At 42.7% G+C, this 63,895-nt stretch overlaps 6 protein-coding genes across 6 annotated transcripts; 1 reads left to right on the top strand and 5 right to left on the bottom strand.

Annotated features, from left to right (window-relative positions):
• Positions 1-6,917: 6,917 nt before the first annotated feature.
• LOC116224925 (zinc finger protein 79-like) lies at positions 6,918-7,514 on the bottom strand (the record flags this gene model as incomplete). Its single annotated transcript, XM_031585815.1, has 1 exon — positions 6,918-7,514. A coding segment is annotated over one exon (597 nt), but the record flags the coding sequence as incomplete, so codon positions are not given.
• A 1,173-nt stretch (positions 7,515-8,687) lies between these two features.
• Positions 8,688-13,816, bottom strand: LOC116225018. The gene is made up of 2 exons (XM_031586398.2): positions 11,838-13,816; positions 8,688-8,831 (listed from the first exon to the last, which is right to left on the bottom strand). The coding sequence occupies exons 1-2, from the start codon at positions 13,347-13,349 to the stop codon at positions 8,808-8,810; spliced, it is 1,536 nt and encodes a 511-aa protein (XP_031442258.1). The 5' UTR covers positions 13,350-13,816; the 3' UTR covers positions 8,688-8,807.
• Positions 13,817-19,806: 5,990 nt separating this feature from the next.
• Positions 19,807-20,400, bottom strand: LOC116225016 (zinc finger protein 3-like; the record flags this gene model as incomplete). Its single annotated transcript, XM_031586392.1, has 1 exon — positions 19,807-20,400. A coding segment is annotated over one exon (594 nt), but the record flags the coding sequence as incomplete, so codon positions are not given.
• A 5,835-nt stretch (positions 20,401-26,235) lies between these two features.
• On the bottom strand, positions 26,236-32,181 carry LOC116224924 (zinc finger protein 883-like). Its single transcript, XM_042710596.1, has 3 exons — positions 31,756-32,181; positions 29,539-29,609; positions 26,236-27,139 (listed from the first exon to the last, which is right to left on the bottom strand). The coding sequence occupies exons 1-3, from the start codon at positions 32,179-32,181 to the stop codon at positions 26,236-26,238; spliced, it is 1,401 nt and encodes a 466-aa protein (XP_042566530.1).
• A 5,941-nt stretch (positions 32,182-38,122) lies between these two features.
• LOC116224923 (gastrula zinc finger protein XlCGF49.1-like) lies at positions 38,123-39,560 on the bottom strand. Its single transcript, XM_031585813.2, has 2 exons — positions 39,543-39,560; positions 38,123-38,879 (listed from the first exon to the last, which is right to left on the bottom strand). The coding sequence occupies exons 1-2, from the start codon at positions 39,558-39,560 to the stop codon at positions 38,145-38,147; spliced, it is 753 nt and encodes a 250-aa protein (XP_031441673.1). The 3' UTR covers positions 38,123-38,144.
• Positions 39,561-50,494: 10,934 nt separating this feature from the next.
• Positions 50,495-57,278, top strand: LOC116224922 (GTPase IMAP family member 9-like). The gene is made up of 3 exons (XM_031585812.1): positions 50,495-50,606; positions 56,068-56,754; positions 57,133-57,278. The coding sequence occupies exons 1-3, from the start codon at positions 50,495-50,497 to the stop codon at positions 57,276-57,278; spliced, it is 945 nt and encodes a 314-aa protein (XP_031441672.1).
• Positions 57,279-63,895: the final 6,617 nt, after the last annotated feature.

The raw sequence follows: 63,895 nt of genomic DNA, 5'->3' as shown, positions 1-63,895 counted from the left end.
TCAAAACACATTTGTATGACCTGTGGGGTCCTTCAAGGATCCATTTTAGGGTCCTTACTGTTCAGTCTATACATGTTACCCCTTGGTAGTGTCATTAGGAGGCACAACATCAATTATCATAGCTATGCAGATGACACCCAGCTCTATATTTCTGTAACACCCAACAACTACAGCTCTATTGATTGCTTGGTATATTGCATTTCTGATATAAATATAAAAAAACTTTCTCCAGCTCAACCAAGATAAAACAGAGGTATTAGTCATTTGTGAAAAAGCCAAAAGAGAGAAACTATCTGAACATTTAAAAACACTAGCACTTAACACCAAGCACCAGGCCAGAAACCTAGGTGTCATATTTGACTCAGATCTCAATTTTGAAACCCATATCAAAAATGTAATTAAAACATATTTTTATCACTTAAGGAACATTACTAAGGTGCAACCGTTTCTCTCTCAGGCTGACACTGAAAGACTGATGCACACGTTTATAACAAGCAGACTAGACTACTGTAACTCGCTTTTGTCTGGTCTACCAAAAAAAAGCCATTAGTCAATTACAAACAATACAGAATGCAGCAACACAAGTCCTCACTAAAACAAGACGGAGGGCGCACATCACACCAGTATTAAAATCACTGCACTGGTTACCTGTTAGTTTCAGAATAGATTTCAAGATTCTCTTACTACTCTATAAATCCCTCATGCACCTGAATATATAACAGACATGCTCTTAAGGTACACACCCAGTAGATCACTGAGGTCTTCTGGTACTGAACTCCTAACACTTCCAAAAGCCAGGAGAAAGAGACATGGAGAAGCAGCGTTTAGTTTCTATGCCCCCAGCCTTTGGAATACTCTGCCAGATTGCCATTTACCTCCTGGTATGAAATGTGCTGTACAAATAAAGTTTGATTTGATTTGATCATCAGTGATTAATGTAAACACCTGCATTCTGTCAGGATCCTGCTCTGTTTTCTGTTTGTGTTACCTGATTCCTGACATGTGCTTTTTCCTGTTTGTTTATGTTGTCATGTGCTTGTTGTGTTTGTCTTGTCCGGCCATGTGTTTCCTGTCTTTGTCCTGAGACTCCGCCCCTCCTGCCTTCTGCCACTTCCTGGTTTTGACCCTCACCTGTTCCCAATCTTTACCCTGTTTGTTTCCCTGATTGGTACCTCCTGTGTCTTGTTAATTCCCCTTGTCTAGTTCCCCCTCTGTTATTTAAGTTCAGTCTGTCCTTTGTTCCACGTTGGTTCGTCGTACTAGCATGGTGAGAGTTCTGTGTCAATTAGCTGTGTGCGTTCATGTATTCCTGCTCTGCCTTGCTTTTTGTATTGTTGCTTTGCCAGTGCTTGGGTCCCTAAGTTGGGATCTTCTGTGTCTTCTGTGTTATTTTGGAATCTGGTCTGCGATTGGGTCTCTGCCTTACGAATCCTGACAGCATTCAGCCATGTTCTCTTCCTCAGTAACTACTGAAGTGATCCAGCTATAGAAACCCTCTTCAGGCTGCATGTATTTCATATTGGTTCTTGAAGATGTCCACTGGGTCTTCTACAGTAACACCTTACCTGAAACCCCCATCATAAGATTAGATAATAACATATAAATAATAAACATTTAACCGTCTACACGTCTGATGGTCCTCAGTTGGGCATCAGCCTGCAGAAACTCCACACAGGATTGTAGTAGGGGGCTGGGGGTGTGAACTGAACATTGATGGGGAAGGAGAAGGGGAGGTGGGTTGGTAAACTGAATAAAGCTTCCATTCTGCCTCAAAGCTTATTTTTACTGTATGCATACGTGAGTATTTATGTACATGTGTGTGTATATCATACTGGCATAAAAATAAAGAGTAAGTATAATATTTGGGGCACGGTGGCTCAGTTGCTTGCACTGCTTGCACTGCCGCCTCACAGCAGGAAGGTCATGGGTTTGATTCCCTCATGAGGCGCTGTTAGCTCTGGGGGGCAGGTCCTCCCCAGAGTGCACAGTGCTCAGGTGGGCTATCTCCCGGGCCTTTCTGTGTGGAGTTTGCATGTTCTCCCCGTGTTCACAAGGGGTTTCCTCCACTAAGGACCCCAACAGAAAAAACATGCAAAATATCAGAACACATGTCCATCCCTGACCAAAGATGGACAGTTCACTTCACTTGGTCCCCGGGCGCTACAAGCTGCCCACTGCTCCTGGGGGGTCCTTGAGGAAGGACGGTCCAGGATGGGAAAAAGCAGAAATTAAATTCACCGCGACCTCAGGCCTACCTGCGTGTGTGTGTGTGTGTCCTGTGTCGCCTCTATATATGCACGTGTGTGTTCCAGTGTGTCGTGTGTGCCATTAAAAATCTGACAAAGGTCTTAATTATATCAGACCTACATACCAGTGTGAAGCTCTGCTAAAAAAATATGGAATTAAATAGAAATCACGGGACCTAACAAACTTTCTTTTGTAAGTACACAGAGGACATTATCATTTGCACCAGAATCCTAAACATTTGCCCCAGTTAATTCTGAATACTTTTCTTATCTTATCTTTACTTATCTGTTACTTATTCAAGGGTTTTGAACAAATATGATTATGCTAGAACATATGCAATTCACATCAATAATAGAAGTTAGTGGTAGCAGTGGTGCCCGTGTTAGTAGTAGCAGTGGTAGCTGTGGTGCCCGTGTTAGAAGCAGCAGCAGTGCCTGTGTTATTGTTAGTTGTGGTGTACATGTCAGTGGTATCTGTGGTGCCCGTGTCAGTAGTAGCAGTGGTAGCTGTGCTGCCCGTGTCAGTAGTAGAAGTGGTAGCTGTGCTGCCCGTGTCAGTAGTAGCAGTGGTAGCTGTGGTGTCTGTGCTGCCCGTGTCAGTTGTAGCTGTGCTGCCCGTGTCAGTAGTAGCAGTGGTAGCTGTGGTGTCTGCGGTGCCCGTGTCAGTAGTAGCAGTGGTGCCCGTGTCAGTAGTAGCAGTGGTAGCTGTGGTGCCCGTGTCAGTAGTAGCAGTGGTAGCTGTGCTGCCCGTGTCAGTAGTAGCAGTGGTAGCTGTGCTGCCCGTGTCAGTAGTAGCAGTGGTAGCTGTGCTGCCCGTGTCAGTAGTAGCAGTGGTAGCTGTGCTGCCCGTGTCAGTAGTAGCAGTGGTAGCTGTGGTGTCTGTGGTGCCCGTGTCAGTAGTAGCAGTGGTGCCCGTTTTAGTAGTAGCAGTGGTGCCCGTGTCAGTAGTAGCAGTGGTGCCCGTGTTAGTAGTAGCAGTGGTGCCCGTGCCAGTAGTAGCAGTGGTGCCCGTGTTAGTGGTAGCAGTGGTGCCCGTGTCAGTAGTAGCTGTGGTGCCCGTGTCAGTGGTAGCACCTTTATTCTTGGCAGGACTTTAACTACAAAACAAAATTATAGACCAAATAAAAAAGTTTTACAATACAACTCATCTTCAACATGAAGCTAATAGCAGTGCTATGTCTGATCTGGTCATTGGCTATCAGGGTCTTAGCAGTGCTTGCCTCCAGTGATCCCCTGCAGTGCATTTTCAGCCAGGATGGCATCATACTACCTCCTCAAAAACGGATTACTCACACACTTTTGCCCAATTAGATTTGTAAATAGAGGTATATAGATGATGTGTTTATCGTGTAATTTAACAATCAATGGTTCCCCTGTACAGGCTTTTAAAAACAAAAATGTGTATATCATATTTTCGATTTGTATCTTTGCTTTAAGGTTTAGCCTCATATTGACAGACAGAAATTGAGTTCGGAGAGGATAGAGTTTATGTCCCTGTTTCAGAGGATGTTCCAGGGTTGTTGTTCTTTTTTAGACTTAATGTGACGTGGCCGTGATCTGTGTGGAATTTGAGGGCCTTACTGTAGAGTAGTTGATATGACTTGGATCTGTGACTGCATAAGCTACTAAACTACTGCTGAGGGGGGGGGGGCAATAGGTGAATCTACCCTTTCCTTTCACTTAACAATGCACAAAACTGACCTGTATTTGTCTCTCTGTTGTGTTATATGTCTTGTGTTTTTATAGTGTAAATATGTATATATATATGTTCAATCTATATTTTTATTGTTTTTGTGTCTGAGAGCTGCTAACTTAATTCCATTGTACTTGTGCAATGACAAATGAATATATTCTATTCATTTCTTCTATTCTATAAGTAATGAACAGACCCAGGCTTTTACAGAGCTGCATTAACTGTTTGACATTTCTGTTTACAATACTGTCATTGCTCTCAAGTGTACTCTCAAGATATTACTTTTGAATTATCTGGGTGTCATTAATGTATGTATTTCCATTTAAAGATTCTGTGTGTCATTTATGTATGTATTCCCATTTGAATCATCTGTGTGTCATTAATGAGCATCAGCTGACATAGCAGCCAATGAGATGATGAGACACTGTGTCAAGATTTATTGTAATTAAGATTTAAATTACCTAATTCAGTTTTTAAATAGAGGATTTATCTGAACTGGTATTCACGAGTTATCATGCCACAGCGCATAAGACAGACTCCTTTTAGAATCCACAGATTGTGTAATTATGGGTACATCACTTTCAACAGCTGAAAGGTTAAGCACACAACAGCTGTATGTGTGTGTGTGTATTTGTGTTTGTATCATTTGTGTTTTCAGTTGGCCCTCATGACTAGAGCTGTAAGTAAACCTTTCCCCACATACACAGAAGACAGCACCTCCCACAGACAGAAAACATGAAAGGCTTCTCTCCGGTATGAACTGGTGGTATGATATTGTGGCTGAGGAGGGAATGGGCTTCCACACTGAAAACATTGGTAAGGCTTTTCCCCCAGTATTAATCCTCTGATGAATCTTGAGCTCATTTATCCAGCAGTGTGCCTCTTCATATTTTGAGCAGGGACGTGCGGTCAGGGGAGGCAGGGGAGGCAGAGCCTCACCTGTCATCGTGAAAAGTAAAAGTAAAAGTAAAAAAACCCTACTGATCTGTGCTATACATGTAATTTCTACATGATTCCAATCATTTCAAGCATTTTTATCATCAAAATCGCTGAATTTGCGCATGTCTTTTTCAGACAGGAGGCAGTGCCTCACCTCAGATTGCGCAATCCCTCACAAACTGGGTTTAGCGCATGCGTAGAACCTATTTAGTCTTGTTGATCTGAGATAAAATCGCATTGCAAAATCACAGAGGTGAGGCACACAGTACCTCTGCCTCAATGAAGGGGGCGTGTGAGAGCCCACCGGTCGCGTTTATGCTGGTTCTGCCGTTGCTCTTCTTCTACACTTATATTTGACCCTGACTGCGAAAATGGAAGATTCTATTGCTAAGCTAAAACATTTCTCTGGATGGATGGATGGTGGATGGATGGTTATCCAGTTGCTACGCTAGCTAATAAGCTAGCTAAGGAAACTTAATAACCTTAAACGATTTAATTGGAAGAGTTCAATTTGCATGAAATTATAGCTGGTTATCTTGCTGATGTTATAGTCTCCTCGATTTAACTCTTAAAATTATAATGGGAAAAGGTAGAAACCCTCAGGGTGCTTGTGCAACTTCGTATGAAAGAGTTAATATTCACGAGTACATAGTCATGAGTGCATATTCAAACATGTTAACACGAGTTCATCACAAACTAGCGAATGCCGGGGAAAATACCTTACCTATACCTGTGTAAAGAATGCTGAGAACAACCAGTAGTCAATGTGCAAGCTGCCAATTGAATGGTGATTTAAGATACTCTATTGGGTTTATGTATTTGTAAATCTGACTCAGTGAGAGCCAGTGCCTCACCAGCCACGAACCTCACCGCACGTCACTGATTTTGAGCATTTATTTTCCCTCAGTATGTATAATGAGGTGGTGCATAAGTTTACCAGGAAAAAGTAACCCTTCAAGGAGTGAGTTTTCTGCAAATCATTCCAGAATTGTATCATACAGTTCTAGAATTTACATGAACTGCCATTCATAACGGTGGCTTGAGATCATTATTACACCATCAAAAGGAACCTTTAGTTGGCAACATTCTAGTCACATATTGTGGTCATACTCCTCCTTTGTGATCGTACTCCTCAAAGAGGAATAGAGTGTGAAAGTTACAGATCCAGTCAATTTGTCTTGTCTCCATTCCCAACACAAACTCTTGTAAGGTCAAGTATTGTAATGATGACCTTTTTTATCATTTGTAGAAATACAACCGAAATAAATACAATTCACATCATTAAAAAGTTTTTACTTTTGGCAGTATTCCCGCAGAATTAGCAGGACTCTTAACTACATAGAGTTTCACCAGCATACAATATAATATAAACATGCAGGCGAAGAAGACACATAATCACCATGAGAATGAATGGGTGTCTACATTTCAAATACATCCACACATTGTGCATTCCTAAGGTTTTGTCCCAGTATGTGTGATCTGATATCTGGTGACATCTGTGGATGTGGGCAAATGGTACGCGTATACTGTGATATGGTATTTCGCTTGTATGTATGTATCTTCTGACGTCTTTTCAGACAAGCCGGTTGACTAAAAGCCTTTTTACACTGACAACACTGATGAAGTTTCTTTTGTGTATTCTCAGTTGAGTGTTGAACATTGACGAAAGGGCCATCCACACTGAGAACACTAATTTCCACCAGTACAGGGTGGATGACATCATAGAATGCAGGGAGCCTCTTTTCACTTGTACTTCACAGAGGGCACTTTTCTCATGAATGTAGTTTCAGATGAACCTTGAGGGTAAATAGTGTCTTAATAGCCTTTCCACAAAGATGGGGCTTTTCCCCAGTATGAATCCTCTGGTGTCTCTTGAAATGAGAAATTTGACTAAAAGTCTTTCCACAATCAGAACAATGATGAGTCTTTCCACAATCTGAACAATGATGTGGCTTTTATACAGTATGTGTATTCTGATGGGTGGTAAGATTTGAACTACTCCTGAAATTCTTCCCACATATAGTGCAGAGACAGGGCTTTTATCCAGTGTGGGTCATCTTGTGTTTCTTGAGTTGACCCATTTCAGTAAAGGCCTTTCCACACTGAGAACACTGATATGGTTTTTCTCCAGTGTGGATCCTCTGGTGTTTCTTGAGATTAAACGTTTGACTAAAGACCTTTCCACACAGAGAACACGGATGTGGCTTTTCTCCAGTGTGGATCTTCTGGTGTGACTTCAGATGAACCATTTGAGTAAAGGACTTTCCACACTGAGAACACTGATGTGGCTTTTCTCCAGTGTGGATCCTCTGGTGAATCTTGAGATTAGTCATTTGACTAAAGACCTTTCCACACTGAGAACACTGATGTGGCCTTTCTCCAGTGTGGATCCTCTGGTGTGTCTTGAAGTTAGACATTTGGCTAAAAGTCTTTCCACACTGAGAACAATGATATCGCTTTTCTCCAGTGTGGATACTCTGGTGTTTTTTTAGATAACCTATTTGACTAAAGGTCTTTCCACACTGAGAACACTGATGTAGCTTTTCTCCAGTGTGGATCCCCTGGTGTGTCTTGAGAGAAGACGTTTGGCTAAAAGTCTTTCCACACTGAGAACACTGATACGGCTTTTCTCCAGTGTGGATCCTTTGGTGTGTCTTGAGATCACCTGTTTTACTAAAGCTCTTTCCACACTGAGAACAATGATATGACTTTTCTCCAGTGTGGATCCTCTGGTGTGTTTTGAGATGAGCCATTTGACTAAAGGACTTTCCACACTGAAAACATTGATGGGGCTTTTCTCCAGTGTGTGTTAGTTGATGAATTGCAAGAGCGGAAGGTGCAGCAAAGGTTTTAAAACACTGGGAGCATTCATGTTTTTTCTTCCTTGTGTTCGATTGCTGATGTCTAATGGCTTTCTTTCTTCTTTCCTCTGTAATCCCTTTGCTTGAATGGATCCTCTGAACGTCACCTATAACATTAGAAAATATTTTTTAAATAAGGTCCTCTCTCTTCGATTTGTTAGATTAGTCCTACAACACAAAAAAATGTATTTTTGATTGACTGGCTATTTGCTAGAATAGTATATCACTTTGAAGTCCCTTAGGCTAATGTGAACACCTAGAGACTACACTGTAAATGTAAGCAGAGATACAAGCACATGAGTAAGAGATCTGGAGACAAAAGGATGGCAGGCATTTTAAAGGATTTAAATGTAACAGTCTACAAATTATATCCCTTCATTAAGATATTCCCATGGTATCTCTATTCTCCTTTAATAAGTCTCACATGTCATTGAATAAAGCACAGGATAAAGCGAGGGGGTTCAACACGTTTGTTTTTAAACCAACTTTTAAATCACCTTCAACAGTAGTTCCAATGGCAATGGCATGAAACATTATTAAATATTTAATTATTATATGAACAGATATTAACTTGAGATGACTGATGCAACTTACCTGTAGGAGTACAGTCGTCAGGACCATATTCTCTCAAATCAGATGTTTCTTCCTGTTTAATTTCCAATGGTGAATACACTGGAGATGTGTATATTTCAGTCTCACAGTCAGGTTCCAATCCAGGCTTTTCTTCCCCTTTCGGATTTGCAGACAGATACTCTTGCAGGAAATCATCAAATTCTTCTTCTTTGAACTCCTCCTTCACTGATATGAGCAGTTGTGATGGTTCAGTAGATCCTGACATTTCAGACTTTTTTCTCTCAAGAAAATCCTTCAATGCAAGACCAATATAGTGAATATTGTGGGAGCCTGGCCTTGCAAGGGCAAACAGTGGGTACACAAAGTGGAAAAAAGAGAAGTCAGACACAGGAGTTGCGGTGAACAGAACTTAGGTTTATTGTACAAACTGAAGGGGGAAAAGGGAGGGGGCGCAAAAAGGTAACTCAGCAATCTTCACCGGTCTGGCCGTTGGCGTCAGGGGCTCCGTCGGGCTCTTCCCTGAGACAAGAGAGAGATAGAGAGCGATTACTCGTCTTCAGTAATATATGTAGCAGGCCGCGGGCCTCTTACCCTGAGACTGTCTTGGAAGGCGTCTGGTTCTCACTCCTCTGTAGCGCAAGACAGTCTGGCTTCCGTATCCTCTGGTTGAGTTTAAAAAAGGCTCCTGATTGCCTGATTGATTGAGTGCACCTGGGAGGGACAACCAGAGACACCTGGGTGGGGAGGAGTTCCCTATGAGAAACTTCTGGGGTAGTACCGCCCCTCCAACACCATGCCTCTTAATCGCCTTCGTTTGGCTGCACTCAGCCATGTGGGGCACTGCTCACCGGCTGGGCCATCACATACCCCCCCCCTCAGCTCCGAACCACGGTGGGGAGCGGCAGACCACAGGCAGTCGTCCCTTCTTGACATGGCATCAGCGTTCCCATGCAGTCTTCCGGCTCTGTGTTCCACTGTAAACTTAAAGTCCTGTAGGTGTAGAAACCAACGGGTTATTCTGGCATTCCTATCTTTATTGAAGGCCATCCACTTCAATGGTGCGTGGTCAGTGACCAACGTAAACTCTCGACCCAGTAAGTGATACCTTAACTTTCCGATTGCCCATTTAACTGCTAGGCACTCCTTTTCTATGGTCGCATAATTCTTCTCATGGGGAAGTAGTTTGCGGCTAACAAAGGTTATGGGGTATTCACTTCCATCCTGTACTTGGGACAGGACTGCCCCAAGGCCTACCTCTGATGCATCTGTCTGAAGCACAAACCTCTTGCCAAAGTCGGGGGTGTGTAGCACGGTTTCGCTGCAGAGGGCTTTCTTCAAGGCGTTGAAGGCCCGCTGTGTCTGTTCCGTCCACTTCACCCGGTTAGATGCACTTTTGCTTGTCAGCTCATGTAAAGGGGCTGCTAAAGAGGCAAAGTTAGGAATGAACTGTCTGTAATACCCCACTAACCCGAGAAAGGTTCTCACCTGCCGTTTAGTCTGGGGTTGGGGCCAGGTTGTAATGGCATCCACCTTCTTTACTTGGGGTTTCACATTTCCTCGTCCGACAGTGTACCCAAGGTAATTCGCCTCCTCCAAGGCGAGGGAGCACTTTGCAGGGTTGGCTGTCAGTCCCGCCTCTCGTAAGGCCTGGAGAACAGCTTCTAGGTGCTGCAGATGGTTCTCCCATGACGTGCTATGGATAACAATGTCGTCCAGGTATGCTGCAGCGTAGTCCTGGTGTGGCCGGAGCACCTTATCCATGAGCCTCTGGAACGTTGCCGGGGCTCCATGAAGACCAAATGGAAGGACTCGATAGTGGAAGGCACCATCTGGCGTTGAGAAGGCCGTCTTCTCCCTTGCCTGTGGGGTGAGTGGAACCTGCCAATATCCTTTGGTTAAATCTAGCGTGGAGATGAACCGGGCAGGTCCTAACCTCTCGACCAGCTCATCTACCCGGGGCATAGGGTAGGTGTCAAACAGAGAAATCTCATTTAACTTTCGATAGTCATTGCAGAACCTAATGCTGCCATCCGGCTTTCCAACAAGGACTATCGGACTGGACCAGGCACTGTGTGACTCCTCCACCACCCCAAGGTCAAGCATTTTCCTCACCTCGTTTCTGATGGCCTCCCGTCTGGCCTCTGGGATTCGGTATGGTCGTAGCCTTACTGTCTTTCCCGGCTCTGTTCTGATGTCATGGGCGATGACTGTTGTTCGTCCCGGGGCCTCAGAGAAGACATCTCTGTTTCTATCGAGCAGTTCTCGGAGGTCTTGTCCTTGCCGGGACGACAGCTGGTCACCCATTTTCACTGGCGGGAGGACCTGGGGAGGCAGGTTAGCTACCAGGACATTGGAGGGGACAGGGAGAGGCTCACGCCATGGCTTCAGTAAATTTACGTGGTAAAGTTGTTGGGCTTTCCTACGGCCTGTCTGCCGTACACGGTAATTCACGGGCCCCACCCGTTCCAGTATTTCATACGGCCCTTGCCACTTGGCTAAAAACTTGCAATCATTTGTCGGAATTAAAACCATTACCTTGTCTCCTGGTTTGAACTCTCTCACCTGGGCTCCACGGTTGTATACTTGTGCCTGTTGCGCTTGGGCTTGCTGCATGTGCTCCCGAACTAAGGGCCAGACTTGGGTCATTCGGTGGTGCATTTGTTCCACATGCTCCACGATGCTGCGCTGGGTGGACGGCTGCTGCTCCCAGGCTTCCTTGGCCACATCCAGCAAGCCCCGAGGCCTCCGACCGTACAGAAGCTCGAACGGTGAAAATCCAGTGGAACCCTGGGGTACTTCGCGTATAGAGAACAGAACATAAGGCAGCAGCTGGTCCCAGTTCTTACCATCAACAGCGATTACCTTGCGCAGCATGTGTTTTAAGGTTTTGTTGAACCTCTCTACAAGTCCATCGGTCTGAGGGTGATAGACAGAGGTTCTGATTTGTTTCACCTTTAGGCTTTGGCACAAACATTTCATCACTTTAGACATAAAGCAGGACCCTTGGTCTGTCAGGATTCCTTCTGGCAGGCCCACTCTACTGAAGAGCAGAAACATCTCCCTGGCGACCACCTTCCCAGTAGCAGACCGTAGAGGAATTGCCTCCGGGTAACGGGTTGCATAATCCAGGATCACTAGGATATAGCGGTGACCACGGCTAGACTTTGGTAAGGGCCCAACTATGTCCATGCCAATCCTGCTAAAGGGTGTTTCAATAATGGGAAGGGGTATCAGAGGACTTCGGTACTCTACCTTTGGGGAGTTGATTTGACACTCGGCACAATGTCGGCAGTACTCCTCCACGGCCCTCTTGACTCCCGGCCAGTAGAAACGGCTGAGAACACGTTCATACGTCTTCTCCCTTCCTAAATGTGCCCCTAGTAAGTGGGAGTGGGCTAGGTACAACACTTTTGAAGCATACTCTTTTGGGATAAGCAACTGTTCACAGATATCAGAGTTCTTCTTAGTTACCCGATATAACAGCTTATCCTTGATCCTAAAATGTGGAAAAGACACTTGACTCACCCCATCCTGCTTTTGACCTTCTATCACTTGGACGTCTCTCCAGGCTTGGGTCAGGTTGGGATCCCGCAGCTGGGCCGAGCCGAATTGTCCTGGCCTAAGACCTTCCTCCATTTCAACTTCCGGAAATTGAGAGAACACCTCGTCTGAGTGTATGTCTTCCAGGGGCTCCACCTCAGCTGCCCGTTCAGGGTCTGTTGCTGTGGTCTGGGTGTGGACAGCCTTACCCACGTCGTCATCAGAAGTTTCAGCAGGGCTACCATCGGGGGATATTGCAGCCCAGGCGGGGCGAGTTACGGACTTTCCTATCTTCACAGGTCGTTTTTTTGTTCGCCGTTTTGGGTCCCTTGCCTTCGCTGGCCAGTAGCGGGAGAAGAGGGGGCTGTCCCGGCCAAAAAGCACAGGAACCGGCAGTTGCTCGACGACCCCAACCTGTAGAGCGAATCTTCCTCGAGGAGTGATCACTTCGATTTTGGAGGTTGGATACTTCCGGGTGTCCCCGTGGATGCAGGACACAGACAGCTCTTCACCCCAGGGTGCACTGGCGAATTGTGGTCGGACGAGGGAGACCATACTTCCGGAGTCTAAGAGTGCCTCTGTGTCTCTCCCTGCAATCTTCACCGGAAACTTTGGGGCTGGTGCTCCCTCATGGGCCCAACAGGTAGTGAGGTGGTGGCAGTAGAGGCCCTTGTTATCGGTAGACCCGGCTGTCGGCATTGGCTCATCCCGATCAGGACACTCTCTGGCTAGGTGTCCCTCTTTGCCACAGGAAAAACATCGTGGGACTGGAGGCCACTGGGTTCGTCTTGCAGCCGGTCCGGTCCAGCCAGAGGGCGTTCGGGCTGGTGGGGAACTGAAAGCTTTGCCTACCATCTCTCTCTCTGTCTTGGCTTTAGAATTGTTTGGCTTGTTATTTTCTGACCGCATCAGACTAGCCATCACCCGGTGATTTTCTAATAAGGCTACTAACGTGTCTACATTGGGAGGCCCCTGCTGGGCGACATACCTCTTGGCATCGTTTGGCAAGCCCCGTATACACCGATCAATCACCACTCTGTCCACTATGGGCGGCCCTTCTGCTTCTTCCAGCCAGCTCCTGGTTAGACGGACTAGACCCATCACCTGTGCCCGGACGGGGAGAGCGGGGTCGTAGCTCCAGTCATGCACTCGCTGTGCCTTGGCAGGGAGGCTAAGTCCATATTGAGCTAGGATGGCAGTCTTTACCTTATCGAAACTCACGGCATCTGCAGCTGAAAGATCCCGACAGGCTTTCTGAGCTTCGCCGGTCAAGAAAGGCATAAGGTTGTTCGCCCATTCTGCTCTTGGCCATTTCTCTCTCGTTGCCGCCCTTTCAAACAGGGTAATATAGGTCTCGACGTCATCATCTGGCGTCAGTTTAGTCAGCACCTCTTTTGGCTTTCGCTCTTTCGGTTTTCCTGTTGCTCTACACAGCTCTACTACAGCTGTCTGCAGATTGGCTTGCGAGGTCAGAATGGCTTTCAAGATCTCTTCCATGTTCGACCTTCTCCTCTGATCCGACGTGCTCTATTCCAACTCGGTATACCCACTGATAGCGAAGACTCAGAATGCTCGCATTCTCCACCATATGTGGGAGCCTGGCCTTGCAAGGGCAAACAGTGGGTACACAAAGTGGAAAAAAGAGAAGTCAGACACAGGAGTTGCGGTGAACAGAACTTAGGTTTATTGTACAAACTGAAGGGGGAAAAGGGAGGGGGCGCAAAAAGGTAACTCAGCAATCTTCACCGGTCTGGCCGTTGGCGTCAGGGGCTCCGTCGGGCTCTTCCCTGAGACAAGAGAGAGATAGAGAGCGATTACTCGTCTTCAGTAATATATGTAGCAGGCCGCGGGCCTCTTACCCTGAGACTGTCTTGGAAGGCGTCTGGTTCTCACTCCTCTGTAGCGCAAGACAGTCTGGCTTCCGTATCCTCTGGTTGAGTTTAAAAAGGCTCCTGATTGCCTGATTGATTGAGTGCACCTGGGAGGGACAACCAGAGACACCTGGGTGGGGAGGAGTTCCCTATGAGAAACTTCTGGGGTAGTACCGCCCCTCCAACACCATGCCTCTTAATCGCCTTCGTTTGGCTGCACTCAGCCATGTGGGGCACTGCTCACCGGCTGGGCCATCACAATATGTGCAAACAAAGAACTACAGTGTAGTTGTACTGTTGGAGACTTACACTTCTGCGGAACGCTTCCAGAGAATTACACACATACTCCTTCAGAGCATCCCAGTACCAGTCAGTTCAGGTCTAGTTAATAAATTAAATCTAACATTCCTTCAATGCAAGGATGACATAGTTAATTAAAGAATTACAGAATAGTTGTATTGTTGTTGAATTACACACATACAGTATCTATCCAGAGCATCCAGGTGTCTACCTTACAAAGGTGAGTTCAGTATCCATCCAGAGCATCCCAGTGTCGACCTTACAAAGATGAGTTCAGTATCCATCCAGAGCATTCCAGTGTCCACCTTCCAAAGATGAGTTAAGACTCCCCTCTGTGGTGTTAATATAGTGCATCCTCTGTGTGACCCACTACCTTCCTGGATTCAAGCCTAACCAATCAGCTGCCGGAGCTTTTGGAATGCAAACTAGAATTACAAAAGATTACGAGAAGGAATTCCATGAGCATCGTTCACATGTGATGATCCTCAGGTGGGTGTGGTCAGGGTTCAACCAGCAGAGACAACACAAAGGAGGGTAGATGGGTCATTCCTGGATGTGTGAACTGAAAGGTGATTGGTGGGGGAAGGGAAGTTGGGAATGGGTTAGAGGTGTGAACTAAAAGGTGATTGTGTAAGTGGGGTGGGCTGGTAAACTGAAGAAACCCTCCAAACAGAAATAAAAGAATAAAAGTTTCTTAGGATATGATAAAGTACACGGAGGGTCATATCTTGGCATCAGTATCCCGGACATTTAGCCCTGTTAACACTGAACACTTTTAATTTGTTATTTTCCTTTGAATGAGAGAGGCAGTAGAGTATCTTGCCCCGCTAGAAGGTCTGCACTCCTATGCTTAAATACCCTACATTAATAATAGAACAGAAATAAATACAATTCATTGTATTTCAATTCAATTCAAATACAAATAATTGAAAAAGGGTATTTTTGCAGTACCCCCACTGAAATGAATGGGAGGCTACATTTCATACACACACATCAGTAGCCTAATCATCAGTGATTCATGTATACACCTTATGAAGGACCAAGGGGGTCACCCCACGTTTTTGGGATGTGGCGACTGGACTGGGTGGTGTAGTATTATGGGATGCATCACTATAACACTGATGGGTTTAACACACAATAAACTGTATATGTGTGTGTGGGGGTTTGTTTCTGTATAATGTGTGTTGATTAAAAGATGGCTTGACTAGAGCTTTAAATAAACCTTTCCCCACATTGACAGCACTCAAATGGTTTGTCCCCAGTATGGACTCTCTGATGTCTGTATAGAACTGACCACCAAAGACAGCTCTTCCTACAGACAGTACACATGAAAGGCTTCTCTCCGGTATGAACTGGTGGTGTGATATTGTGGCTGAGGAGTGAACAGGCTTCCATACTGAGAACATTGAACAAAGGAGTGTAGTAGGGGGTGGTGTGGATGTGTGAACTGAGAGGTTATGGGTAGAAAAGGGTAGGGGGATTGGGGTGGTAATATGAAGAAAGCCTCCATTCTTATCAGAATTTTTCATACTTCATGTTCGAGGACTTTTCATTAGTTTTTTTGTTTTGACTCTGAGTAGCAGTAGAGTATCTGGTCCATCTAGAATATTGTGTACTATTTGTATTAATAATACAACAGAAATGAATACAATTTTTTAAAGGGTTTATTTTTGGCAGCAATCCCACTAAAAACACAGGAACATACTCAAACCTACATAGAGATTTACCAGCAACCATTCTTAATTAAATCTGCAGGTCCGTAAGGCAACATAAGAATGAATGGGTGTCAACTTTTCAAACATAGGCATCATAGGCTGTTCATCAATGGACTTCTGAAGTTACCAAAAGAAAACAGACATCAAATGAATGCATGTCTACACTTCACAAACACACACCCACTGACACACACAAGGGAAATCCACTGAGTTTTACAAAATGTGTATGGGATTAGAATGCACCTTCAGTTTATAGACCTTTACATAAGGGACAGTCCTACATGTGGTGTCTTCCTTTTCTTCAGAACAGTCTAGACTATCTAGATCTTCAATTATTTGATATGATAATACATATCATATTTCTTTTATTTAAGTCAATATATGAAGGGAGGAAAAGATTGCATCTTTTGACATTGTTATGTGTTGACATGTACCTCATCTTAAAATGCTGGTAGGAAAGGTATCTTGTCATCATTGTGTAGGAGGGAACCATGATGGTGGAATTCTCAATGAGTTAGCGATTTGGAAAAATGTGTGCTCAGTGCCTAACATAAATACATTTTTGTATTAGTTCTTAATTGTTTCATTCACTGAAGTCTTTCATCAATGGGTAAAAAATGTAAAGCTTTATTTGAGGCTGAGCTGAAGTGACCCGAGGTCACCTATTTGCACAGTTGACCACAACTTTTTAAGCAAGCCATTAATAAACCATCCATATTTCACCCAATCTCAGCGAAAAATCTGGCTGGTTAGGAAAGATTTTCATAACAGAACCAAGGGCTGTTAAATGTTTGGTTAAAAACATGGCATGTCATCCATATCAGCTTGGATGGAAGGTAATCACGTGCCTTCATGCAGCATTTCACCACCAACAACCCATTTAGATGCCCTTATTGTTAATGATGTTAATGCCAATTTAGACTAAAGTGTTCTGTAGGCATAACCCCATCATTGTTCCATAACATTAACATCTAAATTAACTCTTAATCAAGTTATCTTTCTCCCCAGCATAGGCCTCCCTTCCAAACACAACAAGGCTGTAACTACAGCATCTTTTGAACAGGGTGTCGATGTCTGTCGATGTCATATTTTCCCCACTAATTCTTAGGCTTTTTCACCATTTGATGTTTTTATTGGTCTAATTTCTTTTTACCACAACTAGTGTTCTACAAAAATATGAAGAATCTTCTCTATGGAAGACTGCAACAACATATGTGATGTTGGACGATGAGGATTCCATGTTGGATTTAAGGCCATTCATAGTTTTCACGTGACGTCAGAATGACCAGCTGGCGGGCAAGAAAAGCATTCCAAACACAACAAGGCTGTAACAACAGGGTGTCGATGTCTTTTGCAAATGAAGTTATACAAATTTAGTTAAAATGTCCACATAGTTAGGCGTATCCTCCTGCAAACAGATCTGATGTTGGATGAGGAGGATTCCATGTTGGATTGAAGGCCATTGAAGCTATATAAAATACCCAGGCCTGCAGAGTAAGTGTCAATGCAGGTCAATTTGCAATGGAGACCCGAGTCAGGAGCTGGGTCCTTCTTGAGAATGCTGTCATGACCCGGCTCATGAGCCGCAACATAAATTTGACCCAGACCACAGAGTGAACAAAATGCATTTTGTGGAATCGTACAAAACTGGAACTGGTGTATGACCTAATGGACAGTGATATCTGAAATACATCTGAATCCCTTCCCACGTGTAGTAAATTGATACGGCTATTGCCCATTATGGATTTTCTGGTGTCTCTTTAGATGACATATTTGATTAAAAGCCTTTCCACACTGAAAACACTAATGTGGCTTTTCCACAGTATGTGTCATTTGGTGAGTCTAGAGATTACCCATATGATTAAAGGCCTTTCCACACTGAGAACACTGATGTGGCTTTTCTCCAGTATGTGTCAGCTGTTGGATTGTAAGATCATTGCTACTCCTGAAACCCTTCCCACATGTAGTACACTGATATGGCTTTTCTCCTGTGTGGATCATCTGGTGTGTCTTGACCCTTTCGAGAAAAGGCCTTTCCACACTGAGAACACTGATGTGACCAGTTTCCTCCCCCTCTTTAACTCCAGCAATTCTCAGATTCTGTCGTTTAGACCGTCAAGAAGGCCCAGCAGAGGATGTTCTTCCTTCGGCAGCTGAAGAAATTCAACATGCCGCAGAAAGTGATGGTCGAGTTCTGCACAGCCATCATTGAGTCCATCCTCACCTCATTAATCACCATCTGGTTCGCTGCCTCTACTGCCAAGGACAAAGGCAGACTGCAGCAGATCATTCGGTCAGCCGAGAAGGTTATCGGCTGCGACCTGCCGTCTCTCCTAGACCTGTTCCACTCCAGGACCAGCAAGAGAGCAGGCAAGATCATCGCTGATCCTTCCCATCCCGGTCAACACCTATTTCAGAGACTCCCATCCGGCAGGAGGTTCCGGGCTATCAAGACCAAAACCTCGCGCCACCTGAACAGTTTTTTCCCCACTCACAAACAAGCCCCCTGCATCACACTGACTCTGGGCAACCCCCCACACATACACACAAACACACAAACACACACATACACATTCACACAAATGCACTAGAGCGTAAATTATTCATATATTGCACTTTGCTAATTCCAATTCACTGCATTTTAGCTCGGCACGTGCCCAAATTATTAATGAATATTTATTGTTCTATCTTGTAAAACATTTATCTTTTATTCCTATTTTTGCTATTTTGTTAGTATGTTTATATGTTTATATCTTTAATGTCCTATGCACCAACCACACCAAGTTAATTTCCTGTATGTGTAAATAAATATACTTGGCCAATAAAAATAATTCTGATTCTGATTAAAAGCCTTTTCATTGTGTACCTTACTTTAAGAATACAACAGGAATAACACAAATCACGTGAATGATAAAAAAAAGCTTTATTTTTTGTTGTACTCCAACTAAACAAACAGGAACAGAGTTTTATCTACAGTTTCACCAGCAGACATAATATAAACATGCAGGCAAAAAGGCCATCTACGCACCACAAGAATGATTGGGAGCCTACATTTAATACATACCCATCAGTAACCTTATAATCAGTGCCACCTTACAAATGTGAGTTCAGTAATCTGACTCCACTCTGTGGTGTTAATATAATGCATCTTCTCTCTGATCCATTAGCTTCCTGGATTCAAAATCTAACCAATGAGCTGGAGGAGCTTTTTGGAATCCAAACTAGAATGACAAAGGAACAAAGAAGGGGGGTGGGGGTGTAAACTGAAAAGTGGAATTAGAGGACAGGTGGGGTTGGAAACTGATGAAAGCTGCCCATAGTAGAGACATTCTCATATCTCAAAAATCTGTCAATTTGTTTGAGTAAAGCACAACTTAAAGCCAACAAACTAATTTCATGTCTTTAAATGTAAATCAAAAGGTGATGCATTTCTTCTTCTTTAATTTCCATTAATAAACAACTTTTCTTCTTTGCAGGTCAAGGTTGGTCATAGTTGGTTGGTGCATGCTTCAGTTTGCATATATCAAGTATTTTGGTGAGGTTCTTGTCCAATAAGCCTGCTCTCCTGTGTGGTTCTTCTGACAAACATTGCACTGAGCTATAATGGCGTCGGCTTTTGGACAGAACGAGTATTTTCATTTTTTGTTTTGTTTTGTTTTTCAGATTGGATCATATGTTAGACTGCAGTGTGTCTCTTTTCTTGTGTACTGCACTGATGGGGCCTCTTGATTCTCTTGTATGTATTTTCTGATGTGTCTTGAGTTTGCCTTTGGTATTAAAGCACTTACCACACTGAGAACACTGATATGGCTTTTCTCAAGTGTGGATCCTCTGGTGTGTCTTGAGATCACGCTTTTGACTAAAGGTCTTTCCACACTGAGAACACTGATGTGGCTTTTCTCCAGTGTGGATTCTCTGGTGTGTCTTGAGAGAAGACGTTTGGCTAAAAGTCTTTCCACACTGAGAACACTGATATGGCTTTTCTCCGGTGTGGATCCTCTGGTGTGTCTTGAGTTGACCCATTTCAGTAAAGGCCTTTCCACACTGAGAACACTGATATGGTTTTTCTCCAGTGTGGATCATCTGGTGTTTCTTGAGTTGACCCATTTCAGTAAAGGCCTTTCCACACTGAGAACACTGATATGGTTTTTCTCCAGTGTGGATCCTCTGGTGTTTCTTGAGATTAAACGTTTGACTAAAGACCTTTCCACACAGAGAACACGGATGTGGCTTTTCTCCAGTGTGGATCTTCTGGTGTGACTTCAGATGAATCATTTGAGTAAAGGACTTTCCACACTGAGAACACTGATGTGGCTTTTCTCCAGTGTGGATCCTCTGGTGAATCTTGAGATTAGTCATTTGACTAAAGACCTTTCCACACTGAGAACACTGATGTGGCCTTTCTCCAGTGTGGATCCTCTGGTGTGTCTTGAAGTTAGACATTTGGCTAAAAGTCTTTCCACACTGAGAACAATGATATCGCTTTTCTCCAGTGTGGATACTCTGGTGTTTTTTTAGATAACCTATTTGACTAAAGGTCTTTCCACACTGAGAACACTGATGTAGCTTTTCTCCAGTGTGGATCCCCTGGTGTGTCTTGAGAGAAGACGTTTGGCTAAAAGTCTTTCCACACTGAGAACACTGATACGGCTTTTCTCCAGTGTGGATCCTTTGGTGTGTCTTGAGATCACCTGTTTTACTAAAGCTCTTTCCACACTGAGAACAATGATATGACTTTTCTCCAGTGTGGATCCTCTGGTGTGTTTTGAGATGAGCCATTTGACTAAAGGACTTTCCACACTGAAAACATTGATGGGGCTTTTCTCCAGTGTGTGTTAGTTGATGAATTGCAAGAGCGGAAGGTGCAGCAAAGGTTTTAAAACACTGGGAGCATTCATGTTTTTTCTTCCTTGTGTTCGATTGCTGATGTCTATAGGCTTTCTTTCTTCTTTCCTCTGTAATCCCTTTGCTTGAATGGATCCTTTGAACGTCACCTATAACATTAGAAAATATTTTTAAAATAAGGTCCTCTCTCTTCGATTTGTTAGATTAGTCCTACAACACAAAAAAATGTATTTTTGATTGACTGGCTATTTGCTAGAATAGTATATCACTTTGAAGTCCCTTAGGCTAATGTGAACACCTAGAGACTACACTGTAAATGTAAGCAGAGATACAAGCACATGAGTAAGAGATCTGGAGACAAAAGGATGGCAGGCATTTTAAAGGATTTAAATGTAACAGTCTACAAATTATATCCCTTCATTAAGATATTCCCATGGTATCTCTATTCTCCTTTAATAAGTCTCACATGTCATTGAATAAAGCACAGGATAAAGCGAGGGGGTTCAACACGTTTGTTTTTAAACCAACTTTTAAATCACATTCAACAGTATAAATGGCTAAGTTCCAATGGCATGAAACATTATTAAATATTTAATTATTATATGAACAGATATTAACTTGAGATGACTGATGCAACTTACCTGTAGGAGTACAGTCATCAGGACCATATTCTCTCAAATCAGATGTTTCTTCCTGTTTAATTTCCAATGGTGAATACACTGGAGATGTGTATATTTCAGTCTCACAGTCAGGTTCCAATCCAGGCTTTTCTTCCCCTTTCGGATTTGCAGACAGATACTCTTGCAGGAAATCATCAAATTCTTCTTCTTTGAACTCCTCCTTCACTGACATGAGCAGTTGTGATGGTTCAGTAGATCCTGACATTTCAGACTTTTTTCTCTCACAGACTTTTTTCTCCCCCTTACAAAAGTGAGTTCAGTATCCATTCAGAGCATCCCAGTGTCGACCTTACAAAGATGAGTTCAGTATCCATCCAGAGCATTCCAGTGTCCACCTTCCAAAGATGAGTTCAGACTCCCCTCTGTGGTGTTAATATAGTGCATCCTCTGTGTGACCCACTACCTTCCTGGATTCAAGCCTAACCAATCAGCTGCCGGAGCTTTTGGAATGCAAACTAGAATTACAAAAGATTATGAGAAGGAATTCCATGAGCATCGTTCACATGTGATGATCCTCAGGTGGGTGTGGTCAGGGTTCAACCAGCAGAGACAACACAAAGGAGGGTAGATGGGTCATTCCTGGATGTGTGAACTAAAAGGTGATTGGTGGGGGAAGGGAAGTTGGGAATGGGTTAGAGGTGTGAACTAAAAGGTGATTGTGTAAGTGGGGTGGGCTGGTAAACTGAAGAAACCCTCCAAACAGAAATAAAAGAATAAAAGTTTCTTAGGATATGATAAAGTACACGGAGGGTCATATCTTGGCATCAGTATCCCGGACATTTAGCCCTGTTAACACTGAACACTTTTAATTTGTTATTTTCATTTGAATGAGAGAGGCAGTAGAGTATCTTGCCCCGCTAGAAGGTCTGCACTCCTATGCTTAAATACCCTACATTAATAATAGAACAGAAATAAATACAATTCACATAATTGAAAAAGGGTATTTTTGCAGTACCCCCACTGAAATGAATGGGAGGCTACATTTCATACACACACATCAGTAGCCTAATCATCAGTGATTCATGTATACACCTTATGAAGGACCAAGGGGGACACCCCACGTTTTTGGGATGTGGCGACTGGACTGGGTGGTGTAGTATTATGGGATGCATCACTATAACACTGATGGGTTTAACACACAATAGACTGTATATGTGTGTGTGGGGGTTTGTTTCTGTATAATGTGTGTTGATTAAAAGATGGCTTGACTAGAGCTTTAAATAAACCTTTCCCCACATTGACAGCACTCAAATGGTTTGTCCCCAGTATGGACTCTCTGATGTCTGTATAGAACTGACCACCAAAGACAGCTCTTCCTACAGACAGTACACACGAAAGGCTTCTCTCCGGTATGAACTGATGGTGTGATATTGTGGCTGAGGAGTGAACAGGCTTCCATACTGAGAACATTGAACAAAGGAGTGTAGTAGGGGGTGGTGTGGATGTGTGAACTGAGAGGTTATGGGTAGAAAAGGGTAGGGGGATTGGGGTGGTAATATGAAGAAAGCCTCCATTCTTATCAGAATTTTTCATACTTCATGTTCGAGGACTTTTCATTAGTTTTTTTGTTTTGACTCTGAGTGGCAGTAGAGTATCTGGTCCATCTAGAATATTGTGTACTATTTGTATTAATAATACAACAGAAATGAATACAATTTTTTAAAGGGTTTATTTTTGGCAGCAATCCCACTAAAAACACAGGAACATACTCAAACCTACATAGAGATTTACCAGCAACCATTCTTAATTAAATCTGCAGGTCTCATAGGCATCTTAAGAATGAATGGGTGTCAACTTTTCAAACATAGGCATCATAGGCTGTTCATCAATGGACTTCTGAAGTTACCAAAAGAAAACAGACATCAAATGAATGCATGTCTACACTTCACAAACACACACCCACTGACACACACAAGGGAAATCCACTGAGTTTTACAAAATGTGTATGGGATTAGAATGCACCTTCAGTTTATACACCTTTACATAAGGGAAAGTCATACATGTGGTGTCTTCCTTTTCTTCAGAACAGTCTAGACTATCTAGATCTTCAATTATTTGATATGATAATACATATCATATTTCTTTTATTTAAGTCAATATATGAAGGGAGGAAAAGATTGCATCTTTTGACATTGTTATGTGTTGACATGTACCTCATCTTAAAATGCTGGCAGGAAAGGTATCTTGTCATCATTGTGTAGGAGAGAACCATGATGGTGGAATTCTCAATGAGTTAGCGATTTGGAAAAATGTGTGCTCAGTGCCTAACATAAATACATTTTTGTATTAGTTCTTAATTGTTTCATTCACTGAAGTCTTTCATCAATGGGTGAAAAATGTAAAGCTTTATTTGAGGCTGTGCTGAAGTGACCCGAGGTCACCTATTTGCACAGTTGACCACAACTTTTTAAGCAAGCCATTAATAAACCATCCATATTTCACCCAATCTCAGCGAAAAATCTGGCTGGTTAGGAAAGATTTTCATAACAGAACCAAGGGCTGTTAAATGTTTGGTTAAAAACATGGCATGTCATCCATATGAGCTTGGATGGAAGGTAATCACGTGCCTTCATGCAGCATTTCACCACCAACAACCCATTTAGATGCCCTTATTGTTAATGATGTTAATGCCCATTTAGACTAATGTGTTCTGTAGGCATATCCCCATGATTGTTCCATAACATTAACATCTAAATGAACTCTTAATCAAGTTATCTTTCTCCCCAGCGTAGGCCTCCCTCCCAAACACAACAAGGCTGTAACATCAGGGTGTCAATGTCTTTTGCAAATGAAGTTATAAAAAGTGAGTTCAAATGTCAACATAGTTAGGCGTATCCTCCTGCAAACAGATCTGATATTGGATGAGGAGGATTCTATGTTGGATTGAAGGCCATTGAAGCTACATAAAATACCCAGACCTGCAGAGCAGGTGTCAATGCAGGTCAATTTGCAATGGAGACCCGAGTCAGGAGCTGGGTCCTTCTTGAGAATGCTGTCATGACCCGGCTCATGAGCCGCAACATAAATTTGACCCAGACCACAGAGTGAAGAAAATGCATTTTGTGGAATCGTACAAAACTGGAACTGATGTATGACCTAATGGACAGTGATATCTGAAATACATCTGAATCCCTTCCCACGTGTAGTAAATTGATACGGCTATTCCCCATTATGAATTTTCTGGTGTCTCTTTAATTAACATATTTTATTAAAGGCCTTTCCACACTGAAAACACTGATGTGGCTTTTCTCCAGTATGTGTCAGCTGGTGGATTGTAAGATCATTGCTACTCCTGAAACCCTTCCCACATGTAGTACAATGATATGGCTTTTCTCCTGTGTGGATCATCTAGTGTGTCTTGAGATGACCCTTTCGAGAAAAAGCCTTTCCACACTGAGAACACTGATGTGACCAGTTTCCTCCCCCTCTTTAACTCCAGCAATTCTCAGATTCTGTCGTTTAGACCGTCAAGAAGGCCCAGCAGAGGATGTTCTTCCTTCGGCAGCTGAAGAAATTCAACAAGCCGCAGAAAGTGATGGTCGAGTTCTGCACAGACACACGCAGACTGCAGCAGATCATTCGGTCAGCCGAGAAGGTTATCGGCTGTGACCTGCCGTCTCTCCTAGACCTGTTCCACTCCAGGACCAGCAAGAGAGCAGGCAAGATCATCGCTGATCCTTCCCATCCCGGTCAGCACCTATTTCAGAGACTCCCATCCGGTCGATGGTTCCGGGCTATCAAGACCAAAACCTCGCTCCACGTGAACAGTTTTTTACCCACTCACAAACAAGCCCCCTGCATTACACTGACTCTGGGCAACCCCCCACACATACACATAAAGACACACATACACACATTCACACAAATGCACTAGAGCGTAAATTATTTATATATTGCACTTTGCTAATTCCAATTCACTGCATTTTAGCTCTGCACGTGCCCAAATTATTTATGATTATTTATTGTTCTATCTTGTAAAACATTTATCTTTTATTCCTATTTTTGCTATTTTGTTAGTATGTTTATATGTTTATATCTTTTATGTCCTATGCACCAACCACACCAAGTTCATTTCCTGTATGTGTAAATACACTTGGCCAATAAAATTAATTCTGATTCTGATTCCTTTTCATTGTGTACCTTACTTTAAGAATACAACAGGAATAACACAAATCACGTGAATGATAAAAAAAGCTTTATTTTTGGTTGTACTCCAACTAAACAAAGAGGAACAGAGTTCATAGTTTCACCAGCAGACAAAATATAAACATGCAGGCAAAAAGGCCATCTATGCACCACAAGAATGATTGGGAGCCTACATCTTATACATACCCATCAGTAACCTTGTCATCAGTGCCACCTTACAAATGTGAGTTCAGTAATCTGACTCCACTCTGTGGTGCTAATATTATGCATCTTCTATCTGATCCATTAGCTTCCTGGATTCAAGTATCTAACCAATGAGCTGGAGGAGCTTTTTGGAATCCAAACTAGAATGACAAAGGAACAAAGAAGGGGGGTTGGGGTATAAACTGAAAAGTGGAATTAGAGGACAGGTGGGGTTGGGAACTGATGAAAGCTTCCATGTTTCCTAGGTAACTAAGTCACACTCATAGTAGCCCATGGTAGAGACATTCTCATATCTCAAAAATCTGTCAATTTGTTTGAGTAAAGCACAACTTGAAGCTAACAAACTAAAATTCATGTCTTTAAATGTAAATCAAAAGGTGATGCATTTCTTCTTCTTTAATTACCATTAATAAACGACTTTTCTTCCTTGCAGGTCGAGGTTGGTGATATTTGGTTGGTTTATGCTTCAGTCTTTGCATTTATCAAGTATTTTGGTGAGGTTCTTGTCCGATAAGCCTGCTCTCCTGTGTGCTTCCTCTGACAAACATTGCACTGAGTTTTAATGGCATCGGCTTTTGGACAGAACGAGTATTTTCATTTTTTGTTTTGTTTTCAGACTGGATCATATGGTAGACTGCAGTGTGTGTCTTTTCTTGTGTACTGCACTGATGGGGCCTTTCTCTTTATGTATTTTCTGATGTGTCTTGAGATCGCTTTTGATATTAAAACACTTCCCACACTGAGAACAATGATATGGCTTTTCTCCAGTGTGGATCCTCTGGTGTGACTTGAGATAAGACATTCGGCTAAAAGTCTTTCCACATTGAGAACAATGATATGGATTTTCCCCAGTGTGGATCCTCTGGTGTGTCTTGAGAGAAGACGTTTGGCTAAAAGTCTTTCCACACTGAGAACACTGATGTGGCTTTTCCCCAGTGTGGATCCTCTGGTGTGTCTTGAGAGAAGACATTTGGCTAAAAGTCCTCCCACACTGAGAACAATGATAAGGCTTTTCCCCAGTGTGGATCCTCTGATGTGTCTTGAGATGAGACATTTGGCTAAAAGTCTTTCCACACTGAGAACAGTGATGTGGCTTTTCCCCAGTGTGGATCAACTGATGTGACTTGAGTTCAGACATTCGACTAAAGGTTTTTCCACACTGAGAACAGTGATGTGGCTTTTCCCCAGTGTGGATCATCTGGTGTCTCTTGAGATGACACATTTGACGATAGGCCTTCCCACACTGAGAACAATGATATGGCTTTTCTCCAGTGTGGATCCTCTGGTGTGTTTTGAGCTGACCTGTTTGACTAAAGGTCTTTCCACACTGAGAACAATGATATGGCTTTTCTCCAGTGTGTGTTTGTTGATGAATTACAAGAGCGGAAGGTGCAGCAAAGGTTTTGAAACACTGCGAGCATTCATGTTTTTTCTTCCTTGTGTTCGATTGCTGATGTCTAATGACTTTCTTTCTTCTTTCCTCTGTAATCCCTTTGCTTGATTGGATCCTTTGAACGTCACCTATAACATTAGAAAATATTTTTAAAATAAGGTCCTCTCTCTTCGATTTGTTAGATTAGTCCTACAACACTACATTTTTTTATTTTTGATTGACTGGCTATTTGCTAGAATAGTATATCACTTTGAAGTCCCTTAGGTGAAGGTGAAGACCTAGAGACTACACTGTAAATGTAAGCAGAGATTCAGGCACATGAGTTAGAGATCTGGCGACAAAAGGATGGCAGGCATTTTAAAGGATTTAAATGTAACAGTCTGCAAATTACATCCCTTCATTAAGGTATTCCCATGGTATCTCTATTCTCTCAATAAGTCTCACATGTCATTGAGTAAAGCACAGGATAAAGCAAGGGGGTTCAACACTTTTGTTTTTAAACCAACTTTTAAATCACCTTCAACAGTATAAATGGCTAAGTTCCAATGGCATGAAATATTACAAAATATTGTATTATTATATCAACAGATATTAACATGAGATGACTGATGCAACTTACCTGTAGGAGTACAGTCATCGTGACCATATTCTCTCAAATCAGATGTTTCTTCTTGTTTAATTTCCAATGGTGAATACTCTGGAGATGTGTACATTTCAGTCTCACAGTCAGGTTCCAATCCAGGCTTTTCTTCCACTTTTGGAATTGCAGACAGATACTCTTGCAGGAAATCATCAAATTCTTCTTCTTTGAACTCTTCCTTCACTGACATGAGCAGTTTTGATGATTCAGTAGATCCTGACATTTCAGACTTCAGTTCTGTATTTCAAAGAAAATCCTTCAATGCAATGTGCAAACAAAGAACTACAGTGTAGTTGTACTGTTGGAGACTTACACTTCTGCAGTACTCTTCCAGAGAATTACACACATACTACTTCAGAGCATCCCAGTACCAGTCAGTTCAGTTCTGCATAATACATTCAATCTAACATTCCTTCAATGCAAGGATAACATAGTTAAATAAAGAATTACAGAATAGTTGTGTTGTTGAATTACACACATACAGTATCTATCCAGAGCAACCCAGTGTCTACCTTACAAAGATGAGTTCAGTATCCATTCAGAGCATCCCAGTGTCTACCTTACAAAGGTGAGTTCAGTATCCATCCAGAGCATCCTAGTGTCGACCTTCCAGAGATGAGTTCAGACTCCCCTCTGTGGTGTTAATATAGTGCATCCTCTGTGTGAACCATTATCTTCCTTGATTCAAGCCTAACCAATCAGCTGCCGGAGCTTTTGGAATGCAAACTAGAATTACAAGTGATGGTCTTCAGGTGGGCGTGGTCAGGGTTCAACCAGCAGAGACAACACAAAGGAGGGTAGATGGGCCATTCCTGGATGTGTGAACTGAAAGGTGATTGGTGGGGGAAGGAAAGGCGGGGATCGGTTGGAGGTGTGAACTAAAAGGTGATGGGGTGTGGTAGGTGGGGTGGGGTGGTAAACTGAAGAAACCCCCCATTGTTGCTCAAAGCTTTCCATACTGTATCGTGTGTATTTATGTAGGCATATGTGTATGTGTGTGTTTGAATGTATGTATTTTTTGTAATATAATCTAACTTATGAGGATAGAGGATAAATATAATGTTACACCTGTATACCAGTTTGAAAACTTTTCTCTAAGAAGACATAACATTTAAACAGAAATAAAAGAATAAAAGTTTCTTAGGTTATGATAAAGTACACAGAGGGTCATATTTTGGCACCACTATCGCGGACATTTAGCCTTGTTAACACTGAACACTTTTAATTTGTTGTTTTCCTTTGAATGAGATAGGCAGTGGAGTTCCCTTCTAGAATGTCTGCACTCCTATGATTAAATACCCTACATTAATAATAGAACAGAAATAAATACAATTCACATCATTAAAAAGAGTATTTTGGTAGTAGCCCCACTGAAATGAATGGGAGGCTACATTTCATACACACCCACACCTAATCATTCCTAATTCAGCCCTGTTAACACTGAACACTTTTACAATTACATACGACTCTTTTGTCCAAAGCGACGTAGAAGGGAGAGAACAGTCAAGCTACGAGCAATAGAGACCTTGTGTTACAATAAATACTATTTTACTATTTTGCAAATGCAAGTTAAGTACTAGTAGAAGTGCAAGTTAGGAAAGGAGGTGCTCACTGAAGCGTTGGGTCTTCAAGAGCTTCTTCAAGGTAGAGATGAACGCTCCTGCTCTGGTAGTGCTAGGCAGCTTGTTCCACCTACGTGGAACTACGAATGAGAATAGTCATCTGTTATTTTCCTTTGAATGAGAGAGGCAGTGGAGTATCTTGCCCTGCTAGAATGTCTGTACTCCTATGCTTAAATACCCTTCATTAATAATATAACAGAAATAATGTATGCATTCTCTGATGTCTGTATAGAACGGACCACCGAAGACAGCTCTTCCTACAGACAGTACCCATGAAAGGCTTCTCTCCGGTATGAACTGGTGGTGTGATATTGTGGCTGAGGAGCGAACAGGCTTCCACACTGAGAACATTGATCAAGGAGTGTAATAGGGGGTGGGGTGGATGTGTGAACTGAGAGGTTATGGGTAGAAAAGGGGTGGTAATATGAAGAAAGCCTCCATTCTTATCAGAATTTTTCATAGTTCATGTTCGAGGACTTTTCATTTGTTTTGACTATGGGTGGCAGTGGAGTATCATGCCCAACTAGAATATTGTATGTGTACTATTTGTATTAAAAATACAACATAAGTAAATACATTATTTTAAAAGGCAGCAATCCCACTAAAAACACAGGAACAGACTCAAACCTACATAGAGATTTACCAGCAACCATTCTTAATTAAATCTGCAGGTCTCTTAGGCATCATGAGAATGAATGGGTGTCAACTTTTCAAACATAGGCATCCATAGGCTGTTCATCAATGATTCTCGGACTTCTGAAGTTACCAAACTATAGAAAACAGACATCAATTTAATGCATGTCTACACTTCACAAACTTGCTTGCTTGTAGTTGTCCATCGAGGCCGATGATGACGTCCACTTCTGGCTCTCAACGGTGAGTTTTCTGGTGGCTGTATAGTCCTATCCTGGATCCACAGGTCTTGTCGCAGGTGGGACATGCAAATGTAGTAGTGGTGGTACTGGCAACCTTGGTTGTTTTTCTTGTATGCCTTCTTTCTTGCCTTTCCTGTCTACTGGCTGTCCTGTCCTCCTCCAGTGCTTTGGTCCCGTCTTGGCACTTCTGACGCCAGGTGTTACGGTCAGCAGCCAAGCCCTCCAGGTCCCCAGGCCTGATTTTGCACTTCTTTAACGCTGTTTTTATCTGGTCTTTATAGCGCTTCTTCTGCCCTCCAATAGAGCGTTGGCCTTGGGCGAGCTGGCCATACAGCACTTTGTGAGGCAGCCGATTGAGGGGCATCCTTATAACGTGTCCCAGCCATCGTAGCTGGTAGTGGGTGATGGTGGCCTCAATGCTCCTACAGCCTGCTCTCCTGAGGGTCTCGGTGTGTGGCACTCGGTCACGCCAAGTGATTCCTAGCATTCGCTGGAGACAGCGGATGTGAAAATGCTCCAGGGACTTCACATGGCGGCTGTAAATGACCCATGCTTCACAACTGTAGAGGAGGGTGGTGATGCAAACTGCTTGATACACAGAGATTTTTGTATAGTGATATAAGTTCTTGTTTTGAAAGACCCGGCGCCTGAGTCTCCCAAAGGCAGCTGATGCTTGATTGATTCTGTTCTGGACCTCATTGTTGATGTTATTGTCCTCAGAGAGGATACTCCCCAGGTATTTGAATGATGGTACTACAGACAGATTCTTATCAGTGATGTTGAAGATGGGTGGCGTGGGTGGGATGTTGGTGCTCCACTGACAGACTACATCTGTTTTGGTGATGTTGATGGTCAGCCCCATCCTGCTGTAAGCCTTCACAGCTGCATCCAGGACAGCCTGGAGGTCTTGTGGAGTGTGAGCCACAAGAGCGCAGTCATCTGCATACTGCAGCTCAAGGACCCTCACTCTGTGCAGCTTGGTGGTTGCTTGCAGCCTCCTGATGTTAAAGAGGTTGCCATCTAGCCTATAGACCACTGTCACCCCGCAGTTGTCCTCAATTTCCTTATGGAGAAGCTGGGTGACGCATAGGAGGAAGATGTTAAAGAGCACTGGTGCTAGTACACACCCCTGCCTGACCCCTGTGTACACAGGGAAGGAGGCAGACTCTTGTCCTCCTATTGTCACGCTAGCATTCATACCATCATGGAACTGTCGGAGGATGTTGACAAACTTGCTAGGGCATCCAAACCGGAGCAGGATGTCCCACAGTAGGTCTCTCTGCACAGTGTCGAAGGCTTTGGAGAGGTCGACAAAAGCCATAAACAGGTCTTGATGTTGCTCCCTGCACTTTTCCTGAAGTTGCCGGGCTGTGAAGACCATGTCGACTGTACTCCTGTTCTTTCTAAAGCCACACTGTGATTCTGAGAGCAATGACTCTGTGATGTTGTTGAGTAGCCTCTGCAGCAACACCTTGGCCAGGACCTTACCAGCAACAGCAAGGAGGGATATACCCCTGTGGTTGCCACAGATGGTCTTGTCACCTTTGTTCTTATATATGGTGACAATTTTGGCATCCCTCCATTGCTGTGGGATGTTTTCATCAGCCCATACTTTAGTGATGTGTTGATGTAGCGCTCTTGTACAGAGGTAACCACCCTGTTTAAGCAGTTCCGCAGGGATATTGTCCATGCCAGGGGACTTGTTGTTCTTCAGAGAGCGGACGGCTGACAGAACCTCCAGGAAGGTCGGGGGTTGGTTAAGGATGTCAATCGGTGGAAGTTCAGGCAGTTGATCCAGGATGGTGTGGTCTGCTTCAGAGTCCCGATTAAGCAGGGTATTAAAATGTTCAGCCCACCTCTCCAGTACACTGCTCTGGTCTTTTAGGACTCTGAGCCCATCTGCGGTTTTAAGGGGAGTGATGCAGTGATTTGTTGGGCCGTCGATAGATTTGACTGCATTGTAAAAGTTATGCATATCATTTCTATCAGCGAAAGACTGGATTTCCTGTGCCTTCTCTGTCCACCACTTGTTTTGCATTGTCCGTAGGGTCTTTTGCACTTCACGCCTCGCCCTCTGCCATTGCTGTCTAGCGGTGCTCGATGAGGGGTTTTTCAGGGTTGCCTGGTGTGCTTTGTGCATGGCGTTCAGTGAGTTACGGATGGTGTCCGAGTTATTGTCAAACCAGTCCTGGTGGTTTTTGGTCTTATAGCCGATTGAGTGGGCTGCTGCTTCATGAAGGGCTGAGCTGATAGTGGTCCATTGCTGGTCTGTGTCATTCCCTCCACTCAAGATGAGTTCAAGCTCTTCAAGTTTTTCAGCCAGGGAGCATCGAAACTAATTTCTTGTGCTGGTATCTTTCAGACGGGCACAGTCTAAGCGTCTCCCACTGGCCCCATGTTTCCGTATGTTTCCGTGTGTGGGTTTCCACACACCCACTGACACACACAGGGGCAATCCACTGAGTTTTACCAAATGTGTATGGGATTAGAATGCACCTTCAGTTTATAGACCTTTACATAAGGGACAGTCATACATGTGGTGTCTTCCTTTTCTTCAGAACAGTCTAGACTATCCAGATCTTCAATCATTTGATATGATAATATATCAATATATGAAAGGGGGAAAAGATTGCATCTTATGACAATCGAAAAACACACTTAGTTTAACTTCTTAGTGCTTTTTCAGATGTGAATCGTGTTTCGGTATTTGATGTAGCCAAGATGAGATTGAAACACTCGCTGATAGAGTAGGGGCTGCATAACTAACTTAATTAACTGCATTATTAACTAACTTAATAGGAAATGTTTGCGCTGAAGGTGCACCAAATCTCCTCTCAATGGTCGGTTCCTAATTAGGAATCTGGTCGCAGTTGTTGACCGTTTAGTTTTTAATAATTCAATGCGTCGGTTTGAGTTTTTTTATTTTTATAAAAATATCTAACTGAAAATACTTTTTTGGTTCTTCTCGGTAATGGGAGATAGAAAATACTTTGGATTCCACAGCATTGCCAAAATTGTTAACTATTTGTATTCCTGCACCAAAAACGTTTTGCTTCTTTTTTTAGATGGATGGTACGGTGATTCTCACCCAAATATTAACTGGCTATTATAACACATCCTTCATGACGTTTGGCTACACAAAAGTTGCTAATGCACAAAGTCTTGCATTCTTTTGACGTTGCATTCCTCTGACGAGTTTGCATTACCACGTTTCACGGCCATGCATTTGTTTTGAATGTTCTGTTGGACAATATAGTAATTTGTGTCTTTTGTTTGGAGTTTTTGACAGGTGTCCATATTCTTCATTCTCTCAAACTGCGTAAAGATGCTTAATTCGGAGGTTCCTTAACCTGTAGCCCTCTGCTGGGTAAGTATTTTATCAGATTTTTCGGCTTTGTGAAATCACACTTTCAGCAGAGACGTTGTCTGAGAGGGAAAAGACCGTTGCAATATTAAGAATTACGCGCTATAGATGTGTTCTATAATGTATGACTAAACAATCTTATTACTACTCAAGTGTAATTGAGGCTATTCATCTGCTAAATTCTTTTTCAGAGGTGAAATTTGATTCAGTCTCTGATGTAACTAGTACTAGCTGTTACAGTATGGGCTGCATAGTGACTAGAAAGAATTTTTGCTGAAGACATTTCTGTACCAAATGCTTTATACTTCTTTTTTAGATGGATGGTGATTCTCTCCCAAATTCTTCCTTTGTGTTTCACTTTTTTGATACTTTATCACTGTTAAGAATATCTGATGAAGGCAATTCGTTGTTAAACACACACAGCTAGACCCAGCCTAGATAGAGTAGTATTAAACAAACACAGCTAGACACAGCCTAGAGAGATTAATATTAAACACACACAGCTAGATGGAGTCTAGATAGAGTGGTATCACACACACACACACACACACACACACATATAGATCTGAAGCAAACACAAAGGGGCCTGAGCTTGGCACTCTGAAGGGGCAGGGGTGAGTGTTCACAGTAGCCAGTCCAGAGTGGAGCATCAAACATACACAGCTTGGCCCTGCCCAAGATGTCCTGGCATCAGACACACAGGGTCCAGGCTCGGTCCTCTGAATGAGGCAGAGTCCAGAGTGTAGCATCACACACACACACCAAGGCCCAGTCCAAAGCATAGTAGCATCAAACACATGCAGTCAAGTTTAACCTACTGAAGGGGCAAGAAGGGGGCCATGAGCGTTTACAGCTGGGTCCTAGAGTGGCATCAAAACACACTGGGCCAAGCCGGGAAACAGAGTATCAAACACACAGGGGGCAAGGCAGGCACAAGGGGTGAGTCTTTCCAGTCGGGCTGAGGGTGCAGTATCCAACACACATAATCAGGCTCAGCCCAAAGAGAAGTGGCAGCAGGCTTGGTCTATTGATCTGGGGTAAGAGCTGATAGGGTAAAGACTTGTGCTGGACCAGGGCCTTGGTGCAGCATGAGAGTGTGCGTACATGCGCGTGTGCGTCCGCATGTGTGTGTGTGTGTGTGTGTGTGTGGGCGCGTGCGCGTTTGTGTGGGTGTGTGTGTGTTTGTGTGTGTGTGTGTGTGTGTGTGTGTGTGTGTGTGTGTGTGTGTGTGTGTGCTCGTCCGCCCCCGCCCCACTCGTCTCAGAGGGAATGAAATGCAAACTGTCAGTTTGACAGGGTCATGTCCAGGGCCCCGTCGCACACCGCTACTAAATTCACGCCCAATGAGGGAGAGATGAAGAGTCTGTTTTTCCAAACATCACTCCGTCCCCTTTGTGATCTGACACTTTCCCGACACTTTTATTGTTTTGGCGCTATATAAATTAAATTGAATTGAATTGAATTAATCTAAATTGAGAACACGCTGAGAATGGCTGTAAAAATATGAACACTGACTAACTGACAGCGAGAAGGAGGGAGAGAGAGAGAGAGAGAGAGAGAGAGAGAGAGATAAAAAAAGAAAAAGAGTGTGAGAGAGGTTTTTGCAATAAAGACCATCAGTTTTCGCTCTGCCTCTCACCCCCGTGTTGTGAAGCCTTTGCTGGAAGAGAGCAGTCAGCTAACCTTCACCAGTCTGGCTGTCACTTGGATACAGTGCCTCAGAACACAGCTGAGACCCAGAGATGGCCGGGGGAAGATTGGAACGTCGCCAGTTTTGGATTCCGTTGTGATTCCGCACAAGTTTTATTGCACTCTCCGGTACAGCAAAGCCTTATATTTTTTCCATGATGGCGGTAGTCTGCAAAGGTCAAAGGTCAGAGATGGCTGATGGTCAGGGATGGAGGATGCGAGATGGGCAGCAACTGGGAGATTGGTCCACGCTGTCTGATGTGATGGGCAGCAACTGGGAGATTGGTCCGCACTGTCTGATGTGATGAGGTTGACAGGCCTCTACAGGATGACCTCACCCCGAGGGTCCGAGTGGAGTTCCACTCAATGAGGAAGAACAGAGTGCAGGGCACGAGCGCGCGCGCACACACACACACACACACACACACACACACACACACGACACACACACACACAGACAAAGACACAGACACAGACACAGACACAGACACAGACACAGACACAGACACAGACACAGACACACACACACACACACACACACCCCCCCCACACACACACACACACATACACTTGCATACATACACAAGTACACACACACACACACACACTCTCACAGGTCTTCAGCTTCAGTGCTGGCCTACACCCCTCACATTTCTCTCACCCCTCATCTCTCTCTCCCACTAGATTCTGCCACTGGATCACAGGATGGACTGAAGCCCTGTAGCTCCATGGGTGCAATGATCCTGCCATGCCAGCACGCATGCCAACGTGACTCTATTTCTGCTAACACCATCTGTGATCTCTCACCTTTGTCTTCTCAGCACACGTGGAAAAAAGCTCTGAGAAGCAGTGAGCGCTAAACTGATAACGGGTGCTTTGGCATCAGCTTTGACTTCTCTGTGTCTTGTGACAGGGTTATACTGCAGCTAGAGGGAGACAAAGCCCCTCTGAGATGGAGGAAGAGGCAGCCAATCGCTTCTTTTTTAATGGTTAGAGAGTAGAAGTAAGAGGAAGAAGCACATCGCTTCTTGACTCTTGCATGTTTTGAGGCAGACCACTGATCAACAAAAAAGCTGTTGGATTTATGTCCTTGAGTTGTGGTTCTAATCTGACTAAACCAATATTTAAAAAAAAAAATTTCAAGCAGAAAACCTTACCAACTGAAGTCTTGGTGTGTACTCTTGAAGATACTGTATTTATTGACTAAGAGTGGAAGATGATTACATGTATATAAGTGGAGAAAGTCCCTATGTGAGCTAAATAGATTTTAAGATCTTCTCTGATTATCTGATGCAAGATGTTGTCTAAGGTGTCTCTCCGACTCTTCCAGTAAACCCCACAAAGGCCACAGACGTGTGTGTGTGTGTGTATGTGTGTGTGTGTGTGTGTGTATGTCTCTTTTCTCTTTCACTCTCTCTCTCTCCCTCTTTCTTTCTTTCTCTCTCTCACACACACAGCAGTAGCCCAGGGGCAGTAAATCCCCCTCCAACTCTACAATAACTTGCCAACAGTAAAAGATCCCACATTATCCTGCACTCCATGTCTGCACGGACTATTGGAGGACAGACCAACATTACTGCTGGTTGGAGTGTGAGACACACTGCGACCCACATGTTAAAGTGTGTGAAACATACATCACATAAAAGAGAGCAGGGGTGTTCCAGCTAAGGACACTGGTTTCCAACTTAGCAGGTCACATTAGATGAGGCAGACACACGTCTCCAACTCAGCAGGTCACATTAGATGAGGCAGACACACGTCTCCAACTTAGCAGGTCACATTAAATGAGGCAGACACACGTCTCCAACTTAGCAGGTCACATTAAAAGAGGCAGACACACGTCTCCAACTTAGCAGGTCACATTAAATGAGGCAGACACACGTCTCCAACTTAGCAGGTCACATTAAAAGAGGCAGACACACGTCTCCAAGGACTTGCAGCACTGGCCCAGACATGGCTCAAGAAGAGGCCAGAACTGACTTCATGGCACAGCTCTAGGGGGCGCTGAAGAGCCATTAAAGTAGAAACAGACCACACAGACATACACACAAACACACAGTCACACACTCTGGCTCTTTATCTGATTAAAATCCTTTTCATTGTGTACCTTACTTTAAGAATACAACAGGAATAACACAAATCACGTGAATGATAAAAAAAGCTTAATTTTTTTGTTGTACTCCAACTAAACAAACAGGAACAGAGTTTTATCTACATAGTTTCACCAGCAGACATAATATAAACATGCAGGCAAAAAGGCCATCTACGCACCACAAGAATGATTGGGAGCCTACATTTAATACATACCCATCAGTAACCTTATAATTAGTGCCACCTTACAAATGTGAGTTCAGTAATCTGACTCCACTGTGGTGTTAATATAATGCATCTTCTATCTGATCCATTAGCTTCCTGGAACAAAAATCTAACCAATGAGCTGGAGGAGCTTTCTGGAATCCAAACTAGAATGACAAAGGAACAAAGAAGGGGGGTGGGGGTATAAACTGAAAAGTGGAATTAGAGGACAGGTGGGGTTGGGAACTGATGAAAGCTTCCATGTTTCCTAGGTAACTAAGTCACACTCATAGTAGCCCATGGTAGAGACATTCCCATAGTTTCTCTCAAAAATCTGTCAATTTGTTTGAGTAAGCACAACTTAAAGCCAACAAGCTAATTTCATGTCTTTAAATGTAAATCAAAAGATGATGCATTTCTTCTTCTTTAATTTCCATTAATAAACAACTTTTCTTCTTTGCAGGTCAAGGTTGGTCATAGTTGGTTGTTGTATGCTTCAGTCTTTGCATATATCAAGTATTTTGGTGAGGTATTTGTCCGATAAGCCTGCTGTTCTGTGTGGTTCCTTGCACATTGCACTGAGCTTTAATGGCATCGGCTTTTGGACAGAACGAGTATTTTCATTTTTTTGTTGTTTTGTTTTTCAGATTGGATCATATGTTAGACTGCAGTGTGTCTCTTTTCTTGTGTACTGCACTAACGGGGCCTCTTGATTCTCTTGAATGTATTTTCTGATGTTTCTTGAGATTGCCTTTGGTATTAAAGCACTTCCCACACTGAGAACACTGATATGGCTTTTCTCCAGTGTGGATCCTCTGGTGTGACTTGAGATAAGACATTCGGCTAAAAGTCTTTCCACATTGAGAACACTGATGTGGCTTTTCCCCAGTGTGGATCCTCTGGTGTGTCTTGAGAGAAGACGTTTGGCTAAAAGTCTTTCCACACTGAGAACAATGATATGGCTTTTCTCCAGTGTGGATCCTCTGGTGTGTCTTGAGAAAAAATGTGTGGCTAAAAGTCTTTCCACACTGAGAACACTGATGTGGCTTTTCCCCAGTGTGGATCCTCTGGTGTGACTTGAGAGAAGACGTTTGGCTAAAAGTCTTTCCACACTGAGAACACTGATGTGGCTTTTCCCCAGTGTGGATCCTCTGGTGTGACTTGAGATGACACATTTGACTATAGGCCTTACCACACTGAGAACAATGATATGGCTTTTCTCCAGTGTGGATCCTTTGGTGTGTCTTGAGGTAACACATTCCGCTAAAAGTCTTTCCACACTGAGAACAATGATATGGCTTTTCTCCAGTGTGGATCCTCTTGTGTGTCTTGAGAGAAGACATGTGGCTAAAAGTCTTTTCACACTGAGAACATTGATGGGGTTTTTCTCCAGTGTGTGTTCTTTGATGAATTGCAAGAGCGGAAAGTGCAGCAAAGGTTTTGAAACACTGGGAGCATTCATGTTTTTTCTTCCTTGTGTTCGATTGTTGATGACCAATGACTTTCTTTCTTCTTTCCCCTGTACTCCTTTTGCTTGAATGGATCCTTTGAACGTCTCCTATAACATTAGAAAATATTTTTAAAATAAGGTCCTCTCTCTTCGATTTGATAGATTAGTCCTACAACGCTGAATTGTTTTTATTTTTGATTGACTGGCTATTTGCTAGAACAGTATATCACTTTGAAGTCCCTTTGGCTAAAAGTGAACACCTAGAGACTACACTGTAAATGTAAGCGGAGATACAGGCACATGAGTTAGAGATCTGGAGACAAAAGGATGGCAGGCATTTTAAAGGATTTAAATGTAACAGTCTACAAATGATATCCCATCATTAAGGTATTCCCATGGTATCTCTATTCTCTCAATAAGTTTCACATGTCATTGAGTAAAGCACAGGATAAAGCGAGGGGATTAAACACTTTTGTTTTTAAACCAACTTTTAAATCACCTTCAACAGTATACATGGCTAACTTCCAATGGCATGAAATATTATTAAATATTTGATAATTATATTAACAGATATTAACATGAGATGACTGATGCAACTTACCTGTAGGAGTACAGTCATCGTGACCATATTCTCTCAAATCAGATTGTTCTTCCTGTTTAATTTCCAATGGTGAATACACTGGAGATGTGTATACTTCAGCCTTATACTCAGGTTCCAGTCCTGGCTTTTCTTCTACTTTCAGATTTGCAGAAAGATACTCTTGCAGGAAATCATCAAATTCTTCTTCTTTGTTCTCCTCCTTCACTGACATGAGCAGTTGTGATGGTTCAGTAGATCCTGACATTTCAGACTTTTGTTTCTAAAGAAAATCATTCAATGCAAGACCAATATAGTGAACATGTACAAACAAAGAACTACAGTGTAGTTGTACTGTTGGAGACTTACACTTCTGCAGTACGCTTCCAGAGAATTACACACATACTACTTCAGAGCATCCCAGTACCGGTCAGTTCAGTTCTGCTTAATAAATTCAATCTAACATTCCTTCAATGCAAGGATAACATAGTTAATTAAAGAATTACAGAATAGTTGTATTTTTGTTGAATTACACACATACAGTATCTATCCAGAGCATCCCAGTGTGTACCTTACAAAGATGAGTTCAGTATCCATCCAGAGCATCCCAGTGTCGACCTTCCAGAGATGAGTTCAGACTCCCCTCTGTGGTGTTAATATAGTGCATCCTCTGTGTGACCCATTACCTTCCTGGATTCAAGCCTAACCAATCAGCTGCCGGAGCTTTTGGAATGCAAACTAGAATTACAAAAGATTATGGGAAGGAATTCCATCAGCATTGTTCACATGTGATGGTCTTCAGGTGGGCGTGGTCAGTGTTCAACCAGCAGAGACAACACAAAGGAGGGTAGATGGGCCATTCCTGGATGTGTGAACTGAAAGGTGATTGGTGGGGGAAGGGAAGGTGGGGATGGGTTGGAGGTGTGAACTAAAAGGTTATGGAGCAGATGGGGTGGGGTGGGCTGGTAAACTGAAGAAACCATTTGTTTCTCAAAGCTTTTCATACTGTATGTTAGTGTGTGTATTTATGTAGGCATATGTGTATGTGTGTGTGATTGTTTGAATGTATGTATTTTTTTTATATAATCTAACTTATGAGGATAGAGGATAAATATAATGTTAGACCTGTATACCAGTTTGAAAAATTTTCTCTAAGAAAACATCACATTTAAACAGAAATAAAAGTTTCTTAGGTTATGATAAACACAGGGGGTCATATCTTGGCACCAGTGTCCCGGATATTTAGCCCTGTTAACACTGAACACTTTTTATCTGTTATTTTTCTTTGGATGAGAGCGGCAGTGGAGTATCTTGCCCTGCTAGAATGTTTGCACCCCTATGCTTAAATACCCTTCATTAATAATATAACAGAAATAATGTATGCATTCTCTGATGTCTGTATAGAACGGACCACCGAAGACAGCTCTTCCTACAGACAGTACCCATGAAAGGCTTCTCTCCGGTATGAACTGGTGGTGTGATATTGTGGCTGAGGAGCGAACAGGCTTCCACACTGAGAACACTGAATAAAGGAGTGTAGTAGGGGGTGGGGTGGATGTGTGAACTGAGAGGTTATGGGTAGAAAAGGGGTGGTAATATGAAGAAAGCCTCCATTCTTATCAGAATTTTTCATACTTCATGTAAGAGGACTTTTCATTTGTTTTGACTATGGGTGGCAGTGGAGAATCATGCCCAACTAGAATATTGTATGTGTACTATTTGTATTAAAAGTACAACAGAATTAAATACATTATTTTAAAATCAGAATCAGGTTTTATTGGCCAAGTAAGTTTGCACAAACAAGGAATTTGACTTGGTAAAGTGACTCTCAGTGTGCTTACACAAAATATACAACACAATACAATACAATACAATACAATACAAACAAACAAACCAGACAGTGATTGAAGTGCACAGAACAGACTCTATGACTGCGGTGTAGAACATGATCAGCAGATCCTGAGGCAGGTTGTACTTCCTAAGCTGGCGCAGGAAGTACATCCTCTGCTGGGCCTTCTTGATGATGGTGTTGATGTTGGGTTCCCACTTCAGGTTCCGGGAGATTGTGGATCCCAGAAACCTGAAGGATTCCACAGGCAACACAGTATTGTTGAGTATGGTGAGGGGGGGCAGTCCTTTGGGGCTCCTCCTGAAGTCCACTGTCATCTCCGCGGTTTTAAGCGTGTTCAGCTCTAGGTTGTTGCGACCGCACCACAGGACCAGCTGTTCAACTTCCCGCCTATATGCAGACTCATCATCATCACGGATGAGGCCGATGACTGATGTGTCGTCTGCAAATTTTAGGAGTTTAACAGATGGGTCTCCTGAGGTGCAGTCGTTTGTGTAGAGGGAGAAGAGCAGTGGGGAGAGCACACATCCCTGAGGTGCACCAGTGCTGACTGACCGGGTGCTGGATGTTGTTTCACCCAGCCTCACCTGCTGCTTCCTGTCTATCAGGAAGTTTGTGATCCACTGACAGGTGGAGGCAGGCACAGTGAGCTGGGTGAGTTTGGTGAGGAGGACTTCTGGAATGATGGTGTTGAACGCCGAGCTGAAGTCCACGAACAGCATCCTTGCATAGGTCCCTGGGGAGTCGAGGTGTTGCAGGATGTAGTGCAGCCCCATGTTGACTGCATCATCCACTGACCTGTTTGCTCTGTAGGCAAACTGCAGAGGGTCCAGCAGGGGGCCTGTGATGCCCTTCAGATGGGTATTCAGATGGTATTGACCAGTCTCTCAAAGGATTTCATGACCACAGACGTCAGGGCGACGGGCCTGTAGTCATTCAGTCCAGTGATGGAGGATTTCTTGGGAACCGGGATGATGGTGGAGCGTTTGAAGCAGGAGGGGACTTCACACAGCTCCAGAGATCTGTTGAAGATCCGTGTGAAGATGGGGGCCAGCTGATCAGCGCAGGCTTTCAGGCAGGAGGGTGACACACCATCTGGGCCTGCTGCTTTCCTTGTCTTCTGTCTCTGAAAGAGCTGGTACACATCCTCTTCACAGACCGTCAATGCCGGTGGGGAGTCAGGGGAGGTGATAACAGGGGTTGCAGATGATTGTGTGAAGTCTGAGTTGGAGCGGGTGAGGGGTGTGAATGTGGGGTGATCAAACCTGCAGTAAAACACATTCAGGTCGTCAGCCAGTTGAGGGTTCTCCATGGAGTTGGGGGAGGATTTCCTGTAGTTGGTGATGTCCTGCAGGCCTCTCCACACTGACGCAGGGTCATTAGCTGAAAACCTGTTTTTCAGCTTTTCAGAGTAGCTTCTCTTTGCTACTCTGATCTTCTTAGTAAATGTGTTTCTGGCCTGGTTGTACAGGATCCTGTCCCCACTCTTTGGCTTGACGAAGCTGATTGAGCTTTGCTGTGAACCACGGTTTATTGTTTTTAAAGATGCAGTACGTTTTGGTGGGTACACACATGTCTTCACAGAAACTAATGTATGACGTCACAGTGTCAGTGAGTTCGTCTAGTGATGTAGATGCAGCCTCAAAAACACTCCAGTCAGTGCAGTCAAAGCAGGCCTGTAGCTCCAGCTTTGACTCGTTGGTCCATTTCCTCACAGTTTTCACCACAGGCTTTGCAGATTTAAGTTTCTGCCTGTAGCTTGGGAGGAGATGAACCAGGCAGTGATCGGAGAGTCCCAAAGCTGCACACGAAACAGAGCGGTATGCATTCTTCAGTGTTGTGTAGCAATGGTCAAGTGTGTTTTTGTCCCTGGTGGGACACTTAATGTGCTGCCTGTATTTCGGAAGTTCGCGGCTGAGTTTTGCTTGGTTGAAATCCCCAAGTATAATCAGAAGAGAGTCTGGGTATTTTCGCTCCGTGCTGGTTATCTGGTCAGCCAGGTGCCGTAGTGCCTCGCTAAGGCAGGCTTGAGGTGGTATGTAGACACCGACCAGAATGAAAGAGGAAAACTCCCGTGGTGAATAAAATGGCTTGCAGTTAATGAATATGGATTCTAGGTGAGGAGTGCATATTTTCCATAGCACTGTGGCATCTGTACACCAACTTTCATTGATATAAAAGCAGATTCCTCCTCCCCTTGTTTTCCCCGTTAATTCCTTAACGCGGTCCCCGCGGTGGAGTTGGAAGCCCGGCAGATGGAGGATGCTGTCAGGGATGTACTCACCAAGCCATGTTTCAGTGAAACACAGGGCGGAAGATCCTGATATATCGCTGTTTATTTTGTTGAGGAGCAGCAGTTCGTCCATTTTGTTGGGCAGAGAGCGGACATTTGCCAGATGTAACGAGGGGAGCGGAGTTCGGAACCCCCGCTCTCGCAGTCTAACCAGCGCTCCAGCGCGCTTCCCTCGCCTGCGTCTCCTCCAAGCTCCACAGAGAGCTGCTGCTCCAAAAACCAATATTTTCAAAAAAGTTTCTGGGTCTGTAAAGTCTGGTGAAAGGGTTTGAGGAAAGGAATGTCGAACATTCATGAGTTTTTCTCTTGAAAAAGTAATCGTAGAAGGATTGCTGAAGACCGTATAAATAAACAAAAACATAAAAAGCACAAGAGAGCGCACCACCGTGTCGACCATCCGCGGCGCCATCTTGGGTTTCCAAGGCAGCAATCCCACTAAAAACACAGGAACAGACTCAAACCTACATAGAGATTTACCAGCAACCATCCTTAATTAAAAGGTCTCTTAGGCATCATAAAAATGAATGGGTGTCAACTTTTCAAACATAGGCATCCATAGTCTGTTCATCAATGATTCATGGACTTCTGAAGTTACCAAACTATAGAAAACAGACATCAATTTAATGCATGTCTACAATTCACAAACACACACTCACTGACACACACAGGGGAAATCCACTGAGTTTTTCAAAATGTGTATGGGATTAGAATGCACCTTCAGTTTATAGACCTTTACATAAGGGACAGTCATACATGTGGTGTCTTCCTTTTCTTCAGAACAGTCTAGACTATCCAGATCTTCAATCATTTGATATGATAATATATCAATATATGAAAGGGGGAAAAGATTGCATCTTATGACAATCGAAAAACACACTTAGTTTAACTTCTTAGTGCTTTTTCAGATGTGAATCGTGTTTTGGTATTTGATGTAGCCAAGATGAGATTGAAACACTCGCTGATAGAGTAGGGGCTGCATAACTAACTTAATTAACTGCATTATTAACTAACTTAATAGGAAATGTTTGCGCCAGGTGCACCAAATCTCCTCTCAATGGTCGGTTCCCAATTAGGAATCTGGTCACAGTTGTTGACCGTTTAGTTTTTAATAATTCAATGCGTCGGTTTGAGTTTTTTTATTTTTATAAAAATATCTAACTGAAAATACTTTTTTGATTCTTCTTGGTAATGGGAGATATAAAATACTTTGGATTCCGCAGCATTGCCAAAATTGTTAACTATTTGCATTCCTGCACCAAAAACTTTTTGCTTCTTTTTTTTAGACGGATGGTACGGTGATTCTCACCCAAATATTAACTGGCTATTATAACGCATCCTTCATGACGTTTGGCTACCCAACAGTTGCTAAGGCACAAAGTGTTGCATTCTTTTGATGTTGCATTCCTCTGACGTGTTTGCATTACCATGTTTCACGGCCATGCATTTGTTTTGAATGTTCTGTTGGACAATATAGTAACTTGTGTCATTTGTTTGGAGTTTTTAACAGGTGTCTCCATACAGAAGTTGTCCATATTCTTCATTCTCTCAAACTGCGTAAAGATGCTTAATTCGGAGGTTCCTTAACCTGTAGCCCTCTGCTGGGTAAGTATTTTATCAGATTGTTTGTTTTTCGGCTTTGTGAAATCACACTTTCAGCAGAGACGTTGTCTAAGAGGGAAAACACCATTGCAATATTAAGAATTACGCGCTGTAGATGTGTTCTATAATGTATGACTAAACATTCTTATTACTATTGTAATTGAGGCTATGGAAAAAAAAACTCTGTTCATCTCCTAAATTCTTTTTCAGAGGTGAAACTTGATTCAAACTCTGATGTAACTAGTACTAGCTGTTACAGTATGGGCTGCATAGTGACTGCATAGTGACTAGAAATCATTTTTGCTGAAGACATTTCTGTACCAAATGCTTTATACTTCTTTTTTAGATGGATTGTGATTCTCTCCCAATTTTTCCTTTGTGTTTCACTTTTTTGATACTTTATCACTGTTAAGAATATCTAATGAAGGAAATTAGTTGTTAAACACACACAGCTAGACACAGCTTAGATATAGTAGTATTAAACATACACAGCTAGACACAGCCTAGATAGAGTAGTATTAAACATACACAGCTAGACACAGCCTAGAAAGAGTATCACACACACACAGCTAGACACAGCCTAGAAAGAGTATCACACACACACACAGCTAGACCCAGCCTAGATAGAGTAGTATTAAACAAACACAGCTAGACACAGCCTAGAGAGAGTAATATTGAACACACACAGCTAGATGGAGTTTAGATAGAGTGGCATCACACACACACACACACACATATAGATCTGAAGCAAACACAAAGGGGGCTGAGCTTGGCACTCTGAAGGGGCAGGGGTGAGTGTTTACAGTAGCCAGTCCAGAGTGGAGCATCAAACATACACAGCTTGGCCCTGCCCAAGATGTCCTGGCATCAGACACACAGGGTCCAGGCTCGGTCCTCTGAATGAGGCAGAGTCCAGAGTGTAGCATCACACACACACACCAAGGCCCAGTCCAAAGCATAGTAGCATCAAACACATGCAGTCAAGTTTAACCTACTGAAGGGGCAAGAAGGGGGCCATGAGCGTTTACAGCTGGGTCTAGAGTGGCATCAAACACACTGGGCCAAGCCGGAAACAGAGTATCAAACACACAGGGGGCAAGGCAGGCACAAGGGGTGAGTCTTTCCAGTCGGGCTGAGGGTGCAGTATCCAACACACATAATCAGGCTCAGCCCAAAGAGAAGTGGCAGTAGGCTTGGTCTGTTGATCTGGGGTAAGAGCTGATAGGGTAAAGACTTGTGCTGGACCAGGGCCTTGGTGCAGCATGAGACATACACACAAAGACATGTAGCACTGGACACACAGGGATGAGGATGGCCCTCTGTGTGTGTGTGTGCTCGTCCGCCCCACTCTCGTCTCCCGGGGGAATGAAATGCAAACTGTCAGTTTGACAGGGTCATGTCCAGGGCCCCGTCGCACACGGTACTAAATTCACGCCCAAGGAGGGAGAGATGAAGAGTCTGTTTTTCCAAACATCACTCCGTCCTCTTTGTGATCTGACACTTTCCCCGACACTTTTATTGTTTTGGTGCTATATAAATTAAATTGAATTGAATTGAATTCATCTAAATTGAGAACACGCTGAGAATGGCTGTAGAAATATGAACACTGACTAACTGACAGAGAGAGAGAGAGAGAAAAAAAAGAGAGAGGCAGAGTGTGAGAGAGAGGTTTTTGCAATAAAGACCATCTGTTTTCGCTCTGCCTCTCACCCCGTGTTGTGAAGCCTTTCCTGGAAGAGAGCAGTCAGCAAACCTGCGCCAGTCTGGCTGTCACTTAGATACAGTGCCTCAGAACACAGCTGAGACCCAGAGATGGAACGTCAGCAGTTTTGGATTCTGTTGTGATTCCGCACAAGTTTTATTGCACTCTCCGGGACAGCGAAGCCTTAGATTCTTTCCATGATGGCGGCAGTCTGCAAAGGTCAAAGGTCAGAGATGGCTGATGGTCAGGGATGGAGGATGTGAGATGGGCAGCAACTGGGAGATTGGTCCACACTGTCTGATGTGATGAGGTTGACAGGCCTCTACAGGATGACCTCACCCCGAGCGTCCGAGTGGAGTTCCACTTAATGGGGAAGAACAGAGCGCAGGGCACGCGCACACACACACACACACACACACACACACACACACACACACACACACACACACCAACACGCACACACACACGCACACACACACACACACACACACACACACACACACACACACACACACACACACACACACACACACACACACACACACACACACACACACAGCTGTTATTCATCTCTAGACACTCACGTTGAGAAGGCTGTATCAATAACAGGAGGCATTGGGAAGGGGTTACTGTGTCTGCCTGCCTGCGAGATGTTTTCTTTTAATACGCTGGGAAAAAAAGACAGCAACATTATGGTAGCGACGGAGAGGATCTGCTCCTGTCTCTGTTCTAACCCCCCCCCCCCCCCCCTCCATCTCTTTCTCTCTCTCCTTGGCCCCAGGGATGTTGATCTGCTCCAGTCTCTGTTCTCCTCCCTCCCTCTGTCTCTCTCTCCTTGGCCCCAGGGATGTTGATCTGCTCCAGTCTCTGTTCTCCTCCCTCCCTCTGTCTCTCTCTCCTTGGCCCCAGGGATGTTGAAAACACTACAAATCTCCTGCATGTAAATGGGGCATATTATGGATGACTGCCACTGTTGCATGAAGTGCCACTCTCATGGGAGCATATCAGATGCATGCATACACACACACACTCGCATACATACATACACACACACACCTACACTCACATACATACACAAGTACACACATACACACTCACATACACACACACACACATACACTTGGATACATACACAAGTACACACACACACACACACACACACACACACACACACACACACACTCTCACAGGTCTTCAGATTCAGTGCTGGCCTACACCCCTCACATTTCTCTCACCCCTCATCTCTCTCTCCCACTAGATTCTGCCACTGGATCTATTACACACACAGGATGGACTGAATCCCTGTAGCTCCATGGGTGCGATGATCCTGCCATGCCAGTTAGCATGCCAACCTCCATGGGTGCGATGATCTTGCCATGCCAGCTCACATGCCAACGTGACTCTATTTCTGCTAACACCATCTGTGATCTCTCACCTTTGTCTTCTCAGCACACGTGGAAAAAAGCTCTGAGAAGCAGTGAACGCTAAACTGATAACGGGTGCTTTGGCATCAGCTTTGACTTCTCTGTGTCTTGTGACAGGGTTATACCGCAGCTAGAGGGAGACAAAGCCCCTCTGAGATGGAGGAAGAGGCAGCCAATCGCTTCTTTTTTAATGGTTAGAGAGTAGAAGTAAGAGGAAGAAGCACATCGCTTCTTGACTCTTGCATGTTTTGAGGCAGACAACTGATCAACAAAAAAAAAAGCTGTGGGATTTATGTCCTTGAGTTGTGGTTCTAATCTGACTGAATCAATATTTTAAAAATAAAGATTTTTAAGCAGAAAACCTGACAAGCTGAAGTCTTGCTGTGTACTCTTGAAGATACTGTATTTATTGACTAAGAGTGAAAGATGATTACACGTAGAAAAGTGAAGATAGTCCCTATGTGAGCTAAATAGATTTTAAGATCTTCTCTGATCGTCTGGTGCAAGATGGTGTCTATGCTGTCTCACCCACTCTTCCAGCAAACTCCACAAAGGCCACAGACATGTGTGTGTGTGTGTGTTTCTCTCTCTCTCTCTGTGTGTGTGTGTGTGTGTGTCTCTGTGTGTGTGTGTGTGTTCATGTGTGTGTGTCTTTTCTCTTTTACTCTCTCTCAAACACACAGCATTACCACGGAGACTCTGTCTCCCAGGGGCAGTAAATACCCCTCCAACTCTGCAATAACTTGCCAACAGTAATTGACATAGTCTCACTACAAGCAAGCAGATCCCACATTATCCTGCACTCCATGTCTGCACGGACTTCAGTCTGGAAAAGAAAAATGGCCAGAGAAGATTTATTAATTCTCTGCGTTCAGAATCTGGAGTCCTACTTTCAGATGCTTCTGAAATTCAGAACAGGGCAGTTTATTTTTATAAAGTAGTGAGGTAAATAATGAAAGGGTTAATGAGAATGTGTTTTTAGATAACTTGCCTCAGGTTTCAACTGAATCTTTGGCCAAGCTTGACACTGCTGTGCCGGAGGTGGGACAAGACTTGCTGGCAGCACTTAATGACAGTGTAGCCGGAGGGCATCTGCCAGTGAGTTGTCACAGAACAGTCCTCACTCTCCTCCCCAAAAAAGGTGACCTCTCCGACATAAAGAGCTGGAGACCCGTATCACTCCTGTGTAGTGATAACAAGATTGTATCTAAAGTACTGTCCAAAAGGCTGAGTAAAGTGATGGAGCAGGTTATCCATTCAGACCAGACTTACTGTGTACCCAGCAGATCAATTGCCGTCAATGTATCATTGATTTGTGATGTCATTGACGTCTCAAGACTATTGAAGCTTGACGTGGGCTTGGTATCATTAGATCAAGAGATGGCCTTTGATCGAGTAGAGCATTTGTATTTGTGGGATGTTTCAGTTGCTTTTGGTTTTGGCGAAGGTTTTATCAACATGATCAGAGTTCTGTACAGCAATGTACCACACACACACACACACACACACACACACACACACACACACACACACACACACACACACACACACACACACACACACACACACACACACACACACTACCACTGTGCTGCTGAGTGAGGGAAACAGACAGACCGTAAAATGAGAGATGAGGGAAAAGACCAAAAGATGAAGAGAAGACAGATAATAAAACAGTGTGGGAAAAAAATACATGAAAGAGAGAGAGGGAGAGAGTTTACGCAAAGGAGAAAGGACAGACATTGTGTGAAAAAAGGGAGAGCAAGCTCACAGCATTTCTGTTTTTGTAAGGGTATGTTTAGATTTGATTAAAGGAGCCATCGTATGCCCATTTTTCCACAAGTTGATATGGTTCCTTGGGGTCTTAATGAAATGTTTGTAACATATTTTGGTCAAAATACCACAAGAATCATTTCAAACAGCACCCTTTTTACCCTGTCAAAAACACCTCCCCACAGATTGACCTGTTTTGAGTGCCTGTTCCTTTAAATGCTAATGAGCCAGCTCCCCCCTCCCCCCTCTCCCCTCCCCCCTCCTCCACGAGATGCGCTCGCCTAGCTGTTGCCTGCCCAGCAAGCCATTACCTTTTTAGAATTATGGCTACTGCAGATGAAGATAGCGTTGTGCAACCATATCGTTTTGAACCAGAGTCAGACCCTGAACAAGAAGAGGCTCCCGAACAAGTTCGAGAAGTTAGGGCTCAACAGGACGTTTCTGAATGGTAAGTTACCTTTGTCACTTCTACATTTTTTGTTTGTTTGTACATTGGCTAAGGCCTCACAGTCTTGTTAGCGGTTTTGAGAGCATAGTGGTGCTAGAGATTCGAGATACGTGAATAATTTGTGCATGTATGAGTATGTAGCAAATACAGTGTGTTTATGTAAGTTACTGTTTGTGTAAATGCAAGTAACGGGAACGCCATAAAGATATAAATACTACATGAGTAAAGTTCCATCTGTAAACTAAAGTGTTATCTGACAACAGTAATGGACCAAGCAGGTTGTAGTGGCTAAAGTTCCCTTCTTGTTATCAGGAATTAATTTTCAACATATTCATTCACCTAACCACTCTAGACGGAAAGAACGAGTCTCTTCACGTGTTTAGTGCGTTTAACTACGGTAGAAAACAGTGTTTTCGCTCCGTCTTTACTGAATACTGAACAATGAAATAAATCGCACAGTTCCTTTACACTCCATCAATGCGCGAGCAGACTACGTCGTAGCTCACTACCACGCGCACTCCAAAGCAACTCTTATGTCCAATGCATATCTGGTTATTCTAAGCAATGCATGTACACTAAACATATATTAAACTGAAATGCAAAACTATAAAATACAATTATGCAATCATTATAATGAGCAATCACTAAATATGAATCTAAACAACATAATATCTTAATCTGAGTCTAAATTACAATGTGGAAAATGGCACTAACACAGATGTAGAACATAACGTAACGTGTTTACCTCTGTTTATTAGCGTTCAAACATTGTTTTCTCATTATATCGTTGTATTTGTCAACTTGTGTCTGTAATCGTAACACAACATTCAAATACACTTCACCTGCAATGTTGTCACTTTTTAAAACTTCTTATCTATACAGGCGTATTTGTGCCAAGTGTGAGCAAATGCCTACAGAGCCTGAGAATGGATGCTGCAGGGAGATGCCACAGGTAAAATTATTTGTGAATGACATGGTAATTATGCAGTCATCTTGTTTTATATTCCATGATACTTACACTTTCAATATTCAAGGTAACAAGAAGACTACTGCAGCTTCCAAACCAACCAACGTGCATCATCCGGGACTTTTAGCTGTGTGATTGAATGTGTTCTCACTACAGAATGCATTCAACATCTATAGAGCAGACTATGGGCCTTATGTCTAAGGGGAATATAGCAGTAAGTTGTTTTGTTTTTTATGCATGAGTCATCAGTGATTTCTGCAATACAAATATAACTGGGGAAGAAAATACAATAAATGAATCTTCCCTCTGTCTTACTTTGCTTACTGCTCATCTTGCATGTGTCAACTGTTGACATGTTACATACCAAAACTGTTTCTATAGACTTGCTTCAAAGAATGCCACAGAGCTTTTTAAACATAGTTATTAAATGTACTGGCTAGTACATATAAATACAAAAAAGACCAATTATAATAAAAACATTGATTACAAAATCATACTTTGTGCCATCAGTAGCCATACTGTTAACAAAGGAAGACTCAATAGATGCGTGTCACCATTTATTCTCTAAATACAATGTAAACTTTGCTCAGACGTTACAGGTATTTGGTGTACAGAAGCTTTGTTAGCTGGTCTTGGGGCTTTCTGGGACGGAGAATCTGGGTGGTCCTGCTTTCCTGCTCCAGATGCTGCTTTGGAGGATCTGTCTGACAGGCCACATGATGTAGCCTAGGACACTGTTCAGATGTTCTTCCTTAACCACAAGAGCAGCAATGTTATTCATGTTTTTTCCTGAATGTAATAAAAGGAAAATACTCCATACTGTAAATAAAATGTCATCTCACTGACCATTATCCTTGCACTGCAATGCATGAAACATGAACTAAAAGCCAATACATCTCTAGCATTTGAAGAAATGTTGTATTCCATTACACCTAATATCAGTTTCACAACACAGAAAAGTAGGTACAATAACATTGGCATACTACCAACCCGGCATTTTTCCCATAAATCATTATGAAATAATCCTACAGTGAACAGTATTTTTAACTTGTGCTGTACTATACACAAAATCCTCAAATGCCCCAGTGACAAACTGTTTTGGTAACTGCAGGTGAGTCTAAGCTGCTTATCAAGTCGTTTATGAATGATGCCTTTTTAATGCGAGAATTCTCTAACCTTAACAACGGGAATCATACATTTTAGCGATACATTATTATCCGTTGGTTATCAACTACTATTATTAGCTATGATACTCTCTTGAGCAATCTACAGCGCTAATAGCTAGCGAGCTGTTTACGGCCACAACCCACACAAAGTTCTAAATGCCCGTGATATGTTGTGCTGTTGGATGTGACAACAGACGCCAAAGAAACCTAGATGTACAATTGATACAATCGTGAATAATTGCTGTGTCTTCTCTCTGCAGCTAAACTCTCCTGAGCCAGCTAGAGTGCTAATAGCTAGCGAGCTGTATAGCTCTTTTCTATGGGCTTTAGCTACAACTCATTAGCCCATATTGGCACTCTTGCTTGCTCAGGCTTAGTTTTGATAAGACACAGCACTTATTCACGATTGTATCAATTAACCACCACTAAAATAACACGGTTCATAAATCGCTGTTTGAATTAGTCCCCCTACAACATGCTAACGTCGTTAACCACCACACTGAATGGGCAAGTAACAGAGGGGGGGGGGGGGGGGGGGGGGGTTTGCTGGGGATGAGGAGGGTGGTGGGCCAAGGCCATGTAGGGAACCTCCCAATGTGTTGTGACAGGCCAACACACGGGAATCTCATTCGCAGACTCAATCATGACGTTTCTGACCTAGAGGAACCATAACAAAGATCGCCAATGGTTTTTTTCCAGCGTTTTTGGGTTGGTAGACATGCCAGATACCCAAATGAACGTGTAGAAGCACTAAAAAAGTGGAATTTTCATAATATGGCACCTTTAAAATATAATTCTTTTTTACTACATTCCTTTTACTCTCATGGTATTATTGCTGAGGTCTTCTAGAATATAATCAAAAATGCCACTTTTGCCTCAATGTTTTTACTTAGGGGAAATATACAAAACAACAAAAAAATTCAGACTACCTAAAAAAGGCTCGGACTCAGTAGGGTTAAAGACCTCACCTGCACTGAAAACAAGAACCACTTCATGCCTTGGAAAAACCCCACACAGCCCACAGCCCACACCTTGGCCTCACAGCGCACCAGGAACTCTTGCAAGTACATTACAGTGTTCTCAGAAAGAGAAAGAGAAAGAGAGAGAGAGAGAGAGAGAGAGAGAGAGAGAGGCTCACAGCATTGATCTTCTTAAAGACCTCACCTGCTTATGAAAAAACCCACCCAACAGTACAATGTGTGTGTGTGAGCATAGGTATGTCCTCTACCTTAAACCAGTCCTTCAGCTTTCCATGAGCACATCATTTCCAGACCTCAGCCATCACCAGGAAGTCACACAACAGGGCCCACACCTTGGCCACACAAGTACATTACAGAGAGAGAGAGAGAGAGAGAGAGAGAGAGAGAGAGATAGAGAGAGAGAGAGGCAAACAAATATATTCCAGCTCCTCAAGTCTTTAGATCTCTGGCCCTCTGCTACAGGGCCTATCGGAGTTGAGAAGGGGCAAAAAACAGCAGGAGACAGAAGACTCACACACACACACACTCACACACCTCATCCCAATACCTGAGCATGCAAGTGAGGAGGAGATTGGAAGAGAGTGGGATGATGAGATGGAGAAATAAAGATGTAGAGATGGAGAGCGCAAGAGATAGACACAGAGATGAGAGAGATGAAGTGACAGAAAGACAGAGAGATGAGGAAAGATCAAGGACTGAGAGAGAGAGAGAGATTAAGGACAGAGAGAGAGAGAGAGTGAAGGAAAGAGAGGAAGAAAAAGGAAGCGCTGGGACAAACAAACGCAGGTCGACATCCTGCTCTGCTGGCCTCTCCTCCAGCCCTGAGTCATGTCTCATGCTCACCACTGCAGTTACCCAGTATCCCCCTCTCTCTCTCTCTCTCCCTGGCCCTCTGTCTCTCTTTCTCTCCCTCCATCTCTCTCTCTCTTTCCGTCTCTCTCCCTCTGTCTCTCTCTCTGTCACTCTCCCTCTGTCTCTCTCTCTCCCCGTCTCTCTCCCTCCGTCTCTCTCCCTGTAATAATAATACATAATACCCCTGCAGAGAATGCTTTATCACATTAATGTGCGTTTTGTTTATTAATACATTGTATGTATATGAGAGCAATCTGTTAGGTATTCTTGAATATTCTTTTAAACAAAGTATGTGTGCACATGTGGTTTGAAGACACATGGACAATGGACGCGATAAATTGTGGCAGTTCAACAGAGTGGATAGTGAGCACACATAACAAAGCCAGCTGAATTTGCTTTCTTAATAAACAAGTTGAGCTTAACCCTTAGCTGGTTAATGACAGGGACAGTAAGATTTATTTTATGCGAGAGGAGCAGAAAAGTGGACACTAGGTAAAAACAGTACTGGAAAATAGGGCAAAGCGCGGGATTGGAGATTGCTGGCTGATGTCGGTAGCTCTTCTACAGACGACTGGTTTACGCTCAATGACATGCTAAATTTAAGTTTCTTTTCTTGGGAACTTGAGCGGGAGGGGTTGCTGGTAGATCTGGTTTAAGATCTCAGGTTTGGAATGTTTGGAATGTAGAATTAATTTACATATCAGTTAATACCCGATGCCTTAGCCTGAGTACTTCATTTCGTCGTCACCTGAACAAGGTGAACTTTAATGTTCCAAAGCAAACGTTCTAGCAGACAAATTCTAATTCAGTGCTACATTGAAAATAAGCAGAAGAAGCAGTATGGAACAACCGCCAAACAGTAAGTTATTCACTCCATCCAGTATTTCTTACTGCATAAATTGCGCATAAAATAGAGAAAAAAAAGACTTAATGTTAAATTGCAACTTTTTCCCCGCTTGTTCTGCCCTCCTGATGGTGGTGTAAAGTTACGCATAGTCTGGCTCAACCACTGCCATTGCTTGTCCCAGTCCTTTGGTGTCAGGTGGATAAATATGTCAACTTTTATGGATTTATTCCAGAAATTATGGATTTCACCCATTTAAATTGCTTATGGAAATAAACATGAAATTATAGGGAGTGATTGACGCTGTTGGTATATGACACCCCCTTTATGCCACAAAAGCGATTCAGGCCTTATAAATTATACATTTTCTAAAAGCTTATGAGGATTTCATTTTATCCCTATATTGAGGGGGCACAAGACTTTGCATTTTACCCCGTTATGAATGCACTCTTTGTTTCCTAGCTACACTTTAATATCATGAAATACAAATCATATAGGCCCATAGTGTATGACCCGGTTGTCTCAGTTGGAGGAAGAGAGCCCTTATATTCCACGAAATCAAGTACACAAATTGAGTCTTAATCCCAGTGGTTTAGATTCATTTTGAATTAAGAGTATACTTTAATCTTGAAAATGGTTTAATCTTCTGCAGTGAGGCTGTTGTTGCTGGGGAAGAATGAACTGGACAATGGCCGAGTGGGAAACCTCATCCTTGGAAGAGATGCATTTCAGACTGAAGCCTTTGAGGTTTCTGAAGAATATGTAGGTGAGAAAGTCAAAGGACAGGTGGAGGGAAGACCCATCACAGTCATTAACACTCCTGACCTGTTTCATCCCCAACGCACAATACATGAGCTCTCGGTGGCAGTGAAAGAGTGTGTGTACCTGTCTGCTCCAGGGCCTCATGTAATTCTACTGGTGCTGCAGCCTGACAACTTCTCAGAGGAGGACAGAGACAAAGTGAAAGACATACTGAACTTGTTCAGCGATGAGGCCATGAACTATACCATTGTACTAACTACTGTTAGAAGTGCCCAACATGGCTCTACAGCTGACGCTGGTGAAAAAGAAGATCCTTTAGGCCTGATCATAGAAGAGTGTAAGATGAGGCATCAAGAATTTGATAAGAAATACAGAATCCATCAGTTCCTTGAACTCTTTGAGAAGATAGACAAGATGATGGAGGAGAATGGGGGAAGATATCTCACCTGTGAGGAAATTGGGGTGATACCAGGGGGCTCATTACTTCCAGAGAGCAAACAGAAAGCAAAAAGAGGAAGAGAGAGTGATTCTCACAAAGGGGAAGAATGGAGGAAGAAGAAGAAGAAGAGAACAGGAGGTAGGAACCTGTGATAAACAACTTATAAACGTATAACCATCGTTTCATGGTGAATACTGTGTTACATCTATCTGCTCCACAAATTAAATGATGGTGATAAATAATAAAACAGGAATTCTTCAATAGTTAGTTTAATATCTGAATGATAACGATAATGATAATGATAAGATCAGCACAATGGTTTGGTAGAATGTTTTGGTTTTGCACACATCCAACAGCAGTATGACTTTAATCATTCTCATCCAAGTCTTAGATTAAAGGATTAGTCAAACCTGTCTGGATACTGTGGTCAGACATTGTCTTTCACACTTACTCTCAGTACAGGTAATTGTCAAAGAACAAATATAGTTTATGGTTTTATGGTCTTTTCATTTCTAGAGATTGCAGCCATACAGCATGCGCAAGAAGTCATGGCACAGGTTCAACACAAGTTTGAGGAGAAAATCAAACACCATGCCCAGACCAACACAGAATTCATGAAGTTCATCAAGTACATTCCCTGTTTCAGTAAAATAGCAAAATAGTTTTCCTGAATCTTCTGTTTATTAGAACAAACTATCTACCTATCTATCTATCTATGAATGACTTGTTTGTTTGTTGTGTCCAGGGACATAATGACAGATCTGCTAAAGAAAACGATACAGAAAACCACTATCGGTGTGTTTGGAAAGACAGGAGATGGTAAAAGCTCCCTGATAAATGCCATCCTAGGTGAGGAGGGGCTGTTACCGACAGGGACACTCAATGCTTGTACATCAGTCATCATACAAATGGAGGCTGGGGCTGAGAGAGACCAGTACACAGCAACTATTGAATTCATCTCAAAAGAGGTTTCTTACAACTGTTACATTACTACTGTCATACTGTAATGTTACAACTCACATCCTATGTTTAAAATGAATACTGAAAAATACTTACATACTGTACTTACAAAAATACATTTTCATTTGTAGGAGTGGGAAAATGAGCTAAAAAGCCTTCTAGATTTTCTAGCAGAACACCCCGAGGAAAGGGATGAAACCATCTGCAAAATGGCAGAAGACAAGATCAAAGCACTGTATGGAAAGGATGCTACTAGCAAAAGCTTTGATGAACTCATGATGCATGATCGTTCAGCAGTTATCGCAGGCCTGCTCAGGTTAACCCCTAAAACCATCTCAGAGCTTACGGTTAGTTACAGTTCTTGTAGCTGTAAATTGTAATTGTATGTGAGTTCAAGTGAGTTTATTTATAGCTTATATTTGTGAAAAATTATAGCCTAATGAGTCTAATTCTATGCTCAAACAGGCCTCAGATCTCTCTGAAGAAATCAGGCCTTATATTCAACATCATGAGTCTGATCTTGGGGGACTCTATTGGCCAATAGTGAAGATTGTGAGAATCAAAGTCCCAGATCACCAAGAGCTTCTACAGAACATTGTGCTAGTTGACCTCCCTGGAAATGGAGATTGTAATCAGACCAGAGACAAGATGTGGAAATCAGTAAGTGCGAGTCGTTTGTGCAATAAAAAACTGACAGCAGTCAGCCTTGTTGTTTGTTGTGCTCACTGTATTTGTCACAAACTGAAGGAGATACTGGATGCATGTGGAGGTTAGCGCAGAACTTATTTGAATGAGACAAATTACTTAAAGTAACTCACAGGATTCTTGTCTCAGACTTCAGAATTAGACACCATATTGACAGTACAATTCCACACCCAATCAAACAAGTGGAAAATGAGGAGTATTGATACAAAACAGAAGAAAGCCAGATTAAGCAAAAGCAGGGGCAGTTAATGATTTGATCGCCAAGGTTACTGTAACTGAGAGACAGCAGCATAAACAATCCCGACATAGAATGACCAGCAGGGGGAGAGAACCAGAATGTGACATCATTAAACAAACCATTTTTTACATTAATTTATATAAATTCATTAATAGCATATATTATTATATGGCAAAGATAGTTAATTTCTTTGTTAAAGAATTAAATATAGTTTCAATACAGTGAGAATTTATATAGGTATAGGCACCTATTTTATTTTTCATACTGAATTGATGAAGCAGGTTTGGATTATACTGAACTAGTTGTTTGTAATGAGAAATGTATTCCATTAAACCCAACAAACAACAAAAACAATATATTTTTTCCAGATGTTAAGGGAGTGCACATTTGTTTGGGTTGTGAGTGATATCAATCGAGCCGCATCTGACAAGGCAGCCTGGGAGATCCTGAAGAGCAGCATGACAGATATGGTACAGGGAGGGGCATGCACTGGCATCACTTTCATCTGTACCAAAACTGATAATATGGATCCTCAGTCTTACATGAGATCAGAAAGGTCAGTCTTTTTATCCTCAAATTTTTGTAAGTGTATGCAGTACTGAAGAGTGTGTGTCACTACCCGATGATAGTCGCTACCGGATGGTAGTCGCACATGCTCAGACACAAACGGTTTACGGCATAAGGCTCAACATCAACATATGGAGCTTGTTTAAACGCATAATGTGGGTTTATTTAACGTAATATTTAATAATGTTGTAAACGCTATAGCGGCCATATGCCATGGTTAAATTAGTCTGTGCTTTGTTGCTTTTATTTTGGTATCTGGTGGGTGTGTATGCAAGTCACGTGGGTATTGGCATCGGGAATCATGAATGAATATATGCACCTGGGCACCTGTGGTAGTATGGCGAGGGGGTGAGTAGGGAGAGCACAGTTTTTGTTGACCGCTCAATAGGCTGACTATTGGAACTTTGGTATGGATTTTATGGACTAACTAAACGCTTACTGGATGCATTTTATGTATATTTATTATCGCCACTTTGCACAGAAGCACTTGCACTTTCTATCTGCCGTCCTGTCCGATGAAGATGTTTTATCTGTCTAACAAATAAACGGAAGAAATCGAAACCTCCGAGCGGACATTGGAATTGTTGGTAGCGCGTCACCTAAGTGAATCTCCCTGGCTTAGCCTCTCGGCGACATTCAGTTGTCGCCGCAATAAACGCTTTACAGCATAAGGCTCAAAGTCAACATATGGGGCTTGTCTTAACGCATAATGTGGGTATATTTAATGTAATATATAATTATTTTGTAAACGGTTTACAGCATAAGGCTCAACGTCAACATATGGGGGTTTGTCGGCAGGGAAAACGCATGCCTAAGGAATGTGTATTGAAACCGGATATCGTCACTTTAATCCGGTCTCTGGTTGGATAAAACTTTTCAACAGAAATGGACAAGGACCTTTACTTTTTAGTTGAGAAGTTGTGTTGATCGCCTGACATGCAAACGATCGGTTTTCTTTAAATTATTATTATTTTTGTGAAGTTATACGGCTTATGTGAATAAAGCTATCTACACAACTTTTTATATGTCTACATTGACTCGGTTAGTTGTTCATGTGGTACACGTAGGTCTTAACTGAAGCTAACGCTTAGACCAACAATCCATTGGAACACATAGTAGCTAGCTAGCCTCGCTGCTAATAAGTCTAACGTTAGCATGCTGATATGAATAGACCCATTATAGTCAGGTGGCTTAATGCTCAATTGACTTGTTAACCGAACTTTTACGAAGTCATACAACTAAACACACAAGTGACTTGTTAACCTATGTCTACATTGACTCGGTTAGTTGTTCATGTGGTACACGAATGTTGCAGAGTATTGTAGGACTTAACTGAAGCTAACGCTTAGACCAACAATCCATTGGAACACATAGTAGCTAGCTAGCCTCGCTGCTAATAAGTATAACGTCAGCATGCTAATATGAATAGACCCATTATAGTCAGGTGGCTTAATGCTCAATTGACTTGTTAACCGAACTTTTACGAAGTCATACAACTAAACACAGAAGTGACTTGTTAACCGAACTTTTACGAAGCTATATGACCAAACACAAAGCTAGCACTGTTAATTCCGCTATAGCTAGCCAGGTCAATTAGCTCGCCTAAGATACTGCAATTTAAGCTAACCAATTACCTCATTTCCCCCAAAACCCATCGATTACGTGTGTTTGTGATGTGTAACATATATCCTTAATCAGTCATTCAAGTTATTAACGTTTATTTGCCGCTAGTGATTACACGACACAAGGGTAATTCAATCGCTATTAATGTTGAACTTGAACTTCAACAACGTCACACAACATTAAAAGTCAGGCATCGGCATGGTTCCTAAAGAACAAATCAAAGGTCCTTGTCCATTCCTGTTGAAAAGTTTTATCCAACCAGAGACCGGATTAAAGTGACGATATCCGGTTTCAATACACATTCCTTAGGCATGCGTTTTCCCTGCCGACAGGGTTGTCTTCACGCATTATGTGGGTATATTTAACTTCCTGTCTGTTATTCACTTTCTGAATAAAAGCATCCTTTGCCATTAGACAAAATATTGTCATGTTAATCCATTAGTAAACTGAAGAATTTACATCTGATAGGCCGATTGTCTAGGGTCTACACTTCATCTACCCACAACACCATCTCTCTCTCGTTTTTAAGGAAATTGTCATGTTTTGGTAAAACTGGCTGTCGTCGCTTTCTTCCATGATTGAAACTGGATCTGTCGTTGTGTCGCTTAGCTGTCAACAGTGTCGCAAAGTGATGCATGCGCGACTACCATCGGGTAGTGACAGTTCAGTGTACTGTTTGTTTGTTTTGTTAGGTTACTAGTAGGGCTGAACGATTAATTGCATTTGCGATAAAATCGCGATATGATAAAACCGCAACATGCCCGATTACAACGTGGTCTAAAAAACCCCAACATTATAGTACATTTTGCACACAGTGTTTAAAAAGTGCATGCCTTGTGTTTATACTTACAATGACTTTGTTTAAATTACTTAAATGCACGGTGGCAAAGCCACCGATTTGTTGTTCTTGTTTCTGTAATGAGCAGTTAAATAAAAATGTAAAATATGGGGGGGGGGGGGAATCGCAATTAGATTATTTTCCCAAATTGTTCAGCCCTAGTTATTAGGTTTAAAACAGTATGCAGAATACTACATAAATGACATATTTGATTTTCACATCCCTTAGACTGAAGGATAAAGATCTACAAATCACAGTGGACAATGTAAGTGAAAAAAGGATACAAACCGACACCACTTCATTAGATGATAGATCTATGCCAGATGAAATACAAAGTTAATTATTATTCTCCCTATTTCCCAGGAGTCCGAGAGAAAGCATAAATGCATACAGCACAGGAATAACAGGGCCAAGAATGGAGTGAGACAAACCTTTGAAGATCAGTTTCCACTTCAGGTATTTTTCTCACCAAGGAGGTGTTTTTGATAGATTTTTGTGATCATATAGCTGGCTGATTGACTGATTCTGATTTATTTCAGAAATATCACATCAGCATTTCAGTGTTTACTGTAAGTTCATGGGAGTTCTGCTCAAAGGAGCCATATCTGAAACAGGAGGACACAGGTAGAGCATCATCAGTGTTAATAGTTGTCTCTGTTGTGTGCTGTTCATCATTACCCATAAAGGTGAGCACAAACTGAGTAGATTCACTTGTCAATGTAGTCATTATAGCTAACAAACACTATGTATTTTCTTTCTTTTTTCTTTGAAAAAAAAAACGGTAGAAATACCAAAGCTGAGAGAGGTGCTGAGGAGTCTTAACCTCATTCATACCAACAGAGTGGCCTCACAGTATTTTACAAGTGCCACAGGGATCCTGTCCCTCATACAGACATCCAAAGCGGACAATGCAGAGATGGTAAGTGTCACCATTAATAAAGGTGTCCTTTTGTTGTCTGTAAATTAGTCTTATCTTGAGGAGAAACTCAGATGGTTCTGTGGTATGTGTTTCAGAATACGGACAAAGCTAAGCTGCACAGTGAGCTGAGTAAGAAGCTGGATAATGAACTGAAACGTCTAAGGGATGATCGTCTAAAGTCGTGTTACGATGAACTGGAGAAGTGCCTCTCAGATGGAGTTAACAAGGCAGAGATGAAATGTGCTGAAATAACCAAGAAAAACGTGGATGTACCAGTAAGCACTTCTACTTGGCAGATTACCAAAGTTGTTTTATGGTTTTATATGTAAAATTGTTAAAGATCTACCATGCTTTAATCCACATATATTTAATCAATGAAACATTCAATATAATTTCCTTAGCGAGGCAGAGATGGACGCGGATACCATCAGACTCTATCAGCCTTGTGCAGAAATAAAGGTTACTTCAGGTCAAAAAATGGAGAAACAAGAGACCTGAACAAGGCTTTGGCTGAGTTTATGTATGAAAGCATCAATGAAAAGTTTAATGCCTTGTTTCCGTAAGTATTGTTACAGTAGTCTGAAAAGTGTTATTCATCCAGAGCCTCCCTGTGTGACATGTGTCCAATGTAATGTGTGCAGAAATGAAGGGGAAACTAGACTGGCAGTGCGGGAGAAGGTCCGCCAATTCAGTATCTGCTCGATCAGTGTCACTAAGGGCTACAGCAACCCTGCAGCAATGTCTCACATTCTGAGGTTCTTAGAAGCTGAGGTAAGTGAGAGTGTTTACACCGCTTTATCTCTATCTTTTTGGTAAATGTATCACCAAATACTGAGGTAAAAAAAAAAACTGGCCACAATATGCTATAAGTACAGTAAAAATATCAGTACCACGTCTAATGACTATGTAGAAAGAAAAAAATTGCTAGAATGTATCAACAAAGTGTACTGAAAGTGTAAAACTAAACTTCATAAAATGATGTGATGCAAGATAGTAAGGGAAAATAAGGGAGGAAAATGGAAATCCACGCCTCTTAAAACTGTTACATGCGCGGCTCTATGCATGAACATGAAGGGGAGGCCACGCTGATTTAGATAATAATAAAACGTAAATTTATGAAATGATAAAGATTATTTTAAAGAATAAAGATTGCAAAAGTGTGGTGCATATCAGTATTATGAGGAGTAACCCAAAATGTCATGCAAAGTCAGTCTAGGGGTTCTAACAAAACAAAAGACAACGGAAAACCAAAATCCAAATGCCAGGGGGACCAGAGCAGCCTCGACTGCCGACTGGTCAGGGCTTTTGTAGCCCAGCCAACACCTGTCCCCAATCACCTGCTGCAGAGACAGAGAGATTGGGAATCTGACAGAATATCAATGAGCACGCTTAAGTTGAAGAAGGGACCGTAGAGTTGAAGTCAGGTTTC

The sequence above is a fragment of the Clupea harengus genome, chromosome 19 (genome assembly GCF_900700415.2).
Source record: "Clupea harengus chromosome 19, Ch_v2.0.2, whole genome shotgun sequence".
NCBI lineage: Eukaryota > Metazoa > Chordata > Actinopteri > Clupeiformes > Clupeidae > Clupea > Clupea harengus.
The sequence above is the reverse complement of the archived record's forward strand: the minus strand, read 5'-3'. Positions and strand labels throughout refer to the sequence as shown.

Bases quoted from the DNA above. Each gene is read 5' to 3' on its own strand.
- LOC116225018 (XM_031586398.2), bottom strand. From the start codon at position 13,349: ATGGAAGAGATCTTGAAAGCCATTCTGACCTCGCAAGCCAATCTGCAG. The intron at 8,832-11,837 runs GTGAGTCAAGTG...CTCTTGTCTCAG, and splicing joins AAGGTCAAAAGCAGGATGGG to GGAAGAGCCCGACGGAGCCC.
- LOC116224924 (XM_042710596.1), bottom strand. From the start codon at position 32,181: ATGCAAAACAAGTGGTGGACAGAGAAGGCACAGGAAATCCAGTCTTTC. The intron at 29,610-31,755 runs GTATGGGCTGAT...CAATGTTCTCAG, and splicing joins TACATCAACACATCACTAAA to TGTGGAAGCCTGTTCGCTCC. The intron at 27,140-29,538 runs GTACTGTCTGTA...ATTTTCTAATGT, and splicing joins CGGAGAGAAGCCTTTCATGG to TATAGGTGACGTTCAAAGGA.
- LOC116224922 (XM_031585812.1), top strand. From the start codon at position 50,495: ATGAAGATAGCGTTGTGCAACCATATCGTTTTGAACCAGAGTCAGACC. The intron at 50,607-56,067 runs GTAAGTTACCTT...AATCTTCTGCAG, and splicing joins CAACAGGACGTTTCTGAATG to TGAGGCTGTTGTTGCTGGGG. The intron at 56,755-57,132 runs GTAGGAACCTGT...TTTCATTTCTAG, and splicing joins GAAGAAGAAGAGAACAGGAG to AGATTGCAGCCATACAGCAT.